Raw genomic sequence first — 72,089 nt, 5'->3', positions numbered from 1 at the left:
CGCGATAATAAGCTACAAAAGGTAACGTTTTTGACAAATATTGAAACGCAGTCAGTTTCTCCACACTATTGTAATCATGTAGGAATAATTAGATCTGAAATTAGTTACAAAATGATTACACTGTGGGAGAAATAAAAAAGTACAGTCGATTACATTAAATATCTGTATATGTTATTATGCATGCCTGGTGATACTATATCCAAATTGAACTCGGCCATTTGAAAGATACTATATGTATATATATATAAATGTGCGAATTGGCTATAATAAGGTAATGTATAAGCATATATTCTATATTCTATAATAATATTTCAAATTGCATTGGTCCGGATGGGAGAATTCAGTACTGTATATACAAAACCTTCAATTTTATCATCTTCCCTTTATTAATTTCCTTAGATCTTTTGTACACATGATCTCAAGAGGGTACTGAATTAGCTCAGTGGCAGTTTTTTAAGTTTGGTCATTATTATCATGGTTTTATTCACTGTCAAAGATGAAAAGAAAAATCATAATTCATATTTTCCTTTGTTTCATCAGAATTTAAGCAAGCCTAGTAATAGACACAATATTTCTGACACTGAGAATACATTCATTGAGGTCCATAGATGTTCCTAGATACCAAGAATATGCAAACAGCCCTTGTAGAAGTGGAGCAATATTCCATTTACCATAGGTATACATTTTATGCAGATTTCACCTGGGGTGGAACAGGTTCAGATGTCTTTGTCCCTGACGTCTGTGTCCCTGACATTAAGGTCAGATGTCTGTGTCCCTGACATTAAGGTCAGATGTCTGTGTCCCTGACATTAAGGTCAGATGTATTTGTGTCCACCGGCCTTAAGGTCAGATGTCTTTGTCCCCGGCCTTAAGATCAGATGTCTGTGTCCCCTGACATTAAGGTCAGATGTCTGTGTCCCTGACATTAAGGTCAGATGTCTGTGTCCCCGGCCTTAAGGTCAGATGTCTGTCCCTGACATTAAGGTCAGATGTCTGTGTCCCTGACATTAAGGTCAGATGTCTTTGTGTCCCTGACATTAAGGTCAGATGTCTTTGTGTCCCTGACATTAAGGTCAGATGTCTTTGTGTCCCTGACATTAAGGTAAGGTCAGATGTCTTTGTGTTCCTGACATTAAGGTCAGATGTCTGTGTGTCCCTGACATTAAGGTCAGATGTCTGTGTCCCCGGCCTTAAGGTCAGATGTCTGTGTGTCCCTGGTCTTGTCAGATGTCTCTTTCTTCTCCTTCTGACACACTCTTTTCCTTTTGACGTTTATTAACATTTGATTCCTATATCACACATTTTGACTTCATGTTCATTTGGCTTATAGTACATTCAGATAAACTGCAAAGAGCCTTTTTGTTTTGCCTTTCTCAGGCTGACTGGTTGGACTTGTACAATAAACTGGTAAGTCAGGCCTCAACCGGGCATTGTTGACATTTCCAAAAACAGGACCATTTTTAAACCAATATTGAAATAGGCTACAGAGCATTTCCCATTCACTGTGAAGAGTGAACCCCCTTCGTCTCAAAAGTATTCATTCATTCATTCATTCATTCATTCATTCATTCATTCATTCATTCATTCATTCATTCATTCATTCATTCATTCATTCATTCATTCATTCATTCATTCGTTCATTCGTTCATTCATTCATTCATTCATTCATTCATTCATTCACTCTGTTTGTGCAGCCAAGAGGAAAAGCTCTGTCTGTCTCACTCCTGTCTCACTCCACTCATCTCTTTCAGTTGACTTTGCATGCACTCATGCCACATTTTGGTTGACATTGATTGAATCCTTTATTCATTCTCAAAATGGATGTTGAGGTTTTACCCTCATTTGCAAGTTCAAACCGTTCAGAACACATAGAAAAGGGACATTTGCATAAATAGGACCAAAGCACAGGTGAAAAGAGAAAAGTAACTAAAGAGAAAAAAGATCCAATTTAAAACGGTTAGACACAGAGGTAGGGAGGTTTGTGATCATGTTTTTAAATTGTCCATAGGATAGTGGGGTATTGATTTTTAGTGAGTTGAAGATCATTCCAGGAAGCTGGTGCATCAAACCAAACAGACTTACCAAGTTCAGACTGAACTCGTGGGACCTTAAGTGTGAGCCTATAGTTTGAGCAGGTCAGATAAGGTCCATAATTCCAATCTAGCATCATACAAGATACAAGAGATACAAGAGTTTTATTTGTCACGGCATACAGGTATACAGTGAAATGCGGGGGGTCTCGCCCGCAACGATGTGCATAATACAAGTAATAATATAAGAGTCCAACCAATAGAGCGACATAGTGCAATAAACAAGTAAGGTCTTTATGTACACTGCTATACAATGCTATATTATACGATCTCAAGCTATACTATTCTTAAAGTGATCTTTCCTTCTGTAAAGTGTCCATAGTGTGAGCGTGTGCAGCATGAGTGTGTGTGTGCTCATGTTAAAGTGGCTGCTAGTGTGTGAGCGTGTACAGTGTGTGTGTTGTGTGTGTGCTTGTGTGTGGAGAGTTCAGTGTTCAAGGCTCTGATGGCCTGTGGGAAGAAGCTGAGCCTAAGTCTTTCTGTCCTCGTTACTGGTGCTCGCAGGCGTCTGCCTGACCGCAGCAGCATGAACAGGCTGTTGTTGGGGTGGTGAGGGTCTTTCATTATCCTGCAAGCTCTGGATTTGCACCTCTTGTTGTATAGGACCTGCAGGGTTGGTAGTGCAATACCCGTGGTACGCTCGGCTGAGCGCACCACTCTCTGTAGGGCCTTCTTGTCCTGTGCCGTACTGTTGCCATACCAGGCAGTGATGTTTCTAGTCAAGATGCTCTCTACAGCTCCGGAGTAGAAGGACTGGAGTATCTTCCCATCATTTTGATATATGGTGGCAATTTTCCACCAATGGCAGATACCAAAGCCTATTTTATCTTTCTGATAGGGAAGACCAACCCACCTTATCATACAGAATGCAATGATGAGTGCTGTAACGTAATGAAGCCGTAATTAATCTAAGAACAGAATGATAGATAGGTGTCTAGGGGGAAAAGAGTGGAAGGGGCAGCATTTTTATGAATGACATCACCATAATCAAAAAGTGTGTGTGACGTAAAAGTCGCATGAATGTCACATGACTGAGAAGAAAATCAGACCTGTATCTGGTTCAGAACCACATTATGAAAGTGGCCCAAATCAGAATTGAAAAGATCATATTTCACGTGATTTGTGCTGTTCACACTGGCGTGAAAAAAACTAATCTGAGGCATATATGAGCCAAACAAATCAGATTTGGGCCACTCTTGCCTGCAGTGTGAATAATAGCCTGAGTTTGTGTGTGTGTGTGTGTGTGTGTGTGTGTGTGTGTGTGTGTGTGTGTGTGTGTGTGTGTGTGTGTGTGTGTGTGTGTGTGTGTGTGTGTGTGTGTGTGTGTGTGTGTGTGTGTGTGTGTGTGTGTGTGTGTGTGTGTGTGTGTGTGTGTGTGTGTGTGTGTGTGTGTGTGTGTGTGTGTGTCTGTATTGTCTATATTTGTGTATGTGTGTTTGTCCAAACAAGAAAAAGAAAGGTTAAGCTGTCGGACACAAATCCATCATCATATAAGGAAGAAAGAATATGTGGTAAAAATTAGGATACAGAGGGCTAGGACGCCCCCTCCGAGATAAATCTTGTACTGTTTATCGACCTTGTTTACCCGGCCTTTGGCAGAATGTTAGTCATCATCTAAGGAATAAAAACATTGATTGATTTCCTGCTATTGAACACTGAGGTCTGGCATCTCGCTTTCTCCTGTCATCTTCACACGCCCTCCTGCTCTGACTCCCTGACTCCCAGGCCTGCGGTGAAGCTCGGCTTGGGAGCTGCTGGCACCCTCACCTGCCCCCCCCACCCCTGATGCCAGATAACACACACACACACGGATGCATGCACTTAATACACAAGTGTACGCATACACACACGCATACACGCACGCACGCACGCACACACATACACACACACACACACACACACACACACACACACACACACACACACACACACACACACACACACACACACACACACACACACACACACACACACACACACACACACACACACACACACACACACACACACACACACAAATACAGACTCACTCACACACACCTCACACAGGCATATATCCACCCCCACACACACACACTAAAGGTTCACATGCCTACACTCACACATGCAAAGGCCTACACAGTAGACACACGTGTGCACAAACACTTGGGCGCATGCAGATCTAACACACACACAAACATGCATGCACACAAACGACACACACACAGTCAGACACACGCACAGCCGCACACACACGCATCTATAGTCTAATTTAGTACTAATCTCAAAGTTTTTGCGTAAAACCCTTTAAAACATGAACACAGACTTCTTGAGATCTGAAGCTGAAAATAATTTGTTGTGAAGGTGGTTGCACGCGTGTGTGTGTGTGTGTGTGTGTGTGTGTGTGTGTGTGTGTGTGTGTGTGTGTGTGTGTGTGTGTGTGTGTGTGTGTGTGTGTGTGTGTGTGTGTGTGTGTGTGTGTGTGTGTGTGTGTGTGTGTGTGTGTGTGTGTGTGTGTGTGTGTGTGTGTGTGTGTGTGTGTGTGTTTATTTATCTGTGTGTGTGTGTTCAGGCTCCAGGCACACACACAAAGACAATGTCCTGCCAAATCTGTGAGCTACAGTACGCTGATGACTGTGCCATCTTAGCTCACAGTCCAGAGTCTATGCAGCATGCTCTCAACACCATATCCAGTCTGTACCAATCCTTCGGTCTCCAGGTCAATATCCAAAAAAATGCCAAAAATAAATAAAGTCATGTCCCAACTCACTTCCCGAACCTCTACACTTCCCAGTTTTCACATAAACGTTGTTCCACTTAAAAACAGTGGATCATTTCACCTACCTCGGTTCCACTCTGTCCTCATGCTGCTCCCTTGACGCGGTCACGCGGAGATACACACACGTATCACTAAAGCCGCATCATCCTTTGGACGCCTACGCAGCAGGGTTTTTGAAAAACCAAACCTGAAAGTCAGCACCAAGGTTGCCGTTTACAATGCAGTATGTCTCTCCACTCTGCTCTATGGAACAGAATCCTGGACCCCATACCACCGGCACATCACCAACCTTGCATTCATTTATTTTAAAATGTTTGGACTTCATGGTGTTTTTGTTTTGTTCTTGATTTATTGTGATGTTTCTTCTTGACTTGTTTAACTCATTGGACGCCGGGGATTAGCCTCATCCTGTAGTAGCTACCGCCACCGCTGTAAACGATGGGAGTTGCTCACCTTGTTTGCAGGGCTATAACTATTTAAATATTATAGCTATATATGCAATACTATGGCCCATTTGACATAGAGTATCTATTGTTCAAGATGTGAAAAAGGAATATTTTTTCCATCCACACATTCCTGTTTTATACCGTGGTGAATATAAGTATGGTTTTAGAGCGGTTTAGGGTAATTCCTAGGAGGCCAGTAATAGTCCACGACGCTTATTATACTTAATCCATTGGCATTTCGTCCCTATACACGCTACAATAAAAAATTCAAATGCATATGATCGGTATATTATGTTCCATCATGCATGTATGAAAGGGGGGGGGGGTTGTTTCTAATTAATTGATTGTCAATAACGGCATTCGTTAGTACAACAGCATACGCTTATCAGGGTGATGGCTATGAAAACAATGCACAACCAAGCTGAAATTGACGTTAAATTGCTCTTACCTGTGGCCGGTGAGATTACGAAAAGAATATTCCAATTATTTTATTGCCATCTGCCAGATCGTATGTCCATTTGGGCCACGACATAACCTCCCCACAGCATAATGAATCGGGCGTCCAGAAAGCTATTCAATGCGATCGGGTGAAGATATTGATCCACGTTACTAGAAAACTCCGCCCGGATGACTTTCATCGATGCACAGAGAGATACAGTCTCAAATGGAGTGCAACATCGTCCGCATACCACCAGGCGGCGGTATTGTACTTTTGCGATCTCAGAGTCCTTCCATATGGTCACACAGCCTTCCTGGATGATTTATGAATGGAAATAATAATCCAATAACGTATATATACGTGGTTGGCGTTATTCGATTGATGGACAAACACGTATATATACGTGGACGGCGCTGATTGAGTTAAAGAAGACGTGTCCGGCCCATGGGGACATTAACGTGTGTTGTCGGGCCTTACAAATACATTTTGATTTGATTTGATTTGTAGGCCTTCCACATCCGTTGCCTACAAAGGATCCTCGGCCTGACCTGGGAAGATCGAGTCCCCCACACAGAAATCCTCAACAACACCAACTCAATCTGTATGGCCGCAGCTGTGGCCAAAAAACATCTTCGCTGGATAGGGCACACCATACATATGCCTGACCACTGCCTGCCCCGCCAAGTCCTCTATGGCCAACTGAGAGGAGCAAAGCGGGCTGCTGGAGGCCAAAAGAGACGCTTTAAGGACTATACCAGGGACCTCCTAAAGTGTGCAAACATCAACACCACGCAGCTTGAAACTCTGGCACTCGACAGATCAACCTGGCAAGTCACTTGTGCTACTGCAGTTTCCCAAATACACCAAACCAACCAAGACCGAAGATCTGAGAGGCGCACCACACAATGACACCAGTGGGCGGCTGGCATCCCCCAGGTATCTGGCTTCCCTTGTGCCATCTGCGGACGGGGGTGCAGCTCAAGGATTGGACTCAACGCCCACGAGAAGTGGCACTAGCGGCAGCGTCGCTGAACCCCCTCCCCTCGAACACGATGGACAAGAGTGTGCGTGCATGTGTGTGTGTGTGTGTACGTGTGTGTGTGAGTCTGCGTGTTTCTGTAGGGTCTCTGTGTATTTCTGTTAGTTAAGTGTAACGGGGAAGCCTGTGGGTATGTCCACAGTCACGGAAACAGGTGTGTTGACGAGTGACTGTGGCAGTGCGGGCTGGTAAGTTAAACTCACTTCCTCATAACAGGGTTAATAGACGCATAGGTACGGTAGTTAGGAGTGAATTCACTTCTTAGTGCAGCGGCCTGTGTCGTCGCCCGCGGACGCGGGAGCCCCCTGTTCGACTCCCCCTCGGGACATTAACATTTAACATCAAAACACAACGCAGACCAGTATGATCCGTCACAGTGGTGCCCAGTGACCCAGATGTCCTGAGGGGCGTGAGTTTAGGGAGGTGAGTGTAACGGGGAAGCCTGTGGGTATGTCCACAGTCACGGAAACAGGTGTGTTGACGAGTGACTGTGGCAGTGCGGGCTGGTAAGTTAAACTCACTTCCTCATAACAGGGTTAATAGACGCATAGGTACGGTAGTTAGGAGTGAATTCACTTCTTAGTGCAGCGGCCTGTGTCGTCGCCCGCGGACGCGGGAGCCCCCTGTTCGACTCCCCCTCGGGACATTAACATTTAACATCAAAACACAACGCAGACCAGTATGATCCGTCACATAAGCTTTCCTATCGCTCTCCCATGGTGCCAGAAATGCTGACTGGCACTTTCCAGCACAGTGGAGAGAACACTCACACCACTTTCTCTCACTCACTCGCTTTCTCTAACATACCCCCTCACTCTCTCCTCTCTCTCTTTATCCCTCTCTATCTCTTCCTCCTCTCTCTCTCTCTCTCTCTCTCTCTCTCTCTCTCTCTCTCTCTCTCTCTCTCTCTCTCTCTCTCTCTCTCTCTCTCTCTCTCATGTATAACATGTGTATACATGGAGTGCTGGTCTGCAGCCAACAGTGTCTGCAGCTCTGCCAACAAGCTATCATCATGCTGGTCACCTGCAGATGAGAGCCAATCCATCCCTCTACAGCTGTTAGTGTGTTTGCATTGGCAACAATAGACTTGGAATACATTTACATTTACATTTAGTCATTCAGCTGACATTTTTATCCAAAGCGACTTACAAGTTCTGTACAACAGGTCAGCAGGAAGGGTACAACTCTGGCAGCTAAGGTTACAGTGCCATGAAGTAGGTAGTAATATAGCAAAGTGCATAATAGTAAAAGACTATAGGTTAATATTCCCGGAGGTAGGAGGGAGGGGGGGGGGTAGAAGTATCAGCCATCGGCTGACGTCAGGATATCATTGGATATCTTGGATATTTGCAGTTAGCGGCTCGACGACTGGTTAGCTGTGAAGATTTGGGTTGGCCTCTGCTAAATGTAATGGGTAGCCAGGCGATGTGGCTGAGACAATGTCTTCTGTACCCATGGGGGCTTTGTAAAGCATATTGAACCTCTGTCAATATTGAATGCTATGTGATAATGACCCGTGGATTCAAAATGTGTATATCTGTGTGTCTGTGAGGGGCCCTGGAGTGGCTGGTCATTCTATCAGCTACCCAGCAGCCGCCCAGTGTGCAGGAGATGCTGCTTTCTGCAGTTAGGAACTACATGTTACTGTGATAAGTAAATCTGATTGTTAATTGAGGTCATATAACCTCTGAATATCTGACTGCATTTAATATTAATATATATTTTCTTATTTATTCTTCATGATAGTTTCCCCTTTATTTAAATTAATCTCTAAGGTGAATGTAATTGACCTGGCTTGTCTTATGTAGACAATGTGTAGACATAGGTCTAAATTGTGCAAGTGTGCGTGAATGTGTGTGTTATGAGTATAATTGTATGTGAAATGAAGAAAGAAGTGTGCAGGTGAAGGTGTGTATTAAATATATGTGTCCGTCTCTCTCTCGGTATCTCTCTCTCTCTGTCTGTCTGTGTGTCTGTCTTTGTGTGTCTGTCTGTTTGTTTTTGTGTGTTTCTGTCTTTGTGTGCCTATGTGTCTTTCTTTGTTTGTGTGTGTGTCTTTGTGTGTCTGTGTCATTCTGTGACCCTCTTCTATGTGATTCTACCATTGCTTTTTACTACTTGACTTAGTTGTACTGAGAAAATATGTATAAATATCTTAAAATTATTCACAGAACACCTAAGTATTCAGACTAACCACTTTTTATAATAATTGTTGTTTATTTTGAGTAAAACTATTTGTATAAATATATTGTAGCAGGGTGGATTATCCCTGCTTTATGGGAGTGGATGTACACGGCCACCTGGTAGTGAGAACGCAGCAGAGCTGGGTCCGGCTGAGTCCCCGACTGTAGGCCAGGAATGTTGAAGTGGAGGTCGAGCAGCGGGAGTGGATGGGGCCTAGGATTCACTAACCTAGGGATGGTGCACTGGTCCTTCTTGCCCTCCAGGGCGATCAGCAGTATCTCCCCACACACCCACACTTCCCCCAATACTTCCTGGGCCCTCCCACACCCGATGGCAGTAAGGATGGATGATATATTCGCTCCCCAAAGCAGTACCCTTCCTGAATGATGAGTAGAGACCCTTCCCAATGAACTATAGGCAGGGGGTGGGGAAATGGTTAAATTGTAATGAGTATTACCCGGAAAGGAAAGGGTTAGATAGAATGCACATTAACAGACACGCACACAGTGGTCCCATTGAGCTCTCTTTTACTGAAAGTCTGATTCACGTTACAAAGATTTACACAGGAATGAAAGTTATTTCCGCACTGGGCACCTAGTGCTCTCGCTCTACAGTACGGACTAAAGTTCTTCCCACACTGGGCTAGACACAGTAATAACCCCTTCCCTTTACGGGTTTATATACTGATTCGCTTCTCCGTAGGTGGGGAGAGAGGGGAGGAAGAGGGAGAGGGATAAAGGAGCTGTTCAATGGGATTTTTATAAAGGAACACACATTATTACTACATTCAACCAAAATGACAGTGGGCCCACAATGAAAATAAAAGTCCTATCTATAGCCGGCTTTCCCCAAAATAATAAAAGTCGGGCCGCCCCTAAACACTGTTACCAGCGTCAGTTCAAAGCACTGCTTCTCTTCGCCCTTAAGTTAAAGAGCCCGCGCCGCACAGAGAGAATGTCTACCGATAAAGTTTCAGCACTCGGAGCGCTCGCTGTAACTGGCTTGAGTGTACTTAACCAAGTGGCGGGCCTGCTCCCACCATCAAACGTCCGGGTGGTGAGATGGCCGTCGAGAGGTCCCGTGATAGCAAGCAGCGGGGCTGGGTAGACGTTGGGCAGGTGACTGCTGGGGTAACGGCTCGGAGGGGCTGGAGGAGTGTGCAGTGTAGTGACGTCCGCTGCTGGGCTGAAGGGGTGGGGCGACACGCGGGCTAAACTGTGGTGCTAGCCTAACTGAAGCTAAGCTGTGGGTCAGGACGACCCCCTGTCATGACGCCTATACTTCAGCTAAAACGCAATGTGGGCAATATCTACCACACTCTTCGGCAGTAGCTCGTCTGCTTCTTCTTTTTTTTTTATCCACTTTTTCTCCCATTTTCTATTTTTCTCCAATCCCAATTTTCGTATCATCCAATTCAACCCTCCCCTGTCTTTGAACGCTGTTTCATGCCTCCCACAAGCCGGCTGCAATGTGGACTAAGTCATACATAGCACGAGTCCCCTCCGATACTCGAGGTAACAGCAGTCGCATCTTTCCACCTGCACGGCTCGATCTTTCAGCGTCAGGGGTCTGGACTTTGGAGGGGCCACGCCCCCGTCGCTTCCTGATTCTACTGCGCAGGCGCACCAACCGACCTGTAGGAGTCGCTGTCCACAACGCCCGATCCCCACCCATCAGTTTCCCTCCCCCTAATACTGCCAATGTGTATTAGTGCAGATGACCAGCTAAACTGAAAGCAATGTGGAGCGCTGGGCTCGAACAGGGAGGCGAACCTGTTCGAGCCCAGTCTCCAGTATTCGTGGTGAGCGCCTTGCACACTGCACCACGTAGCCGCCCGCTCGTCTGCTTCTTCGTTCACAATGTCTCTTCCGCATTAACTAAAAGCTAAACTATCGCATACTCATTACTAACCCGCTTCGTAACTGGGTTTATATCTCGCATGCTTGATGTCCGGAGCTCCAGCTCCGTGCGACCTCTTCCTTCTCTGGAAAACGATGAAGAGGAAGTTCCTCCATCGGCGCCGCGCCCTGAGCTCATCCTTCTTCACCTGTGTCTCCCTGCCCAACGTCGCCACCAGCTCCCCCTGGCGGTACCTGTATCATGTCCCACTATTAAGTGTCAATGTTAGGATAGGGAGGATCAAGAGAGGTCAGCAAGTTAAGTGTCAATGTTAGGATAGGGAGGATCAAGAGTGGTCAGCCAGTTACACAACGTCATCGCGGACACAGAGAATGCAAGGAATTAACGTTAGACACATTGAATTATTGTTAGACATATTCAGGTGTCTACAATATCAAAGAAATATAAATAATTAAAACAAAGAACCATTCTAGGATGTTGGTCTGAGACATTTTCAGAGTCTGGTGGAGGAAGCAGTCATTTATCAGCTGATTACATGATAAATACAATACAAAATACAATATACAATAATACAATTAGTGAAAATGTATACAATCAATTAAAACAATTACAGATTACCCTCCAGAACATTTACAACAAGCGGTGCAGGGGCAAGGCTAAGAGAATCATCAAGGACTCCAGCCACCCGAACAACTGCCTCTTTGAACTACTGCGGTCAGGAAAGCGATACCGGAGTCTTAAGGCGAGCACAGAAAGACTCAGAAGAAGCTTCTATCCCCAGGCTATCAGGCTGCTCAACGAACAATAAACACTATGCAACAACCATCAAATGCACACAGCACACACACCCACACGCACACACTCACTTAAACAAACAACACACTGCAGCACCCACTCTACACACTTCAGATCACCTAAACACACTTTACACTTTATATTTATTGGTAAAGGATTTGCACTACAACTCGTACACCTTACTGTAAATTGTACCTAAATTGTACCTCATCCCATTTCTGCTCTGCACTATATAGTATTGTATATTAGTACATTGCATAGAATATTGTATATTGTATGGTAACTCATGCAGTTACTTCTATTCTGCATCGAACATTGTACATATGTCTATACTGAACACTGTGACCTTTTTGTACTTCTATTTTACATGCTATACTATTTTATTTCATACTATCTTGTCTAGCACAGTCTCTGGAGCGTAACAGTAAGAAGCATTTTGTATAAAAGTATTCTGTACTTCTGTATGACAACTATTAAAGAAACTTGAAACTTGAAACGGAATTGTTGATGATTTAAATTGACCAAAGGATACCTGTTGTGAAGGATCAGATTAAACCGAATATATATATTTATTTATGGATATATATTTAATAGTATTTGTATATCGTTTGATATCCCTTGTATATTCCTTGTACATATACACTGAATATCCCTTTAGTCTACTAACAGCCCATAATAGTTTCATTCTCTCATTGGACAAGAACCTGGCGCCAGCAGCCAAGCCCCTTGGTTCAAGTTCAATCGTGCCGACGAACATGTCGTTACAAGCCCGGTTCCGCGTAGGAATACGTCTGGCGAAATACGAATGGTACTATTTGTTCACAGCGCATATATATATGGCGCAAGTAAAGTAGAACTTTTTTTAGTCCATTAGTCCTTTACCCTCCAACCTAGTAACAGACGTGAAGCCTCACCCACGACCCACGTGTGGTGCAGTATGGCCTACTTGGCCTCAGAATAGGCATTGAGACATCGTGTGGATTAATAGTTGAATTGTCATAGTTTGGCACTATACCGTCGAGTGGGACGTATTTCTATTAAGTTAATAATAGTCTATTATGTATGGTGCATCGTTCGGTTAGAGTTATAAAGTGAGCAGTACCCCCACCGTTCCTGGCGTTATCTAGAGTCTTAACCAGGCTGGGCAGACCACGTGTGGTGCTTTCATCCGAGGAGTTCTGGGCCAGGACGAGTGGACCTGCACATTGGATTACTTTACCCGGACGACGGCGAGCCCTACACGGCTTGGATTATCTACTTGCTTTGGGTGCTTTGATTATGCCATGGATAACAGCCAACACTGCTGAGTGTTGGAACTACCCCCCGAGAGGAGTCCAGGTGAGACGGCGCTCTACCCCGAGTGAGGTCGCCTCACGTCTCTTCGTTGTGGACCGGCAGCTACCGTCTACAAGAGGGCCCAGCTGTATTCATCTGTGGACCGAGGTTCTGTGGGCACCGTGTTCAGCACTCTGAATTCTCCCAAGAAATCGTTGGCCAGATGGGATATCGCCGGCGGCTCTCCTAACCCCCCCCCCCTACTGACTTACAACCAGCGGGACCCCCTTTTAGTGTATCCAGCTATAATCATTTAAGTACCATCGCTATAGTTCCCTAAAGAACCAGGTTGTATACTTGCTCCCTGCGTAACCAGAGATTGGACATTCAATGTTGATTTGCCTACGAATACTCATTTGCCTTACAAGTGCATTCAAATCATAAATGTCATTAAGTGAACGTTGTATATACCCTTTGCTATATAAAATATTCGATTTATACATTTGTGTGGACTTCGTTTCATGGTGGGAAAGTGTTCATCATATCTATATCATGTACTGTGTGGCCAGTAGTTAAAGTACATAATCGGTAGTGGTTTAATGATACCATACTTATCAATACAGTCAGGGAATTGTACCCCTCAGTTACAATTGGTCCTTCGAGCCGGATGGTAACTAGTGTAATATTAATATAGTGTTATTAATATTGAAATGGCCTATGATGAACACTCCACGAAACGGTCCTCCTAACGTAGAACGGCCGCGGCGCAGACGACAGACACCTCAGTACTTAGAGGATTACGCTGTCAGTCAACTACCTAGCCTTCGACAAACGGTAAACGCGGTAAAAGTAGAAAGTAAAATTATGTCTGACCTTAACGACCAGGTTACCCCGACCACAGAGGCCCTAGTGGGTTCTAATGTAACTGACCAAGCTCACGGTGGGGACCAGGAGGGAGCTGACATGCCTTTACCCCCCGCCAATACCGAAGAAGTAGTCCCCGACCAGCCCCGGGAGGAAGACAACCCTACAGAGAGAGAACTCTGCACGGAAGAAGAGGAGGAGAGCGCCAAGGAAATAGAGCTCCAGGACTCCCCAACGAGTACAGCCAGGAGCAGCTCACCTCTACAACCGTCTTCCCCCAGCGAAGCGGAGAGGATGCTATCACAGGCGTTCCTCGTCAGCCTGACAGCCTCTACCGAACGCGATTGACTTCAGGGTGAACGCGATCGACTTCAGGGTGAACGCGATCGACTCCAAGCACAGACGCTTAGCGAGCGCGAACAACTCCAAGCGCAGCAACGGAGCGAAGAAGAGCGCATACGCCTGGAGATGAGACGCCTTCAGACGGAAGAGAATATGGCAAGAGACCGAGCAGACACCCAGCGTGCCGCTGCCGGTGCCCAAAGAGAAGCAGAGCGCGACCTCGCTCTCATCCAGCGCGAAACCGAGCGCGACAGACTACAAGCCGAGCGCGACAAGTTACAAGCGCAGCTAATGGAGCAGCTGATCCTCAAGGCAACACCCTCTCCCTCCGCCAGGGGTTCAAGGAACTCGTCGAGACAACAGTCAAGGGCAGCGTCTCCTAACCGAGCAAGCGACCCTGAACTTGACCAACAGACCAAGCCTATACCCCCCGCAGACCCCCTTCCCAGACCGGTCCAAGCGAGACCCAGCTACAAGGAAGGAGCGGCATACACTGCGGAGAAGCTAAATAAACGACTACAGGATCTAGAGGACCTGATAGAAGAAGAAGAGGGAGAGGAGGAGAACCAAGCCCGACGACAGCACAGTACTCCACCGGACCAGGAGGTCCAGTACAGCCCAGGCTATACCCCCGCGGCGCTGCGCTACAGACCCCCGACTCTATTCACGGGTGAGCACGACGCACGACCAGCCCCGAGGAATAGCACCTGGACCAGCGGGCCATGGTACCCTGCCGGTACCAGCCCACAGAGAGGCGCAAGAGGAGACTCGCCTAGGAGGTCTCTCCCCCAACGCTCGCCGATGTATCAGCCATCCACGGCGTCATACATTGCCACACCGACGTTTCCAGACTTCACCTATGAGAATCGAGCACAGTACACGGAGCTCCGGATGTGCTTAGAGACAATGATGGTGGATGTCGCTGATGAACGCCACAAGTATGCAATACTACTGAAGCACCTGAAAGTACCGCGAGCGCACAATATAGCGCTAGCCTATGCCACCTCTACGACCCCATACACCGCGGCTCTAGCAGCGCTGGACCAGAGATATGGACGTATATGGGATTACGTAATCCAAGAGATAAGGCATATTGATCGCCTACCCCCAGCAACAGACAATCGCTCATTAGACGACCTGTCTATAAAAGTGCAGTCCCTGGTAGGGATGCTGGGAGCGCAACAGGAAAAGGGTATGCACGAGCTATACGCCAACTCTAACGTCGAGAGGATTTTAGAGAAGCTGCCACCCGCCAGACAAGAGCGCTTCAGGCGGCAGAGAGACCACCGTGATCCTAACGGTCCCGAACCATCCCTCCTCGATCTAGCCGACTTCCTGGCGAGAGAAGTCAGCAGCTTACGACTGGATACGTTCGTGCGGAGCACACCAAGCTCCAGAGAGGGACCCAGGAGAATAAACGATGGAAGAAGATCGGTGACTGTCATGCACCAATCAGAATCAGTACCGAGCAGTAAGAACCACAGTACCCCCTCGAGAAAAGAGAAGTGGAAGATGGTGTGCCCGTACTGCGAGAAGGAACACTGGCTGTCACAATGTGACCTGTTCACCAGTGATGCCGGTAACGCGTTACTAAGTAACGCGTTATTGTAATCTGATTACTTTCCCCCGAAAATAGTAATCTAACGCGTTAATCTTTAAAAGCCAGTAATCTGATTGCAGTTACTTGTCCAAGTGGCTGTGCATTACTATTTCGTTACTATCTCATCATAAATTCATAATGCAGGCGGAATGCAGTATTTTATTTCGTTTTCGACAGTCAAAAATACATTTTGAGCTGTTTTTCTTATTATTATTATGGAGTGACGTGGTGTGGCAGTGAAAGGGTTACACAAGAATGTGTCCCCGCGGCGTGACTGGACTCTCTGTCTGTGAGTGACTCTGCTTTGGCCCAATCACATTCCCCATCCACAGTCTGCGAATCAGAGGCAGAGTAGGGCGGGTCTTCACAGCACGTCATGTGACATATGCGCCAATCGTGTGACTGCAGGGCTCCGTTGTTATGTTCGTCTGAGAATTCATTTACAAAACGCTTGTCTAAACGAAGTGAAACCGCAAGAAGACTTTTGCGGTTTCTGTTCAGACTTCCACCCCAAAACGCTCGTTTAAACGTAGCCTCAGTCAAAATACTGTCTACCGCTAAAAACAGCACATCCAATTGCATTGAAAGCATCTGGAATCACAACACTAGCCGACGCTTCGACTATGAATTGAAAATGGGGGACCCTGATGTAAACAAGACAAACGTCTTTCTCTGGTCTGCATCCCCTTAACAATTGTGTGTATTGAGCCGTACTGTATATTGTACCCATTCTGCAATCTGTTAAATAAAGTTTTCATTCATTCATTCATTCAGGTACAGGAGGACTTTCCCTATTGATTAATGTATATTTGATGGTGGCAGAGCAAAAGCTCTTATTTGCCAGATTTACAGTTAATTTACATGTTAAAGAGAGACTGATTGTATGTTTATAGAGAGACATTTATAAAAACAATTTAATAGTTACAGTTGATATAATTGAATAGTTCAGCCTGCATTTGTTAGATGTGAATAGATACACTGGTTTTGTACAACCACTGGCTGGCTGCTCTAATGCTGTGAGCATCATAGACTGTTGCTTTACCATACTTGATGGTACAGAAGCTGAAGCACTAGTTTAACAATTTACGTTATGTGCAGAGAAACAAGTTAAAAACAATTTATGCACTTTCAATAAAGCGTTTAAAAAAAACTGTTGGGGGAACGACGACGACTTCGTAACCTAGTTACTTTCAAAGTAACTAAGTTACTCTGATAATCAAGTAATCAGTAAAGTAACTTGGATTACTTTTTAAAGGAGTAATCAGTAATCGGATTACTTTTACAAGTAATCTGTGGCATCACTGCTGTTCACAAAGATGAATGCAGAAGAAGTGAGTCAATGGATAAAGTCCAACAGGCGCTGTTACCGATGTGCGCGCAGTCACATGGCAGCCGAATGCCGCCTAAAGAAGAGGTGCAGTCGGTGTGACGGAGCCCATCTAGATGTACTACACGACAGTAACAGAAGAAAGCCTGCACCTGCACCATCGAGCAGCACCAAGGCAAGTGTCATGTACATTGACCCCGCCAGCAGCAGCGGCGCCCAAGTGCTCTTAAAGGTAGTCCGTGTAACATTGAGCTACCAAGATAAAGTCATGGACACTTACGCCGTCCTTGATGACGGGTCAGAGAAGACCCTTCTGCTCGCGTCCGCTGCGGCCCAGCTGGGACTGCGGGGGAGCGAGAACCAAATGACGATTCGGACAATAAGAAGAGATTTAAAGACGATAAAGGGCGAGAATGTCTCCTTCACTATCGCAGCAAGCGGGCAGCCAGAGCGACGGTATAGGATTACAAATGCTTTCACCAGCCAAGAAATAGGACTATCACAGTACACCTACCCCATCGCCAAGCTGATGGATAAATATGTGCACCTGCGTCAACTACCTATCCCGCTCATAGACGGCGCCACCCCGACCCTGCTGATAGGCTCCGACCATGCAGACCTCATAGTCCCGATAGACCAGGTCCATACAGGACCCCGAGGCTGTCCTGCAGCAGTCGAGACCCGCCTAGGATGGACACTACAAGGCCCCCTCGCTAAATCTCTCAACCGAACAGCAGCCACTAGCTGCCTCCACTCCAGAGCGACAGAAGAAGACACCACTCTCCTGCAGCATGTCGTAAAGAAGATTGACTGGCGACGCCGTGCGCTGCTCCGCGCCTCTCTGATCAAAGACGGCTTTGATCTCCGGCAGCAGGCCAGCAGCGACCACCCGCACGTATTGCGCAGCCTCTCCCCTGCGGACAAGGCTGCCAGCAGCGAGACCTGGATGGCTACAATCACAGGAGAAGCCCAAGAAATGACACTAGGACTAGTCTGGCGCTTCAAAACAGACTCGCTCCACTATAGACACAAACCCCTGACCACGGAGCAGGGAAGGTCGACGGCGATACCGACCACCAGACGGAGTGTGTACAGAACACTCGCCAGACAATATGACCCGTTGGGATGTATTCTACCTTACACCACCAGGGCAAAGATGATTGTACGAGCACTATGGGACAAGGACCAGGGCTGGGACGACCCAATACCCGCACACCTTGCCTCCACATGGAGAGAGTGGGAGACGGAGCTCCGCTCACTCCCAGGCGTCAATATACGCCGCAGCTACTTCCCACCCACAGTGAGGCCAGAGACATGCAAGATGGATCTACACGTCTTCAGTGACGCCTCCGAAGTAGCCTATGGATCGGTGGCCTACTTGCGTGCCCAAGAGAAGGGAGGAGAGATACACACTGCTTTCATCCTGGCTCACTCAAGAATAGCCCCACGAAAGCAACAATCTATCCCGCGTCTAGAGCTCTGCGCAGCCCTAGCAGGAGCGCAACTAGCCACGTTAATCCAACGTGAACTCACCATTCCGGTGCACAGAACAATCTTGTGGTCAGATTTCACGACAGTACTCACATGGATCAAGTCTGATTCATGCAGATACAAGGTCTTCGTGGGAGTCAGAGTCACCGAGATTCAAGAGTTAACAGAAGCAGCGAGCTGGCGGTATGTGGACACCAAACACAACCCAGCTGACGTCATCACCCGGGGAATGTCCCTAGATGACCTCACCCGTCGCAACATCTACAGTGATGGACCAGAGTTCCTCAAGCTCCCGGAAGAAGAGTGGCCTACGCCCACCCCACGGGAAGCGAGTAAAGAGGAGGCTGAGAACAAGAAACCTATGTTCTGTGGACTGAGCACAGTCGCCTCCACAGACCCCAACATAGATGATTGCATTACCCTACAGAGTGCGCAGCTAAAGACATTTCTGCGGCACCACCCAGAGATTCAGCCCACTGCCGACATTTCAGCAGCTGACTACGAAGAAGCAGAACTTCTTCTACTACAACGAGCCCAGAGATACTCGTTCCCCGATGAGCTAGACTGTCTACAGGGAGGAAAGCCCGTCCCATCAGACAGCAGACTGCTCCACCTGGCACCCGAGAGCGACGCCCATAATCTCATCAGAGTGGGTGGTCGTCTGCGGAGAGCCCCCAATCTACCGGATGACGTTAAGTACCCGATAGTCTTGAACAGCCGACACAAGGTCACAGAGCTGATCATAAAGAAATACGACGAGGATGTACACCACGCAGGAGCAGAGAGAGTCTTCGCGGAGATCAGACGTCGCTATTGGATACTTCAAGGAAGAGAAGCAGTGCGACGCTTCCAGCGAACCTGTCTAGACTGCCGAAAGTGGCGCGCGCAGCCCAGCATACCCCGGATGGCTGACCTACCTCCCTGTCGCCTCCGACTCGGCGACAAGCCATTCCACTCCACAGGCATGGACTGTTTTGGCCCGTTGTATATAAAGAAAGGAAGAGGAACCGAGAAGCGGTGGGGTATTGTATTCAAATGCATGACCACCAGAGCGATACATATCGAACTCCTTCCGACCATGAGCACAGACTCATTCCTTATGGCCTTCCGAAGATTCACATCACGGAAAGGAAAACCGTCTACATTGTTGTCTGATCACGGGACAAACTTCAAAGGCGGAGAAAGAGAGCTGAGAGAGAGCTTCCAAGCTATGGGCCCAGAACTTAAGACCCACCTCGCTCCATCCCAGATTGACTTCCAGTTTAATCCCCCGAACGCACCCCACTTCGGTGGAACCTGGGAACGAGAAGTACGTTCTATAAAGACAGCCCTGTACGCCGTGCTTGGGGCCCAGACTGTGGCGGAAGAAGTCCTAATGACAGTCCTCACGGAGATCGAGGGAGTATTGAACTCCAAGCCCCTCGGCTACGTCTCCAGTGATATAGCAGATGTCGACCCAGTCACCCCCAACACACTCTTGATGGGGCGGCTGGACCCCGCGCTACCCCAGACAATGTACAGGCCTGAAGAAGCGAACGGCCGAAGAATGTGGAGGTACAGTCAAGTACTAGCTGACAAGTTTTGGAACAGCTTTCTACTCCACTACCTACCGTCTCTACAGACCCGCCAGAAGTGGGTAAAAGAGAGAGACAATTTGACAGAAGGAACAGTCGTCATGATTATCGACCAGTCACTACCCAGAGCTATGTGGCCGGCTGGCCGCGTAAGCAAAGTGATCACCGGTGCCGATGGCAAGGTCCGAGCAGCTGAAGTACTCGTCCAAGGGCGAACTTACACACGACCCGTGGCGAGGCTAATAGAACTGCCCAGACTCCCAGACACTATCAATGACGACCATGACCCCATGACTTTGTGAGTTGACTGACCCTTACAGCGGACCTTGAGTGGTAGACAGTGCGGTTAATCTGTCTCTGCTTAGCTAATTAGATGGGACTAATTAGGGGGCGGCTGTTGTGAAGGATCAGATTAAACCGAATATATATATTTATTTATGGATATATATTTAATAGTATTTGTATATCGTTTGATATCCCTTGTATATTCCTTGTACATATACACTGAATATCCCTTTAGTCTACTAACAGCCCATAATAGTTTCATTCTCTCATTGGACAAGAACCTGGCGCCAGCAGCCAAGCCCCTTGGTTCAAGTTCAATCGTGCCGACGAACATGTCGTTACAAGCCCGGTTCCGCGTAGGAATACGTCTGGCGAAATACGAATGGTACTATTTGTTCACAGCGCATATATATATGGCGCAAGTAAAGTAGAAATTTTTTTAGTCCATTAGTCCTTTACCCTCCAACCTAGTAACAGACGTGAAGCCTCACCCACGACCCACGTGTGGTGCAGTATGGCCTACTTGGCCTCAGAATAGGCATTGAGACATCGTGTGGATTAATAGTTGAATTGTCATAGTTTGGCACTATACCGTCGAGTGGGACGTATTTCTATTAAGTTAATAATAGTCTATTATGTATGGTGCATCGTTCGGTTAGAGTTATAAAGTGAGCAGTACCCCCATCGTTCCTGGCGTTATCTAGAGTCTTAACCAGGCTGGGCAGACCACATGTGGTGCTTTCATCCGAGGAGTTCTGGGCCAGGACGAGTGGACCTGCACATTGGATTACTTTACCCGGACGACGGCGAGCCCTACACGGCTTGGATTATCTACTTGCTTTGGGTGCTTTGATTATGCCATGGATAACAGCCAACACTGCTGAGTGTTGGAACTACCCCCCGAGAGGAGTCCAGGTGAGACGGCGCTCTACCCCGAGTGAGGTCGCCTCACGTCTCTTCATTGTGGACCGGCAGCTACCGTCTACAAGAGGGCCCAGCTGTATTCATCTGTGGACCGAGGTTCTGTGGGCACCGTGTTCAGCACTCTGAATTCTCCCAAGAAATCGTTGGCCAGATGGGATAACGCCGGCGGCTCTCCTAACCCCCCCCCCCCTACTGACTTACAACCAGCGGGACCCCCTTTTAGTGTATCCAGCTATAATCATTTAAGTACCATCGCTATAGTTCCCTAAAGAACCAGGTTGTATACTTGCTCCCTGCGTAACCAGAGATTGGACATTCAATGTTGATTTGCCTACGAATACTCATTTGCCTTACAAGTGCATTCAAATCATAAATGTCATTAAGTGAACGTTGTATATACCCTTTGCTATATAAAATATTCGATTTATACATTTGTGTGGACTTCGTTTCATGGTGGGAAAGTGTTCATCATATCTATATCATGTACTGTGTGGCCAGTAGTTAAAGTACATAATCGGTAGTGGTTTAATGATACCATACTTATCAATACAGTCAGGGAATTGTACCCCTCAGTTACAATACCAAAGCATTGAGCCTTAGAGTTTGATGTATGATGTGTCAGGAGCACAGAAGCTAAAAGCAGACTTCCCATGTTCGGTACAAACTCTGGGTGAAGATACATGAAGCTTTTTAGGTATTCTACTGCTGATTTGTCCTGTTCTGTCAGCGCAGATTCCACTTTGTAAAAGAGTTGCGAGTTGCAACTGACAGCCTGTCAATGTCTCCCCAGAAACCGACTTGGTTGTTCGTCATTGTAACCCGAGATTGGAAGCACGTAATAGGTCTGGTGTCAATCGAAAGGCGGCCATTTTAGCTTTCCAACGATGTATAGGTTGATTGGCTAAAATACAGTGCTAGGCCGACAGACGAGGGCAAAGTGCCACGGGTGATTTTTAACCCCTTAAGCCAGAGCGGTCCGGTACCGGTATGTTGTCACAGCCTGCCTTAGTAGCTGTTAAAGGGGTTATGCACTGCTATTCCTAGCACTATTTGGGCAACTTTACACACTTCCTGTGAGTCTATGTAACACATCTGTAATTTTTATTCCAAAAATAATCATTGTTTTATATTTCTAATCTTGTACTCAAAACCAGCATTTTTCAGCCTCATGAAAGCAGGCTATTATTGGCTTGGCTCCAACCATACTAGCAGAATGCTTTGAGTGACAGCCACCCACCAAATAGCTCCGCCCATCTCCCCGTCAGAGATTAGGTTTCAGGTTACATACAAATATGGTATGTCATAAATATAGAGATGTAGCAGTACTGTCTATCTATATATATGTTACCACTATTTGTAAAAGCCACAACCACGTTACCATATTTGTAATAATGTAAATCATTGTGTCGTTGTACATATTGTGTATACACCGTTAGAAGCTAACATAGCTTAGCTTGGTAGCTATTGTGCTAACAACATATCCCGACGTCCGGCTCGCTGGCCGGCATGCACGCCCGACACAAAATGGTTCTCTCCTCTCTGTACACCCCCGTCCCCACGGGTACCCTGCCGGGAGCCCATGGACGCGACAACGGCGGCAGCCGTAGGGTGCTCGAGCCCGCCGTAACGCTAGTGGTACACAATAGCTATGAGCTAACTAACGCTACGGCCGCCGCTGTTGTCGCGTCCACAAGCTCCCCGGCAGGACACCCGCGAGAACGGGGGCACACAAGGAGGAGAGAACCACCCCAAATCGAGCACTCATGCCGGCCGACAAGCCGGACACCGCGGTTGTTGTTAGCACAATAGTAGCCCACTGTGATGCACCGAGTGGGCCACCATTGATCAACATGCAGCGATGTGTAGCTTGCATGATGCGTGTGCAGTGCTTTGCCACACAGGTCTGAGAAGAGGACCTGCACATGATAGCAACCGGGAGCGTCGCGGAGCATTCAGCCTGCTGGCTACCTAGATCCACTTCAACCAGCCGAGCGTCGGGAGCTCCAGCAGCTTGTCGATGTGCTAATAGCCTGGAGCCAGCTACCGTTAGCTTGCAGAGGCTATTAGCACACCGACAAGCTGTGTAGCCAGCAGGCTGAATGCTCCGCGACGCTGGTTGAAGTGGATCTAGGTAGCCAGCAGGCTGAATGCTCAACGACGCTCCCGGTTGCTAACGCCGGCCCCGGCTGGTGCTAAGTAGCTAGCGATCGCTCCCGAGTCCCGAGAGCTAACGCCGGTCTGTCTGTCGAAGACCGAGGGAACCGCATCAGGCTTCAGCTGATTAGTGATCTTCTGGACAAGCCTTCCACCCTGCAGGTAGCAAGAATGGAGGCGGGCATTACTAAAACCACAGAGCCAATCACATCACCGTGCGCTATAAACAGCGCCCTGTGACGTGCACCAGGTCGTCAAATCAACATGACCTGATTTACTAGAGGCAAAGAGGGGATGGGCTGTAGCTGAGGAATTCGCCAATATAGTATTTAGGCCCAAAAACACATTGATACGAACTCCTATTACTATAATACAATGCTAGAGACTGAAAAATGACATTTATAATGCATAGCACCTTTAAAAGCCACAGCATATAGGATGTTCACTGCTATTATTGGTGGGTGATGGCAGTCTAGTTTGTCCCTAATGAATGACATGTTCTTTCACTGCTGGGTAGAGCGAGGCCGCTCAAAAGAGTGACAGCTGTTGGAGAGTTCCTATGAGACACTGCTCAGATACATCACACACACACACACACACACACGCACGCACGCACGCACGCATGCACGCACGCACGCACGCATGCACGCACGCACGCACGCACGCACGCACGCACGCACGCACACACACACACACACACACACTCACACACACACACACACACACACACACACACACACACACACACACACACACACACACACACACACACAAAGAGAAACACACATACACACACTATATCTTTCTTTCTGTCTCACACACGCATACGCCTACACACACACACACACACACACACACACACACACACACACACACACACACACACACACACACACACACACACACACACACACACACACATTCTCTCTCCCCCTCTCTCTCATTCTCTCTCTTCATACTCTCTCTTTCCCTCCCTCCCTTTCTCTTCTCTCTCTCCTTCTCTCTGTCTTCCCTCTCTTTTTCGCTCTCCCCCACTCTCTCTCCCTCTCTCTTTCCCCTCTATCCTTCCCTCTTCTCTCTCCATCCCTTTCTCTTCTCTCTCTCTTCCTATCCCCTCTCATTCCCCCTTTCTCTCCCTCCCTCTCTCTTTATCTCTTTATCTCTCCCTCAATCTCTTTTTTCCCCCTCTCTCTCTTCCCTCTTTTTCTTCCACTCTCTCTATCTCTCTTTCATCTCTTTCTTTCTTCCCTCGCTCTCCAGCTCTGCCACTTTCTCTCTCTTTTGCTCTCAATCCAATCCCTCTCCCTCTTTCCCCCCTCTCTCTTTATCTCTCCCCTCTATCTCTTTCTTCTCTCTCTTCTCTCTCTCCACCACTCTCACTCTCTTTTGCTCTCCATCTCTCTACCTCACTCTTTCTTCCTCTCTATCTCTTTCACTACCCCCCCCCTCTCTTTCCCTTTTTGCTCTCCCTTCTTCTTCCCTTCTCTCCATCACTCTTCCCCCCCCCTCTCTCTCTCTCTCTCTCTCTCCTCTCTCTCTCTCTCTCTCTCTCTCTCTCTCTCTCTCTCTCTCTCTATCTCTCTCTCTCGCTCTCTCTCTCTCTCTCTCTCTCTCTCTCTCTCTCTCTCTCTCTCTCTCTCTCTCTCTCTCTCTCTCTCTCTCTCTCTCTCTGACACAGACACCACACTGTGAGTTGAAGAGTAACCTTGGCAGTGTAGAGTGATTGGTTGTTTATATTTGTACTGCATGGTGCTGGTGGATCAACATGACGCATTGTTAATGGAGCAGCCCCATTAATTACAGTCATTACACCTGCCTCACACACACACCGTCATTACATGTCACCTCCCACTGACACACACACATGCACACTCATGAACACACAGGATGCTCAACGAACAATAACACTATGTAACAACCATCAAATGCACTCACAGCACACACATCCACACGCACACACGCACACACTCACTTTAAACAAACAACTCACTGCAGCACCCACTTTACCCACTATAGAACACCTAAACACACTTTATATTTATTGGTAAAGAATTTGCACTACAACCCATACCTCATTACACCTTTGTACCTCTATACAGTGCTTTGCACTGTATAGTATATTGTATATTAGTATATTGTATAGTATATTGTATGGTAACTCAGTTACTTCTACTCTGCATTAAACATTGTACATATGTACATACTGAACACTTGTGTCTACGTACTTCTATTTTATACTTGCTATACTTATTTTATTTTATACTTATCTATTTTTGTCTAGCACAGTCTCTGGAGCGTAACATAAAGAAGCATTTTGTATAAACATATTCTGTACTTCTGTATGACAACTAACCTCTGCCTCACATACACAATTCAAACACACACATAATTCACATACATACATCAACACACACTCACTCTTTCTCTCTCTTTCTCTCACACACACACACACACACACACACACACACACACACACACACACACACACACACACACACACACACACACACACACACACACACACACACACACACACACACACACACACACACACACACACACACACACACACACACACACACACACACACACACACACACACACACACACACACACACACACATCCAATGGCATCCAATGTAATAAAAAAAGTCAACCAACGAACTCGATTCTTGTACCGGATCTCCTCTCTGGTAAACAAGAATACCCTGAAGACTCTGGCAGGAGCACTCATTCAGGGGTACTACGACTATGCTTGCACCTCATGGTACCAAAGCACCTCAAAGGCACTAAAAAACAAATTACAAACATCTCAAAACAAGCTAGTCAGACTACTGCTTGACCTGACTCCTAGAACCCACCTCACCCCGGCCCACTTTGACAACCTAGGATGGCTTAGAGTAGAGTACAGCAACTTGCAATGGGCCTGGTCTACAAGATACACTACGCGACCAAGGTACCCATGTACATGTCAAAATACTTCCCAAAGGTCAGTGAATACCACGATCACAACACCAGAGGGAGCTCCACAAATCATGTTAAACCCAGATTCGGCTCAAACAAGGGACTAAACACGTTTCGCAATTATGCCACATCAATGTGGAACGCCCTACCCAAAGCTGTAAAGGAATGTGAATCACTACCCACCTTCAAAAACTCTCTCAAAGAACACCTACGGGAGACTGCAATTCAAAACTGGCCCCTACAAATGTCTTAACCCAGTTGTACAGTAAATTACCAAGTATGGCTTTGTCAGTATTCCAATGTACAGTGTACAGTGTCCCCCCCCCCTACCCCAACCCCCCCCCCCCCCCCCTCCAATGTACAGCCCCCACCCACCAACCCCACCCCACCCACCCAACCTCCTCCAATGTACAGTTTCTACGTCAAATGTATATACACTCTTTTTCTGGACACTTTTTGTATCACAAACAGTACTGTATTTGCAAATCTGATATGTCATAAATGTATAGATGTAGCAGTACTGTCTATCTTTATGTCATGTATGTCATATATGTTATGATGAATTGAAAATGGGGGACCCTGATGTAAACAAGACGAAAGTCTTTCTCTGGTCTGCATCCCCTTAACAATTGTATGTATTGAGCTGTACTGTACTGTACCCATTCTGCAATCTGTTAATAAACTTTTCAATCAATCAATCAATCAATCAATCAATCAATCAATCACACACACACACACACACATAGTCGTTACCTGTAGCCCTCCTGCCTAGCACTCCAGCTATCATTAACTCTACAGCAGAGCTAAATGAGTGTGTACAGTACCTGTTGACACAGGTGAACACCTAGAGAAGTTCAAGTTTCAATTTTCTTTATTAGTTGTCATACAGAAATACAGAATACTTACACATACTTAGAAATTCAAGTATGTAAACAAGTGTAAACAAAACAAAAATGTTCAATATACAGTATATGTACAGTCTATACAATGCAGATACAGTACAGTGTATAAATGGTGAGGTATAGCTTAGCTTGTGGTGCCACCTTGTGGTGGTGAGGTATAATGAGGTGCATGAGATTTATGCCAATAAATATAAAGTGTGTTAGTGTCTAAAGTGGGTAAAGTGGGTGCTACAGTGTGTTGTTTATTTAAAGTGAGTGTGTGCGTGTGAATGTGTGTGTTGTGGGTGTATTTGATGGTCTGTTATTGTTCATTGTTCATTGAGCATCCTGATGGCCTGGGGATAGAAGCTCCTTCTGAGTCTCTCTGTGCTTGCCATGAGACTCCGGTATCGCTTGCCTGACCGCAGCAGTTCAAAGAGACAGTTGTTTGGGTGGCTGGGGTCTTTGATTATTCTCTTAGCCTTACCCATGCAGCGCTTGTTGTAAATGTCTTGGAGAGTGGGAAGCCCCCCTCCAATTGTGCGTTCGGCTGAACGGGCCACTCTCTGTAGTCTGCTACGGTCTTGTGCAGTGCTATTCCCAAACCAAGAGGTGATATTGCCAGTTAAGATGCTCTCTATTGTGCATGAGTAGAAGTTCTTGAGGATCTTCTGACTCACTTTGAACTTCCGTAGGCGCCTAAGGAAGTAGAAGCGTTGTCGTGCCTTCTTGATAACACTGTGAATGTGTGTGGTCCATGTCAAGTCCTCGGATATGTGGACTCAGAGGTACTTAAAACTGTTCACTCTCTCAACCGGTGCCCCGTCGATGCTGAGGGGGCTGTAGTCCCTGACCCCCGACCTCCTAAAGTCCACAATCATCTCCTTTGTTTCGCTGACGTTCAGGGAGAGGCTGTTCTCTTGACACCATCCCGCTAGAACCTTTATCTCTTCCAGGTAGGCCCTGTCATCGTTTACAGAGATCAGGCCCACCACTACTGTGGCGTCAGCAAATTTGATGATTGTGTTGTTGTTCCGCTGTGCCACACAGTCATGTGTGTACAGGGAGTAGAGGAGGGGACTCAGAACACAGCCCTGGGGGGCCCCTATGTTGAGAGTGTTAGATGAGGAGGTGCAGTTGCCTGCTCTCACCACCTGGGGTCTGCCCATCAGGAAGTCCAAGACCCACTGGCAGAGGTCATAGTTCAAGCCCAGGTCCCTGAGCTTGGCTATGAGTTTGGAGGGGACTATGGTATTGAATGCTGAGCTGTAGTCGATGAATAGCATTCTCACATAGTTCCCCTGCCTTTTGTCCAGGTGTGATGCTGCTGTGTGCAGCACATGGGCTATGGCAGTATGCAAATTGCAGGGGGTCCAGGATGATGGGGAGGGAGGAACAGATGTAGCCCTTCACTAGCTTCTCAAAGCACTTCATGGCTATGGAGGTGAGAGCTACAGGGCGGTAGTCATTGAAGCAAGCAGGCTTGGATTTTTTGGGTACAGGGATAATGGTGGACTTCTTCAGACAGGTGGGGATGACAGCCTGTTTTAAGGACAGGTTAAATATGTCAGTGAATACCGGGGCCAGTTGGTCGGCACAGACTTTTAGGACGCGGCCGGGGATACCGTCCGGTCCTGCTGCCTTCCTGGTATTCACTTTCTTAAAGGTCCTCCTCACCTCATGTTCTGTTATCCTGAACACTGAGACTCCATCGTCAGTGCCCCCCCCCCTCCATTGCAGTGGTTTGTAGGCTGGTGTTGTTATTCACAGCCTCAAACCTCGCATTGAAGGTATTGAGATCATTTGCCAATTAGATGTCACTGTTCAGCTTGAGGGAGGTGCCTTTTGTAATCTGTCATCGTTCTGAGGCCCTGCCACATACCTCTAGAGTCAGCCTGTTCATACTGAAGTTAAATTTGATCCCTGTAGCGCCGTTTTGCCTCTATTACTGACCTCCTTACGTTGTATCTCGCCACCTTGTGGTCATTCATGTTGCCTGTCACAAGCCCGGCATTGTAGGCTGAGGTGCGCGCTTTCAGAGCTTTGTGGACGGATTTGTCTACCCAAGGCTTTTGGTTTGGGTAAACTCTAATTGTGGTTATTAAAGGCCCAGTACAAACATCTATCCACTACAAAGATAACATCGGACTTACAGTGGCTAAAACAGTCGTACTACGACCAAGGGGAAAAAGCGGGCAAGATACTAGCGTGGAGAATTAGAAAGGCACAAACGGAAATAATGATAAATACGATCAAATTAGGGAATGGACTTGAAACGAATGACCCAATAGAAATAAATAACGCCTTTAAGGAATATTATGAAAAGTTATATAAATCGGAATACCCAAAGGACACAGAACAACAAAATGAGTTCCTGGACAAGTTAGAATTCCCAAAAATAACGGAGGAGGAACAGAAACAGTTTGACCAAGAGCTAACAATAGGAGAATTAAACGAGGCACTTACGGTTATGAATAGCGGGAAGGTGGCGGGCCCAGATGGGATACCAACAGAAATATACAAGAGATTCGCAGGGAAACTGCTACCCCACCTACTGGAAATGTTCAATGAAGCATATGAGGAGGGGACTTTGCCTCCATCCTTAAGATCGGCGATGATTTCGGTACTTAGGAAACCGGGAAAGCCACCCTCAGACACAACTTCATATCGTCCTGTGTCCCTCATGTCCTGTGATATGAAGATTTTATGTAAGGCGCTAGCTAGACGCATAGAGAAGTCGATTCCACATCTGATAAAAAATGACCAGAACGGATTTGTATTGGGAAGACAGGGATTTCATAACATTAGGAGATTACTAAATGTTCTTCACACTAAGAAAAACGAAAAAGACCACGCAGTTCTGTCATTAGACGCCGAAAAGGCATTTGACAGGATTGAGTGGGGATATCTGTTTGAAACACTTAAAAGGTTCGGGTTTGGGGAAGGATATATAAAATGGATCAGGATTCTATACACACACAGACCCAATGGTCGAAATAACTACAAACAACCAAATATCGACACTGTTTAAACTACAGAGATCTACCAGACAGGGGTGTCCAATTTCTCCGTTGCTATTTCTGTTCGCAATCGAACCATTAGCGATGACGATTAGACAGGACCCGGGAATCACGGGGATGAGAATAGGGGGTATGGAGCATCGCCTATCGCTTTTCGCGGACGATATAATACTATACTTAACTAAATTGGATACCTCAATTAGAAATGCGAACGAAATACTGGAGAAATTTGGAGTATTTTCAGGCTATAAGACGAATCAAAATAAAAGCGCACTTATGGTACTAAATGAGAGAGAAAGCGAGAAAACGCCGGTGCACGCGCAGTTTGCGAGCTCCCCCAAGGGGTTTACATATTTGGGGATAAAGATAACCCCGGAGATTAAAGACTTAGTACAGAGTAATTACGATCCAATAATGACAGATGTAGAAAATAGCCTTGAAAGATGGAGCAAATTACCAATATCAATGATAGGCAGAGTGAATGTTATTAAAATTACTATATTGCTTAAATTCCTATACCTATTCCAATCAATCCCAATGCCCTTACCTGAAACCTTCTTTCGGAGATTGAAAACGATGTTCACACGTTTCATATGGAACAATAAAAAACCCAGGTTGAGACTGACACTCCTTTACCTCCCGTATGACAGAGGAGGGCTTAGACTTCCAGATATGAGGCTTTATTACTGGGCGGCACAGCTCAGGACAGCAATGTTCTACTTTCAACAGACAGATATACCGGCTTGGATGGAGATAGAAAAAGAGGAGACAAAGATAACACTAGACACATATATGTATTCACGACAGAGTAACTTGTTGATAAAAAGTACAAAGAACCCGTTCCTCAAAAATACAGTAAGGATCTGGCACAAGGCGCACTTACACTTAGGTAGAAGAAATAAATTATCGGGGTATACACCAATCTGGGGGAATGAGGAATTTAAACCGGGAAGGAATGATGGGGGATTCAAAAATTGGGCAGAAAGGGGTTTGGGTAAGATTAAAGACTTATACAAAGAGGGGGAATTGATGACCTTCGAACAGATAGTAAGCACATTTGAAATCCCAAGATCATATAGATTTAAATACTTTCAAATCAGGAGCTATGTAGTCTCAAAGAACAGGGGCACAGAGGAACCACCCACATCCATAATAAAAAGACTTACTAGGAACAATATGGTGGGAAGAGGACAATTATCCAAGTTTTATGATGTGTTGTTATCAGGATCGGATGAGAGCTCTTTGAGCAGCTTGCGGGCATGGGAGAGTGACATGGGGGTAGAAATAGCAGTGCTGGGAACAAGCATGTGAGATGTCACAGACACTTTCAATTAGGGCTGTCTTAAATACTTCGTAGCTTCGAAGCTTCGTTCGATGGCACAAGCTTCCCAGCTCAGCACTGCCCAAATTATATCATCACTATTGCCTGTTTGAAGGATATCATCCTCAAACACATATACACCTACATGCCTTGTAGAATTCCACACATAAGAAAGAAAGATACTGGGATGAATAAACAAAATAGGAAATAAAATGTAGAAATGCATGCAATACATAAATAAATATGAATCTCCATATATGAAATAGAACATTTAGATAAGGTGCTACTGAGATGTTTTGGTGAGTTCTTTGTTTTTTTTGTGGAAGTAGCCCTTCTTAAAAATGCATGAACATTCACTGATAATTGGTCTGTAGTGGAGTCTACAAGGTCTACATTGCCGGACCATGTAGAATCCGGACCTTGTAGACTGACATAATTCTGTGAATAGTTTACTCTACACAGGCCATATTTCAAATAATCAAAATCTTACTTCATTCATCTTAAACATTCTTGATTTGGGGGATTGGTAGTTCCCATGAAATCTGAAGTTGTTCAAACGACAACAGCGATCCACCTTGAATTAAATCACACAGCCGAGTGAAACCTTGTTGGCTGCGTCACAGTCACGAAAGGGGCTACTTAATTCATTAATCCAATCCACTTTATTTATAGAGCACATTTAAAAACAACAACGTTTACCAAAGTGCTGTACAAGTCCCACAACATAAGATAAAAAAAAAAGTATAAAAAAAATTATTATTATTATTATTATTTCTTTTTTGAAGCTTCGAATTAAAATCGAAGCTTGGCCCCGAAGCTTCCATTGCCAAAAAAAGCTTCGAAGGTCAGCCCTATTTTCAATCAATACCAGATGTAAAGTCCTACAATATAAGTGGATACACAGAGTATATATGACACCAGAGAAATTACACAAGTTTTACCCCGTGATCCCGGATGAATGTACTAGGTAGAGATAGGGACCCTATACCACTGTATGTGGGAATGTGAGAAGATACAGGAGTATTGGAAGGAGATATTGGAACTCATATCGGAGATGACAGAGATAGAAATCCCGACCGATCCTAAGTTATGTATACTACACTTATACCCGGAGAAGTTCCCAGCTTATATTAGAAAGAGGAAATTGATAAATTTTTGTTTGCTACAGGCCAAGAGAGTGATAGCTCTAAACTGGAAGGAGATACAGAGACCAGGGGCTAAACAATGGTTAAAGGAAGTGTCAGAAAACTTAGCAATGGAGAAACTAACATACATACAGAAGGGAAAAACAGAACAATTTGAAAGGACTTGGTCATCATTTATACATTTCCTGGAAAGGGTAAGAATCTAAAGGAGAGAGATAGGAAACATGAAAGGTAAGGGAAAGGAAAGGAAAGGGAAAATGGGAGGAAGGTTTAGGGGAAAAAAGAGAAGGAAAAAAGAGAAAAGAAAAAGAAAGGTGGATGGAGGTAAAGAAGCCGAAGTTGTTTATTTTTATCTTTATTTTATTTATTTTTTTTTAATTTATTTTATTTTATGTAATTTTTGTGCTGATATTTCGGTGGTTTCTGGTAGGTAATTTGAAGGAGAGCTATTGGGATGTTTCTTTCACTATGTGGGGACTTTTGCACAGTTCTGGTGAATCTATGGAACACCTCGGAAAGGTTAAAAAAAAAAAAAAAAAAAAAAATATATATATATATATATATATATATATATATATATATATATATATATATATATATATATATATATATATATAAATAAATATAATAAGAGGATCATTGTTCTATATTTATAATCAGGTACTGAAAAGCAACATGGTTCTATCTCAGGATCTTGGGACACTTTAAGGCTGGGCTCCCACCACTGTGTGGACGGGTGCCAAGGGCCACACAGGCTGCCACTTAGGCGGGTGAGAAATCTCGGACATTGAGAGTTGGATACGTGGATACTGTTGATGTGAATCAATAGAGCTGGGGAAAGGTACTGGACACTGAGGAAGGACGTTTATAGAATAGTTCCCCTTTATAAATTAACATTAACGATAATTATTTCTATTTCTATTGTAGTATGTCTGCGGAAATGTCATTTGTATTATAATTAGGGAGGGGAGGGTAATTTTTGTCATGTGATTATTGTCTGTATATATGTATGTTTGTATAAAAAAAATGCAATAAAAACATTGTTTAAAAAAAACTCTAATTGTGGTAGAGGGGATTGTTTCTTCTACCAAAGTACAAACAAAGTCTAGCACTGTCTCCGTGTAGTCATTAATATTGTCTGTGTTGTCGCGGAACACACTCCATTCTGTACATTCAAGTGCAGCTTGGAGCGCCTCCTCTGATTCCCCAGACCAATGCTGCACATCTCGCGTTACTACAGGGGCGCGCTTGAGACTTTGTTTATACTGCGGTAAAGAAAGATGGCGTCATGGTCTGATTTGCCGAAAGCACTACCAGCCTGGGACTTATACCCGTTCTTAAATTGCGAGTAGCAATGATCTAGGATATTCCCGCCTCTGGTGGAACAAGTAGGGTGACCAGGTGTCCCCCTTTTGGTTGTACTGTCCCACCATTTGACCAAATGTCCCGCGTCCCTCATATTGAGAGGATGTCCCTCTTTTCGAAGCCAAAAAAAAACATGCGTCTAAAAGCCCCTCCCTACAGACAGTAAACGTAGCAACCCGCCTCTTGTCCACACACATTGCTCTGATTGGTTATAGTACTTTAGCGCGCTGCTTGCCTGCTTGTGACGTGACTGAGTCGTGACGCTACCTCATATCGCAGATCTGATTGGTTATAGTAATTTAGCGCACTGCTCTGCTCGTGAGAGTTGAACTTGTGACGCTACCTCATATCGCAAATCTGATTGGTCAAAAAAAACACAACAACATTACAAGCGAACTAGTTCAAGATGGAAAGCAGTAAAAAGAAACGGACCTGCAGTTACAACCAAGACTGGCAAACGACACATGACTGGGTGAGGCAGATGGCAGGCAATCCGCAGCAGGCTTTCTGTGTTTTGTGTCATAGTTCGTTTTCAATTGCGCATGGAGGAGAATACGACTTGAAGCGCCACAGTGGACGTGAGTCTCACTTGAAAGTGGCTCACCAAAAAGAAACATCCAGATCTATGGATACGTTTCTTTTTAAACCAAACAATGATAGCCAGACGGACAAGGTCACTGCAGCTGAGATAACAAGTGTCTATCACACAGTACAACACTCCCATTCATACAGGTCAGCCGACTGTGGTATGAAACTAGCTCCTGTCATTTTGCCAGACTCAGTTATTCTAATAAAAAAATTTACATTATCTATCTGTCCCACTTTGTCCCACCAAAATCTTACTGTTGTCCCACTTTGTCCCACAAAAATCTTACTGTTGTCCCACTTTTGGACTTTTTGCATCTGGTCACCCTAGGAACAAGTCACATGCTGATAGAAATTTGGCAACACTTTTCTCAGATTAGCGCTATTAAAATCACCCACAACCACAATAGCAGCGTCAACATTAGCTGTTTGGAGTTTGTTTACCTTGTCGTGAAGCATGGACAGCGCGACTCCAGTGTTTGCGTGGGGGGGAATATACACTCCGATCAGAATGACCGACGTTAATTCTCTCGGGAGAAAGAATGGTCGGCACTTGATGGATATATACTCCAGGTTTGGGGAGCAGTGGTTTGAAAGCTCCTTCACGTTGCCTGGATCACACCAATTGTTAATCAACATGAAGGCTATTCCACCTCCCTGCTTCTTTCCGGATTCTTCCTCCGTGCGGTCTTTGCGATGAATGACAAAGTGATCGGCCGGTTGAATGGCGTGGTTTGGGACGTCCGGCGTCAACCACGTTTCGGTGAAGCAGAGAACATTACAGTCCCTAATGTCTCTTTGGAATTGAATACATGCTCTGATGTCGTCCAGTTTATTTTCGATTGATTGCACATTGGCCAACAATATGCTGGGCAATGGCATTTTGTGCCTCCTGGACTGCAGCCTGTTTCGGATGCCTGCTCTCTTTCCTCGCCGTCTCCCCCCCTTCTTGCTTGGGCCGAGGTCTGGTCCTGTTCTACCCAAGATCTCAGCAGGCCATTGTTGTTGTTCGGCGAGCCGATCCAGAGAGCAATCCAGTTGGTAAGTTTTCCATAATCCAATGTCTATCAGTGACTGATGGTCATACACATTAAATGCACCAACAGTTGGTAGAAACAAAACTCTTAAAACTATAAAAATTAACAAAATTAAGCACAGTCTCGATGGAGCACACAGATAGGCAGCCGGACGTAGCAGCGCCATTTTGATGTGTGTGTGTGTGCATGCATGTGTTGTGTGTGTGCGTGCACATGCGCTAGCATAATTAGCTTTGCAGCAAACAGCTACTCATGCAACCGCAGCCTTCCATTCATAAAGTACTGAGACTAAACACATTTTAACACCAGTCTCAGCTGTTCCTCCTTAAATCTACATTGTTCTTTATGTTTAAAAAAAATTTCACGACCGCCTGCAAAACCCACCTAGATCACATTGGTGCATATCCTTTCAAATTGACATGGCTTTCAATCTTACCACAAGGCAGCTTCCCATGTACTTCTGAAAGAGATGATGGAGATACTGGGCTTACAGCCCACAGCAGTCATGCTGCTTTAGTAGTTTAACCTACAGAGAAGGGGGGGGGGGTAGCACAAGGCACACCCAAACAAGATAAAGCCAATTAGATTAGCGCCAGACGACCATCCACACAAGTTCTGTTTTGAAACCAGACAAGCCGCTACCTTCCAAATTTTGATTCAAGATTTGCACAATCTAACTTAAGTGTATTTTCTTTTCTTCCACCAGTCTGTAATTATCTCTACTACTCCCCACGTCTTCAGATTTTGAGCCAACAGAGGGGGGATAGCATCTGGCTCCGCCGAACAACAGAGAGAGAGAGGGCAGAAGGAACACTGGCACAAAGCAGCGATGGTCTGAGATAGTTACAGAGGGATGGAGTGAAGGGAGAGGAAGGGAAGAAGAGGGAAGTGGGATTGAAGAGAGACAGAGGGGGGAGGCGGGAGGGGGGGGGGTCGAGGCGTCAGGGCTGACACGCAGTCTGACAATCAGCAGCCTCTCTGTCTCCACTCTGTCTGTCTGTGTCTCTCTGTATCTTTCTTTCTCCCTATGTCTGTCTGTCTGTCTGTCTGTCTGTCTGTCTGTCTGTCTGTCTGTCTGTCTGTCTGTCTGTCTGTCTGTCTGTCTGTCTGTCTGTCTGTCTGTCTGTCTGTCTGTCTGTCTGTCTGTCTGTCTGTCTGTCTGTGTCTCTTTCTCTGTCTGTCTGTGTCTGACTTTCTCTCTGTGTCTCTGTCTATTTCTCGCTCTGTCTATCTATCTCTCTATGTCTTTCTGTCTGTCTGAGTCTCTTTTTCTCTGTGTGTCTCTGTCTCTTTCTCTCTCTACCTGTCTCTCCTTCTGCCTATCTGGCTGTCTCTGTATCTCTTTCTCTCTCTGCCTGTCTCTCTGTTTATCGCTCTCTGTCTCTCTCTGTCTGCCTATCTGTCCATTTGTCTCTTTCTCTCTCTGTTGATGTAGCCCCCCCAGCATGCCACAGCATAGAAGAGGACACTGGCCACTACAGACTGGTAGAATGACTGCAGCAGTCTATTGCAAACATTGAAGGACCTGAGTCTCCTCAGGAAGAACAGCCTGCTCTGTCCATTCCTGTAGAGGGCCTCTGTGTTGTCCGACCAGTCCAGTATATTGTTCAGGTGTACCCCTCGGATGGTGATGGGAATCTGGGGGGGGGGGGCCTCTTCTTGACCCTCCGGAAGTCCACCACCAGCTCCTTGGTTTTACTGGTTTTGATTGATTGATTGATTGATTGAAAACTTTAACAGATTGCAGAATGGGTACAATACAGTCAACTAGGGCTGTCCCCGATTAAGGATTTGGATGGTCGACTAGGATTGGCCAAAATTTGCCGTTAGTCGACTATTGGTCGACTAAAAAAAATATATAATATTTTTAAACTTTTTATTTTATTACATTTCTTTACTTTTGTATCATTCCATTTGGGCTGTGGGGGGTGCTTAATGTCTGAAGGAGTCGACTGAAGGCTTCTTGTGCTCTGCAAAAGCATGCAATTGGTCCACTGATGGATACATCTTGATATTTGTCTAGTCTAGTGTGTTCATTAGATGGGTGAAATCCTCTTTCAGTGCCTCTGTGCCTGTTTTCGTAGGCAGTTAGCCTCTGGTATGCGTGCCATTAGCGTTAGCCACGCTTCTAGGCCTCTTTTCTTTTGGAAAGAATGATAATTTTTTTTTTTTTTTTTTTTATTATATTCGACTAAGAGGTTGGCCAGTCGACTACGGCTCCTTTCGACCGATTAGTCGACTAATCGATTAATAGGGGTCAGCCCTACAGTCAACAGTAACAGACTGTAGTTGTACTGGATAGCTCCTAGTGGTCAACAGTGTCAGACTGTGGTTGTACTGGGAAGCTCCTATTGGTCAACAGTGTCAGACTGTGGTTGTACTGGGCAGCTCCTAGTGGTCAACAGTGTCAGACTGTGGTAGTACTGGGCGGCTCCCAGGTGTGAATGTATGTAACTGTGTGAGTGTGAAGCAGGACGTTGCTGAAAAAGATCATCCGTGCTCAGCGAACCTACCCTGAGTAAATAAAGGTAAACATATATATATATATTTTTTTAGAGCCATTCCGATGAGGCCAAATGACTTCCAACCATGAATGAACTGACTTCATGTCAGGGGAGTGTCGTGGTTTCTCCATAGAGCCCCACTATACCTTTTAACACGGCTGCTCAGAGCAGCCCAGGGAATGACTCATCAAGTGGGTGTTGCTGATTGGCTTGAGCACAGCCTGTTAACTAACAGGAAAACACATATTATTAAACACATCTTAGACGTCATCATGCGTGGGGGGAAAATCACAGTTTACCTGGCCGCCCTTCCCCTAATTAAATTAGAATAAATTGCTCACTGTGCATTCAGCCGCAAGAGAAATTATCACCACTTCTCGGCTTTGAAAGGAGATCCGAAAGTACAACATTTACTCTGCAGCCTTTCTCAGGAAAAAACTCCACTTAGCCGCAACGTAATCTACGACCAATCCACCGGCGTGGCCCTGACCCCCCCCCCCCCCCAAGTCAAATACAACTTGTTAACGTCGGGGCTATTTTCGTCACTCATCCATCCACAACTTATAATAACCCCCTCCACCCCCACCCCCATTTTTGCAGACAAACCGGTCCCATTTGTCAGCGCCGACCACCACTGTGTTATTCTCTCATTTGTCTGCCGGTGATTCGGCCTGGTGAGTTAACGGCAACCTAATTCCCCGCCGTTCGTTCATTCATTAGGTGTTTGTTCTTTCTCTGGTGTCGGAGGGCTTAGGGAGAGGCATTGATTGAGTGCTTGAGAGCCGCACTGAGTGGAAATCTGCGCGGGGGAAAGAAAGGCCTTCTCTCCCCTCTCCCTGATGCGATGATTGATAAATTATAGTCCAGGGGGCTCCTCGCTCCCCACGGTAATGACCGGGTAAGAGCCGCTTAGAGTCAAGAGACGCGAGTAAATCCTTCCACTGTGTGTGGCTGTGTGTCTGCCCGCGCACATGTGTGTGTGTGCATGAATGGATCTATGCTCTCTCTCTCTCCTCTCTCTCTCTCTCTCTCCTCTCTCTTCTCTCTCTCCTCTCTCTCTCTCTCTCTCTCTCTCTCTCTCTCTCTCTCTCTCTCTCTCTCTCTCTCTCTCTCTCTCTCTCTCTCTCTCTCTCTCTCTCTCTCACTCACTACACTATCTATCACATTGTGTTTTTCTCACTGTCTTTCTCAGAGCAGCATACTCTTCCTCTCATTTCCTTTCTCATGTCCTCTTTTACTCTCTCTCTCTCTCTCTCTCTCTCTCTCTCTCTCTTCTCTCTATATATATATATATATATATATATATATATATATATATATATATATATATATATATATATATATATATATATATATATATATATATATATATATATATATATATATATATATATATATATATATATATATATATATATATATATATATATAAATATTATATTCACTGTCTGTGGATAGGTTTTTAATCAGCAATGACAGAAGGTTTGCAGTTTAAACATGGGTCTCTTTCTCTCCGGACCTCCCCATTAGTGTGATTGATCATTTGAAAACAGAGGTATAACCACACGCACCAATCGCAGGCGAGTTTCACACCTGGAATTCACATTTGTTTTCATCCCACGGAAAGCGATTCTTTTCCTTGACAGCACATCTGGTTCAATTAAAGACTGGGGGAAGTGAATGAATAACACTCTCTCCCCTTGCTTTGACGGCTGAAGTGCCCCTGGACAAGGCATTGCCTCCAACTGCACCGGTGGAACCTGTTCAGTGGCCAAGCCCTTACATAAAGAGTATCACAGTATATCCAAAGCAGTATTATGGTATGTCCATCTTTTTTTGGTCACTGCCATTATGGTGGTGACCACGGAATGATGGAAACACTGTGATTGTACCATTGGTAGTGAGGTTTAAATCGGATTATACCACAGTATTATTAAAGTAGAAAAAGTGGTCCCATGGCGTTACATGATTTCCACCGTAGCATTACTAAGATAAATAAAAGTAAAGCTGAAATTACCACCATGATCCTTTGTAAGGAACAGAACTCTGCTGCTATAGGATTCTCACCCACACCTCACCCTGCAGCTCATCGCCTCCACCCTGCAGCTCATCACCTCCACCCTGCAGCACATCACCTCCACCCTGCAGCTCATCACCCTGCAGCTCATCACCTCCACCCTGCAGCTCATCACCTCCACCCTGCAGCTCATCACCTCCACCCTGCAGCTCATCACCCTGCAGCTCATCACCTCCACCCTGCAGCTCATCACCTCCACCCTGCAGCTCATCACCCTGCAGCTCATCACCTCCACCCTGCAGCTCATCACCTCCACCCTGCAGCACATCACCTCCACCCTGCAGCTCATCACCCTGCAGCTCATCACCTCCACCATGCAGCACATCACCTCCACCCTGCAGCTCATCACCTCCACCCTGCAGCTCATCACCTCCACCCTGTAGCTCATCACCTCCACCCTGCAGCACATCACCCTGCAGCTCATCACCCTGCAGCTCATTACCTCCACCCTGCAGCTCATCACCCTGCAGCTCATCACCTCCACCCTGCAGCTCATCACCCTGGCAGCAACTCCACTGGATGCCCATAAAACACAGCAGAACAAGGTCCTCCTCCTCACATACAAATCCCTGCAGGGTGTGGCCCCCTCATACCTGGCTGACCTACTCCACCCCTACACCCCCACACTCTGCCTTCTCTCCATCCCTCACACCAGACTCTCAGGGGCAGAGCTTTGTCTGCTGCTCTCCCTCCAACCTTCCATCCAATATGTTTGACCACGAATACAAACTGAAATGGGAAGAAGAACTGTTCAATTATGGAACTCATTACAATAACTTGTATTTAGGTTTATGTTGCCAGATTGGAGGCTTATGTCATATGTATGTGTGAAAGATTATGTATGAATATTAATGTATTATGTTACTGTTTATTGTTCTACTATTTTTATATTCAGATACAAATAAATATGTATTGCCCTGCCCATACCTGTATCTCCCCTCCCCCATGCTGCTATGATGCACACATTTCCCCAATGGGATCAATAAATGAATATCTTATCTTATCTTATCTTGTGTATGAAATATTGTATATTTAAATGTTTTTAATGTTTTGTAAATGTTTTTAATGGACTCTTTGGAGATTAGCCCAAGCACCACAGCAGCTCCATGAACAGCAGCTCCATGAACAGCAGCTCCATGAACAGCAGCTCCATGAACAATATTCTTGCATATATTACTGTTTTTAATCATCATACTGTATACTTGTAATGAACTTTATTGTTAGCTATATTTCTGGTTAGATCTGTATCTATCTATCTATCTATCTATCTATCTATCTATCTATCTATCTATCTATCTATCTATCTATCTATCTATCTATCTATCTATCTATCTATCTATCTATCTATCTATCTATCTATCTATCTATCTATCTATCTATCTATCTATCTATCTATCTATCTATCTATCTATCTATCTATCTATCTATCTATCTATCTATCTATCTATCTATCTATCTATCTATCTATCTATCTATCTATCTATCTATCTATCTATCTATCTATCTATCTATCTATCTATCTATCTATCTATCTATCTATCTATCTATCTATCTATCTATCTATCTATCTATCTATCTATCTATCTATCTATCTATCTATCTATCTATCTATCTATCTATCTATCTATCTATCTATCTATCTATCTATCTATCTATCTATCTATCTATCTATCTATCTATCTATCTATCTATCTATCTATCTATCTATCTATCTATCTATCTATCTATCTATCTATCTATCTATCTATCTATCTATCTATCTATCTATCTATCTATCTATCTATCTATCTATCTATCTATCTATCTATCTATCTATCTATCTATCTATCTATCTATCTATCTATCTATCTATCTATCTATCTATCTATCTATCTATCTATCTATCTATCTATCTATCTATCTATCTATCTATCTATCTATCTATCTATCTATCTATCTATCTATCTATCTATCTATCTATCTATCTATCTATCTATCTATCTATCTATCTATCTATCTATCTATCTATCTATCTATCTATCTATCTATCTATCTATCTATCTATCTATCTATCTATCTATCTATCTATCTATCTATCTATCTATCTATCTATCTATCTATCTATCTATAGTATGGGTACATAATTTACCTCAACTGAGTGAGAACAATATTATATAGTGAAGCTCATTTGGGTCTCTTCTGTGGGTCTCCCATTCATTGTCTATGGAGCAGCTCCAGACTTTATACTTGACAACATCGCAAGTTCAAGTCTTAGTTCTGTGGTTTCTCACATTAGAAGTCTTACTTTGGGTGGTGTTCCCCTTTATGTAATAGCCACAAGACCATCGTTACACTCCAACGACCATGCCACCCAACCACGTCCAGTATATTACAGTATACGTCCAGTATATTACGTCCATCTCCATCATCCAGGACCACAACCAGCCGGGACACTAGCTGTTCTCCCCCCTGCGATCCGGTCGCCGGTACAGCAGCATACAAACCATGCAAACCAGTACAAGAACAGTTTCTACCCACAGGCAGTACTCCCGATGAACAGTTAATCCGCTTACTGAACTCAAATACTGCTACAATGCTCAGCCACTTTACTATACCCTCATGCATCAATATAATGTGCAATTATCTTTAACTTGTCTAATGTGTACTTATTTTTATTTACTTATACTTATTTGTACTTATGTTATGACCGTTTATTCTATATAAATACCTGCTTTTCTATTCTGTTAATTGTTGCTTTTTATTCCTTTATGCTGTAGAGAAAATGGAAAGTAAGAATTCCATTGTAGGCTAGGCTACTTGTTGCATATGGCAAATACATTTAAAAAATGTTTTTAAAGAAAGATATTTTTTCCCTTCTAAACTGCATATTAGACTGTACAGGGCACTTCAGTATATTTATGTCTTCTTATTTCCTATTTTATAATAAGGTTGAATTCTGAGACACGTATGTAATACTCAACAGACACACACACACCACTAGAAATAGATCAGATTTGAGATCAAACTGACATACGTGCACCAACACATATGCAATCTCACATTGACTCTCTTGCACCCCCTCTCCAGCTCTCTCACACACACACACACACACACACGCACGCACGCACACACACACGCACGCACGCACGCACGCACGCACGCACGCACGCACGCACGCACGCACGCACGCACACACACACACACACATTCACTCTCACACACACACCTTTGCCCATTGTCTAAGATACATGCTATGCTAGTCACCAGTGCCTAAGCTAGCCTGACAATTGCACATGCACACACACACGCATGCATACACATACACATACGTACACACACACTCACTCTCACACACACTGTCTGTCATTACCCTCTTTCTACTAGGCCTGTTGCCATAACACAAATAATGGGTGAGACTGGTGCCAGGGGCTTTCTCATGCAGGGAATCTTTCCACAGCTCCTTTTAATGCGTCCAACACATCCGTGGATGTCGTTTGTCTGACGTTATATAGCTGGAAGACGTGACTGGAAAGGTTGCGGGTTCAACTCTTCAGACCCGATGGGAAAATGTGTTATGGAAGTGGAGCGTTGATAGCCCGGAGGTTAGAGTGAAGCTGTGACTGATGGGGCATCGGTGTGACTCAGAGTGGAGAGTGAGCAATAGTTTCTCTCTTCTCTTAGGCTGTGATCAGATTGGACGCATTTTTCCTGCGCTCAAACGCACATAGAGGATCGAAAGTGCACAGGGCGCAACAAGTGATACCACTGAATACCGTTGGTACCTCAGCTAACCTTACATACATTACTAGCACTGATAGCTAACGCTAACTAACGTTGGCAACTATCGATACAACTATCGACTGCTGTCTTCAGATACATCCGATTTGTAATCCCTCCGCTCGGTTGATTTGATTGGTCTGTCGACAAGAAGGTTGAACCTTTTTCAACTGAGAGACGCCCAAAGAAGCTTCAAAGCACGAGGCACGTAGTTTGGAGAAGATGCACGCCTGTCGCGACAAAACCATTGTAAGCAATAGGGGGAAAAGGTGCAGGCGCGTTCAATGTGATCACAGCCATAATGTGCTCTTGTGCTCCAGCGCAGCTGCTCAGTGGCAAACTAGCCACTGTCATTTTACAGGGCAGCCTCTGCAAGTTAAACATTATCTTCTAAGTATTAATCATTATGTCTATTCCCCCTAAAGTAAAGTGTTGCCAATTGTGATGATATAATATCACTACCGTCGATTACCTTGTAACTCAAAAAGGTTGGTCTTTTCTGGGGTCGACAAGCTTATTTTCAGAATGACGAAGATCAAGTCAAGTGGAGTCAGATTTATTTGTACAGAAACATCACATTGTATGTCTCAATGGGCTTCACAGGTCAATGGGAAGAAACCTTAGATCAGGGGTCTCAAACTCAATTTACCTGGGGGCCGCTGGAGGTAGAGTCTGGGTGAGGCTGGGCCGCATCAAATATTCCACAAAAAAAGGGTTTCAAGTATTCAAAAAAAAAGTACAACTGATCCAATCTTCTCAATCTTTAGCAATAACATTTCAGAACATGAACAGTTCTTCAGAACATGAACGGTTCTTCAGGCTTCTCAGTGGTGTCAGTGGACTCATCCACAGCTATGGAAATGCACTGTGCATTTTTTTTTATTCTATCACAAAGCTGTTTATAAAAAAAATAGGTAAAAACCATATTATGCGTTTTCATCAATAAATAAATGCCCCAAATTTTTTTATAGATTGGGGGCCCCACAATTTTTAATAGATTGGGGGCCCACAAATTGATTCTTTCATGGGGCCCAGAATCTCCAGCTACGCCCCTGGCTGGGACTTTTTCCGTCCATTCACCTTTGAATTGCAGACAGTCGACTTTTCTTTTACTGACCATCTTTGAAAATGCCATATTCTTTCTGCTGGCTGCCTGCTGGCGAAAATAGGCTAATAGCTACATTTATCTCACAGAGATAAAACTGGGGGTGAGTTTACTGTAGATGCGCTGTCAACTCTGCTCCGACTTGAACTGAAAGAGAGAGACGACATGCAGTCCGTGAAGACCCGCCCTACTCCCCTACTCTGCCTCTGATTCGCAGACTGTGGGTGAGGGGGAAAAACGCTGACGGGACGCGTATGTGATTGGACCAGACTCATACACAGACAGACGGTGGCAGTGCAGGCGGACAGCGCGCAGCAGTGGCACTGCTCGCAGAGGAGAGAGATAGCGAGGATGCATTTGCTTCCACTTTACTTAAGCATTACATCACACGCAGGAGTGGTTTGTGACCAATAAACCATGCCTAGGGGTGGTTGTTAGGCCCGAGGCGCAGCCGAGGGTCGTTAGACCCCCCTAGGCATGGTTTATTGGTCACAAATCACGACTGCACGTGGTGTAAAGCTTTTATACAACTGCCAGATTCATCCAACCTTATTTCTATACAATAAACACACATTAATCGAAGATTTATTGAAAAAACCATCCGCCAGAAAAAGTAGTTCCCACAACTCCATGTGGAAGCAGCTTGAAGTGCATCCAACCAAACTAACACATCCAACTGTGTATTATTGGAATGATTGAGAGAAGTTGCCTCATGTGGAAGCAGCTTGAAGTGCATCCAACCAACTAACACATCCAACTGTGTATTATTGGAATGATTGATTGAACATTTTATTACCAGATGCAAAGTAGGTAAAACAAATTAAAACGTTTTCTTTGCCCTATAGGAAAAAAACGTTTTCTTCGCCCTATTTTTTTATTTATTTCTTTTAGCCTAAACTTAACCAGTTGGAAACCAGGGGTACAGTAATAAAATTAGCAATCAATCAATTCAATAGACCATGCTCACTTAAAACAGCGCTGCTTCTCTCTCAGTCTGACTCCCCCGCTGTTGCAGACAGGAGTGTATGTGTGTGTGTGCGTGTGTATGTGTGTGTGTGCGTGTGTGTGTGTGTGTGTGTGTGTCACAGTGTGTGTGTGCGTGTGTGTGTGTATGTGTGTGTGTGTGTGTGTGTGTGTGTATGTGTGTGTGTGTTTGTGGGTACGCCAGCGACAGTGTGAGAGAGAACGCTGCAGTCAGTAGAAAGTAGGAAGGAAGAAATTTAAATCAATCAATTAATCTATCAATCAATCCGCGATTTTTCTTTTGTTCTAGATTGAGTCAAGACCCATCAATTACATCATCCAACATTGTTTAAAATACTAACACATTCCCCTTGACAGAATCGCTTCATATTTAGTCGTTATGGTGCTTTCAACATAACCATTTGTTGTCCGCGATCCTGTTTTCTCCCGGAGTGAGCCGGGGAGGTTTATGTGATTCGGTTGTGGGCGGGTCCTGAGCCCAGGACCGTGGATTGTTGCCAATAAAGACGTGTGAATGGCCAATCAGAATCGAGAAATTTGCATGCCGTTGTATAATTGATATCATATCACTCCGGAATCACGTTTCAACCAAGTCACTAACATAACGTTGCTGTCATGAGCCTCCGCTATGGTAGCCTACAAGTGATCAAATAAATAAAACGTCCAACACTCGCGCAACGACTTGGCAAACAGTAGTGCACGGGCCGCATTAACACTACACTTTGATGTCCAGTAGGGGGCCGCAAAATATCATCCAGAGGGCCGCAATTGGCCCGCGGGCCGCGAGTTTGAGACCCCTGCCTTAGATGGACATTTCAGTGAGAGATCCCCCCCCAACAAGGATGGCCAGACGTGGAGTAGGTGTTGAAGAGGGCAACTAATTGGTAAAGATATAACAATGAGGGAATAATAATAATACATATAGTAGTAAAAACAATAATGATTATAAAGAATGCAAGGAAAATCATAGAAAAGCATAACAGGTAAGCAAGCGACAACATGGCATAGCGTCCATAGAGGTGACATCATTGATTGATGTCCTATTGACCAGCCGCCACTGCTCACAGGCCCGGGAGACACAGCAGAGGCAGCCGGGACAGGAGGCAGAGCAGGACACCGCTCACAGGCCCGGGAGACACAGCAGAGGCAGCCGGGACAGGAGGCAGAGCAGGACACCGCTCACAGGCCCGGGAGACACAGCAGAGGCAGCCGGGACAGGAGGCAGAGCAGGACACCGCTCACAGGCCCGGGAGACACAGCAGAGGCAGCCGGGACAGGAGGCAGAGCAGGACACCGCTCACAGGCCCGGGAGACACAGCAGAGGCAGCCGGGACAGGAGGCAGAGCAGGACACCGCTCACAGGCCCGGGAGACACAGCAGAGGCAGCCGGGACAGGAGGCAGAGCAGGACACCGCTCACAGGCCTGGGAGACACAGCAGAGGCAGCCGGGACAGGAGGCAGAGCAGGACACCGCTCACAGGCCTGGGAGACACAGCAGAGGCAGCCGGGACAGGAGGCAGAGCAGGACACCGCTCACAGGCCCGGGAGACACAGCAGAGGCAGCCGGGACAGGAGGCAGAGCAGGACACCGCTCACAGGCCCGGGAGACACAGCAGAGGCAGCCGGGACAGGAGGCAGAGCAGGACACCGCTCACAGGCCCGGGAGACACAGCAGAGGCAGCCGGGACAGGAGGCAGAGCAGGACACCGCTCACAGGCCCGGGAGACACAGCAGAGGCAGCCGGGACAGGAGGCAGAGCAGGACACCGCTCACAGGCCTGGGAGACACAGCAGAGGCAGCCGGGACAGGAGGCAGAGCAGGACACCGCTCACAGGCCCGGGAGACACAGCAGAGGCGGTGCACTTTAGAAATGATCCCATTAACTCTGAAATGGTTTCATGGCGTCTAATGTCAAATAAAACTGGCTCAAACTATAAAGGACCTCATAAATGTGACCATAAAACATAGAAATCTAAATCAAAGGTTACAAGGTTATCAAATAACAGATATGTAGGCCTACTGCTAATGGATATTTTAAGCTCTTGCAAGCAATTGCAATGTAATACATAATTCCTACATTAGATGATAAAACCAAAGATGTCCCCATTGACACAGATGACTCATTTAAAGACACAGAGTCACCTCGTTGCTGTGCGCTCTGACATTTCCCGTACCTCACGCCGATTGTGATCTGGAGATACCGGTGGTCGCGGAGCACGATTAAGACACCCCCCTCGTCTCATGTTCCCTTTTTGGTTTTCCGAAGAAACGCGACACTCACCTCCGTAAATGTCACCTTGCGATAGCTACAAGCGTCGTCTGATTAAATCTCGCCTTGCCTCAGCTGTCAACAAGCGGGCTTGGCATCGCCGTCCGCCCCATTCCAAGTGTCCTACGGATGTAACTGGAGTGCCATCTGCACAGCCGTGTTTCAAAGCAATATGCTTTCATCTTGAATATCAAACACTTGGCAGCGGTACCGGCGTGAGAAACCCAATGAGCTATACCAGCAGTACAAGGATACAAGCTGACCTGCAGTTGTAAACACTTTAACAAACAAAACAAAAAAAGAAGGTGCAGCCAGGAACATTCTCGTCACAAATTTAACCGTTTATTGAGACGGATGGATATACAGTTATATTTGGCGCTGATGGCTCTGCTCTTTAAGATGCAACCCTGGATTAGCTGAGCAGCATGCTAAGCTAAAGCAGAGAGTGTAATGTAGAACCCCACCCCCCACGAGTATACCCGGAGCAAAGACGTTGAAATTCAGTTGAACTTTTGAGCGGTAGGTATTCTTCATCCACATGCACACACTCACTAACTAACTCACTAACATTCACTTTAGACACTTTAAACACTTTTTAAAAATGCACCATATTTTATCTATTTATTACTAAAAGATTTGCACTATATCCCTACCTCATTTTTGCATTTAAAAAAAAGTTAGCATTTTGTACTTCATTGTTTGCATTTTGTACTTTAGTTCGTATTTTAGTTTGTACTTTAGTTGTATATTGTATATTTTGTATAGTTTGTCTTTATTCTTTTAACTTTTTTACAGTATGAAGTACAATCTCAGGGGGCTCATACAGAACCAAGCATTTCACTGTAATGTACTTTATACATGACAAATAAAAGCAAACTTGAAACTTGACTCTTGACTTGACTGCTAGAGGCTGGGCTGGTGGAGCCTGGGTGGTGGAGACGGGATGGTGGAGACGGGATGGTGGAGGCTGGATAGTGGAGGCTGGGTGGTGGAGAGACGGGATGGTGGAGACTGGATGGTGGAGGCTGGATAGTGGAGCCTGGATGGTGGAGGCTGGCTGGTGGAGCCGGGATGGTGGAGCCGGGATGGTGGAGACTGGATGGTGGAGGCTGGATGGTGGAGGCTGGATGGTGGAGGCTGGGTGGTGGAGAGACTGGATGGTGGAGACTGGATGGTGGAGGCTGGATAGTGGAGCCTGGATGGTGGAGGCTGGCTGGTGGAGCCGGGATGGTGGAGCCGGGATGGTGGAGCCGGGATGGTGGAGCCTGGATGGTGGAGCCTGGATGGTGGAGGCTGGATGGTGGAGCCGGGATGGTGGAGACTGGATGGTGGAGCCGGGATGGTGGAGGCTGGATGGTGGAGACTGGGTGGTGGAGGCTGGATGGTGGAGACTGGATGGTGGAGACTGGATGGTGGAGCCTGGATGGTGGAGCCTTACCGGAAGATGGTACCCCGCTCCTTCTATTGGGCGACTTCAACCTGCCTGACTCATCTCAGTCGGTCCCAGTGGTCTCCCTCCTACAACAATTTGACCTGACTCCCACTGCCATGCCTCCCACCCACAAAGCAGGCAACTCCTTGGATCTCATATTTTCCCGTAACTCCAGCATCATTAACACCACGGTAACTCCCCTACATGTATCTGACCATTCCTTCATATCCTTCTCACTAACTCTCATGCTTAACCGAAAAGTCTTCACCCCAACTCAAACCGTCTCACTCAGACGCAACCTGCCCTCCCTATCCCCCTCCACCCTCTCCTCTGACATAATATCCGCTCTACCTTTGAGTGACACCTTCTCTGCTCTCCCCACAGAGATGGCAACCTCCACCCTCCTCTCAGCCCTTGCAACCTCCTTCGACAAGCTCTGTCCCCTCGTTGAGAAACCTGCCCGCCGTTCCCCACCCAGTCCATGGCTGACGGATGCAGTGAGAGAACAAAGACAGGTCCTGAGAGCGGCTGAGAGGAAGTATAGAAAGTCACGCCTCACTGCTGACATCGACACATATCACAACCTCTTGTTAACATTCTCCAAAACCATTACTAATGCCAAAGCTTCTTTCTTTCACCATAGGATCGAGGCCTCTGCCAAGAATCTTCGCAAACTGCATGCTACCATGTCCTCCCTCCTCACTCCCCCCCCACCTCCTCCTCCCTCATCTTTTTCTGCCGAAGACTTTGCGATCTTCTTTGAGGAAAAAGTGGAGAACATCCGCAGCTCCTTCTCCCAACCCCCACCCATTCCAAACGCTGAATTGAGAACCTCATCCTTCACTCTGTCATCTTTCTCTCCCATTACAGAAGCCGAGACCCTGACACTGGTAACGTCGAACCGTCCGACTACATGCCAGCTGGACCAGCTACCCTCCCCACTCCTCCAGACCATAGCACCGGACATCCTCCCATTCCTAACTGCAACCATCAACTCCTCACTCAACTCGGGGGTGGTCCCCACCTCCCTAAAACAAGCCAGAGTCACGCCCCTCATAAAAAAACCAACCCTGAACCCCACCGTCATAGCCAACTATCGCCCTGTCTCTCTTCTCTCCTTCCTTTCTAAAACACTTGAACGTGCTGTATCCAACCAACTTACTGCTTATCTCTTACAGAATGACCTCCTAGACCCCAATCAGTCTGGCTTCCGGACTGGCCACTCCACAGAAACGGCCCTCATTGCGGTCACAGAGGCACTTCACTTAGCAAAAGCGAAAGGCCTCTCCTCTGTCCTGATTCTCCTAGATCTATCTGCAGCCTTCGACACAGTCAACCATCAGATCCTCCTCGCGGCCCTCGCAGGAATGGGAGTGGCTGGATCTGCGCTGACATGGCTGACATCATACCTCAATGACCGCTCCTACCAAGTGTCATGGAGAGGGACTCTGTCGGCCATCCGCCCCCTCCGGACGGGTGTCCCCCAGGGCTCGGTCCTAGGACCCCTTCTCTTCTCCCTCTACACTAAATCACTGGGTAACATTATCACATCTCATGGCTTCTCATATCATTGTTATGCCGATGATACTCAACTCTTCCTCTCCTTCCCTCCCTCAGATATCCACGTCTCTGAGCGGATCTCGGCCTGTCTGTCCGACATCTCCGCCTGGATGACGACCAACCACCTCAAACTGAACCTAAGCAAAACAGAATTGCTCCACCTGCCGGCCAAATCCTCCCCCCTGACCGACCTCTCCATCACAGTCGAGAATGCAGCTGTGACCGCGTCGCCGACCGCCAAGAACCTTGGTGTTGTCCTCGACGACCAGTTGAACTTCTCTGCTCACATCGCAGCGACAACCAGAACCTGCAGATTCCTCCTGAGCAACGTCAGAAGGATACGCCCCTTCCTGACAAAAGAAGCCACCCAACTCCTCGTCCAATCAACAGTCATCTCCCGCCTCGACTACTGCAACGCACTGCTAGCTGGCCTCCCGGCCACTGCCACCAAGCCTCTTCAACTCATTCAAAATGCAGCGGCCCGCCTGATCTCAAACCTACCGAAGTCAGCCCATGTCACCCCACTTCTTAGGGACCTGCACTGGCTCCCCATTGCTGCACGTATCCGCTTCAAGGCCCTCGACCTAGCATACCGTGCGGCAAAGGGAACCGCTCCCGCCTACCTCCGGTCAATGGTCTCTAACTACACACCCTCAAGACCCCTACGCTCTGCGTCTTCTGGCCGCCTCAGATCTACTCCTATCCAAGCTCCCGGAGGGTCATCAAAGAGAAGCCGCCTATTCTCAGTCCTTGCCCCACAATGGTGGAATGAACTACCCATCCCAGTTAGGACAGCCGAATCCCGTCCAATCTTTCGCCGTCGACTAAAGACTCACTTCTTCAACCATTATCTGAAATGATAAAAAAAAAAAAAAAAAATAATCTAACCCCGACTAACCTTAATGTCATGCACTTGTCCTAATAAACTAACCTACACTGTAACACGCAACACTTTGATGAACATTGTTACTCAGCTGATAGAGTTATACCCTTCTTGCTGTCTTGTCGCACAGAACTTGTAAGTCGCTTTGGATAAAAGCGTCAGCTAAATGACTAAATGTAAATGTAAATGTAAATGGAGGCTGGATGGTGGAGACTGGATGGTGGAGGCTGGATGGTGGAGCCTGGACTGTCTGACTCAAAGTGTGTGTGTGTGTGTGTGTGTGTGTGTGTGTGTGTGTGTGTGTGTGTGTGTGTGTGTGTGTGTGTGTGTGTGTGTGTGTGTGTGTGTGTGTGTGTGTGTGTGTGTGTGTGTGTGTGTGTGTGTGTGTGTGTGTGTGTGTGTGTGTGTGTGTGTGTGTGTGTGTGTGTGTGTGTGTGTGTGTGTGTGTGTGTGTGTGTGTGCGTGCGTGTGCGCGTGGAACTTTAGTGTAGCAGGGACCGGCATTGAAGGACACCATAGGGCGACAGTGGTTCAGGAGGCAGAGCGGATCAGAAGGTTCCCGGTTCGAAGACACTTATAACCCCTAACTGCTCCCGATGAGCAGGTTAGCACCTTGCACGGTTGCCTCTGCCGGTGTGTGAATGTGTGAGTGAATGTGAGGCATAATGTTGTAAAGCGCTTTGGATAATAGTACTATATATATGCAGTCTGTTTACATCGTAATGAAATGGACCGCCTCGCTGTGAGAATGGACTGTGATTGTTGAGAAACGCTGATTCAACCGGCAGGCTGACAGCTGATCACGACTTCCTGCATGAACTAACTCCATGCTCTGTTTCCTCTCAGGTAGTCTGTGAGCCCAATAGTGTTTTATAGAATGCAACAAAGTCAGATTCAGATTCAGATTCCTTTTATTGTCACATCATTCGGTACCTTTTACAGGAAGAGTGAAATTTGCTTTGTTGTGGTTCCTCGACCGTAGCAGCATCCGATATAATTTAATTAAATTAAATAGCATAAAATAAAATAAAATAAGATACAATAACAGCTAATGGCTATGTACAGTTCCAACAAAATGTATGTAATGTAATGTGAGATGAGCAATGTACAATAATGAGCAATGGGCAAAATGCAATGTGCAATAGAATATATAGCAGCCGGCTCTTCAATCACACGGCAGCCAACAGCTCAATGAGAAGGTGTGCTCTGAAGAGAGCTCTGTGACCTGACATGTTGGTCTCATGAAGTTTATTTCAAGGGATCAACCTTCTCTCTCGTGTTTTAGAGAACTATCTGAAAGATTACTTTAACCTCAAAGTCAGTGATTCTGTTACGGTTTCACCTCCACAACCCTCTATACCAGGGGTCAGCAACCTTTTTGACATGGAGTGCCTGTTTGAAATATAGTTGTAACTAGTGTGCCTCAACAATATTCCATGCATTGTAATATTTTTTTCTCATAATCAGGTCTTTTTAATGATAATTTTTACATTATTACATCATTATTGTTATTGTTATTATTAACAATATTATTATGATGGTTGTATCAACCCTAAATCTGAGTTGTTGGGGGGGATGCAATACAGACAAACAGCTGCATACAGTGCGACCATTTCACTCACATTTGCCCATTCATTTTTGGACACATCACACACCATTGGTGTGTGTACTGTACGTGTGCTGTCATAGCTCCACCTACAGGCCTAATGGAGAACACCAGGATGTGAATGGAGGGTGAATGTGAGGTATATCGTGTAAATAAGTTTTGATTGATCGCAAGACTACACTGAAAAAAAATATATAATAAGTTACCAGAACTTAAAAATATTGAGTTCAGTTACTGTGCATTAAGGTTTTCAGTTTTCAATCCATAATAAGTTAACAGAAAAATAAGTACACAACCACATTATTTCAACCTAATAAAACTATATTTATTGTCATTGTTTTAAGAACACAAGTTGACTTGGTAATACTCATATTTTGAGTAAAAAAAATGGCTTTTAACATGTGCAATGTTCAATGAAATAGAAAAATAAATAATACAATTTGTTGATTAATCCCACTGGTCACAATGGTGACCGTAATAATGTTTTTGTTATAAGGCTCTGCAAATGTTACTGAATGATGTAGCAATGTATTTCCAGCTAAATTGAAATAATAAACAAATAAAGGGTCTCAATTAAATATGTGGTAGTAAAAAGAACCTGTGGGAGGATTTCAACAAGATAAATGCGACAACAGTGCAAAATATTTCACTATAATATTTGAAAGCAAAAAAAAAAAAAAAAAAATATATAATTTCCATTTATTTTTAATGCTGCCCCCTGTGCCTATGCAAATGCCCCCGCGTGCGTGCCTAGGGTTGCCTACCCCTGCTCTATACCTATCTCACACACCCCCTGCACTTCAGCTCAATCCTCCATACCTATCTCACACACCCCCTGCACTTAGGCACAGGTGATAGGAATTACGCTGATGGATGGAGACTCCACACCTGCTCCTACTCATCCACTCTGCACTACAAGAAGCCTGGTTCTCTGTTCATTCAGCGTCAGATCTTCCCTAAGAATGGCCTGGCAAGTATCTTCTCTCTTACCTTTCATTATGCTGTTTACCAATTATGTGTTGAGATCTCTTGCCGTTGTATTTCCCTGTATAGAACCCTCCCGTGATTTTTGACATTTTCATTTTTCTAATATTGTGTTTCCGTAAACAATCCACGCTTGTTTTTTCGTCTTTGTTTTTTTTCACATGTGCTGTGTTTTTGAGATCTCTTGCCGTTGTATTTCCCTGTATAGAACCCTCCCGTGATTTTTGACATTTTCATTTTTCTAATATTGTGTTTCCGTAAACAATCCACGCTTGTTTTTTCGTCTTTGTTTTTTTTCACATGTGCTGTGTTTTTTTTGTGGAGACTTATTTTGTTTTTCTCTCTGTCCTGCACAGCCCACTACCTCCAGTGCTCCCCACCGGCCACGATCATCCGCCCGCCAGGCTAAAGACACACCCCCCCCCCCCTATCATTTGAGCCAACCAGTTACAGAGTCCTAACAGATTCACAGGGTCTGCAGACCTTTTTCTGTCAGGCCCCACGTGGAGAAGTAGTAATTTTTTTTAGGGATGTCAATATTAAGAAGTTTGTTCTGGTGAATCATTTAACCTCTTATTAAACTGCAGCCATATTAGTTGATGCCCAAGTAAATGGAAGATTGCTCCACTTCTACAAGGTCCATTTGCATGTTCTTGGTATCTATGAACATCTATTCCCAGTGTCCGAAATATTGTGTCTGTCACTATGCTTGAGTAAATTGTAATGAAACAAAGGAGAATATAAATGATCATTTTTATTTTCATCTTTGACAGTGAATAACACCATGCTAACATTGAGCTCAGAGGAATTCCATTCAGCACCTTCTTGATCAAGTGTACAAAACATCTAAGCAAATGAATAAAGGGGAGATGATTTACAGTGTTTTTTGTAGATACAGTACTGCATTTTGCCATCTGGACACATAAAATATCAGGCCTATAAATTACCTTATTATGGCCAAGTCATACATCTATGGATAGGGCCAAATCTCCTCTTTCCAATGGCATGGAACTGGATTTAGTAATTTCCTCCCGTCCGATGCAATGCAAAAATAATTCACATTATTCAGAGAAACTCATATTTGACTAATAACACTTAAAATAATTTTTAAACAAATGTAGTGCTGAAAATATACACTTGTCTTGACTGCTGTTTTGATAGGGTTAGGGTCGTTATGCTCGGCTACATTTGAAAACGAAACGCAACATTAATTAATACTGATTTATTGATCGATATATGACGAGGACAGCAGGGTCTTCCAATTACAGCTTAACAACTTAAAAACATTAACGTGTAGATTTTTATTTATTTAATAAAAAACGAAAATGTAAAAGTCGCAGATTGGTTGCTTGCATTTTATTTGTATTAATTGTGATTAATCACAGTTTATTGTGTGATTAACATGCTTAATTTTTTTCACAAGCTTTGGTCTCTGGTATAGAGGCTGAATTTGACCGACTTAGGTCCAGAACTAAAAAGGTTTTTAGAACCTCTGCTCTAAATGTCTTTTCACTACTAAATATTTGACCTGGAATTAATGGTCCTGTATTTCACAGGTTCTATACATAATAAAATGCCACCATTACTTCTGTCATAATTAGGTGAAATATTTTCTATCCCTTTCTAGACATCATACCACCAGGGACGTGCACAGGACTTTAGAGGGGTAGGTGCTCAAAGGCTGAAAAGGGCACTATACCTGAGTCATTCCACCAATTCGGTCCGATTTGAGTCCCTCTGATGTTTTTAAGTGTCTTTTATCTAATCAGTTACCAAAATGTGCTTTGAAATGCTATTTATTTCAGTTGCAATGTCCTCTTTAATAAAGTGTAAAAACATTGCATGAATGTAATTTTTTTTTATTATGCATTATGTTGTTATTTCAGTTGACACCATGTATTTTGACATGTCCCTCGTGGCATTTCATGAAAATGTATTTGGGATATGACCAAGAAAATTTGTAAAAAGTCCATACTTTTTTCCATGAACATACACATCCATCTGTGCTGTTAATGCTGGTAATGATTTATTTCAAAATAAATTAATAATGATTCATTAAAATAACATTATTCAGTCTGTCCCTCAGTAACCCTCAACCCTGTTACACTGAGCATTTCCTCCCCCACAAAAATAATGGTTCAATCCATAGAAGCATGTGAAACAGGAAGTGACAACTTTGAAGTCTTTTGGAAAACACAACACCAGGAACAGGCAAGTAGCTACCTCATTGTACTATGTTTTCAGTCATTTATCATGTAATATTATGGTAGTCAACAGTGGCGGCCGGTGTGAACTACATTTGGGTGGTCGCAATCATCTGACCAAGCTGGCCAAGCGAATACTGACTCATAACGTTACCAACATTAAGTCGAGTTAATTGATTCATACTACACTAGTACACATATGATCATCAAATCAATAATGAACACATATATATAGGCCTATCTTGTCATTTTAAACAAGTTACCATTCATTCATTCAGCCATTATGCAATACCCACAGCAAAATTAACACGCTGTGTTAAGAGAGAGAGAGAGAGAGAGAGAGAGAGAGAGAGAGAGAGACAGATAGACTGCATTAACTCATTAACTCACTGTAGTTAGTTGAAACGTGGTCCGGAGGGCTTGATAAAGTGTATAATGTCCACTGTCCCACAGTCCCAGACTGTTGTTGTCGATGTATATCCACTGTCCAGAGTGACTGCATCACAACACAACAGCATCGAGTAACTAACTACTAACTTCCTAACCAGAAACTGTCGTCGGCCAATCAGAGAGAGCGTCTCAGAGAAATGCGGCTACGGAAAATACTGGCGTCGGCCAATCAGAGAGCGTCTCCGAGAAATGCGGCTACGGAAAGTCTCGACGCTGCTTGCTTAGATGATAATAGATCGCTTGGAGAAGCGCCCGGCTTCCATCATAATACATCATATTTCAACGCACAGCGCGTTACGCACTGATTGGCTGCGATGGATACAGCAATGAAACCAGTGCACGCCCACTGTAAGCGCTATTGCGTCTAGCCCGAGAGAAATGCGGCTACGGCTAGCCCGAGAGAAATGCGGCTACGGAACGTATTCTCTATCAGACAGTCACTTCCTGTTCATGAAAACAATTATTTATATTTGATATATTAACGTTATATTGTGCATTGGAAACACAAACATACTTAAAACGAGTAAATATTATTCATTTTAAACATGTTTATATTATTTATAGGGCTATAAAAAAGAAAAAAAAATCTTCTCCTTCTCTCTTTTAACCAGGGAGGGCGGCGCTCTAGCGCCCCCATTGACCAGCCGCCACTGGTAGTCAAGCATAATTACTCAACACCGTTACTTGAAAAAAATATAGCAAACTATTACTTGTGAATATGATCTTTGTTATTAAAAAAATTTAGATGCTTTCTTAATATCATGCATGCCATGTGCTCTCCTGGTATTCACCACATGTGGAGTAGCAACCATTTTGTGCAAAAAATCACAACCCCGCTACACTCAACCCTGTTACGTTTTAATGTAACGTTTGAATGTAACAGGGTTGTGAGATTGTAACAGGGTTGTGATTTTAACACTGATTTTGAAGTTATACAATAATAGTTAAATTAATTATTGAGCTTTTTCAACATGCTTATGCCACATACATATTAATTGTAATGTGCATGTTGCTGTGTGTGTGTGCTCACACGTTACCCTAGACTCAACCCTGTTACAGCTACATGTTTATTAATTATTTCTTTAAGTTTAAGAAAAACAAATTCAACTTTTGAATAATTTTGTCTGAAACGTTTAGAGCAAACATAAGAATATCGATTTTAGTTCAAAATCTGAGGTCAAATCACATTGCTGATGAAAAAGCTTGCAGCCGCTGTCAAAAAAAAAGCTAATTTCAGGGTTCAGAATAGCAAAAGTGTAGGATTTTACGTAATCTTTAGACGAGCAATTATAGAAATGGTGTGAAGGACATCTAATTATTATAGAAATGTTGACTTTAGCACAAATACATGTTTTAATCTTATTCAGAGAGCTTCCAGAGTGTCCATAACGGGGTTGAAGAATAATGGTGTCCATATCATACAATAATGACCAAAAATAATAGAGATTTCATGCCTGAGATGGGAAAATATATTTTTCTGGAAGTTAAATATGTCATTCATCTTGAGGGGTGTTCAGAAAAGTAATACCTCTTGGTAAAAAAAAATCCCAAAGTCCAAATCGGACTGGATTGGTGGAATGACTCACCTGTGTGTGTTAGAACCAAGCTCGCGAACCACGCAAGCCCGATTTTTGGGGGCCCTTTTTGGGGCGGGGTGCCCCCCCTTTTTATGCTTTTTGGGGGGTTTTGGTGATCAAATATTGAATATTGAACTATAATAATCAGTGCAGGAGCTCACTTATCCTTGAAAGACACTTTTATCACTGACTTAAAAGGCCCATACATCTCCATTAATGTTCAGGGGGGAGGGAATAAGTGCTTACCCTACAGAGCCCAAGAAGTGCTGTATATTCTGTATTGTTTAATATAAATGCCTTTTTATTCCAATCCCGATTTGTATTTGAGATTCCCAAATCCCATCGGACTTGACTTCTTCGTGTCCCTCAGTGAGTGTAATACCAGCATTCAACTGTATGCGCCACAGCGGTTTCTATCATCATCATCATCACCACCCACGCTATGCATAACATATAGGTCCGCGGAGAGGCACGCTGAGGAGGCCGTGCAAACTGCAATGGAATATGGGGCATATCTCTCTCTCTTTACCTAATATTTTGATTCTATCCTGACATTTTAAAAATGGTAAAAAAAAATATATATATATATATTTTTTTAAAGAGCACTTTTTTATGAGGCTCAAAAGGGCAGGTGCTCAAGCACCCCTTGGGCTCTATGTGTGCACGTGCCTGCATACCACTCTGAAGCTAAGAGGGATTCTACCGAATGAGTGCCCTTTGCTAGTTGTAACTTTTCCAAATCCAACTTTTTTTTGCCTTTTTCAACATTAAATCGAAGAACATACATGTTTAGCTATTCAAAATGTGTATTGGTCCATCTCAAGCAACTTTATAAAATCTTTTAGAAGGCTTCTAAGTGAAAGATGGTTGCAATTTTCTCAGTCCTGTTACCAAAACGCATGTGTCATTTAAAAAACATTCTTAAACTGTTAAGCTGTAGCCCTATTTTCAGAAAATGTGCCTAAAGGTACATGCCTAAGTAAATGGACGATTGCTCCACTTCTACAAGGTCAATTGGCATGTTCTTGGTATCTAGGAACATCTAGGGACCTGGGGGTATATGTATTCCCAGTGTCAGAAATATTGTGTCTGTTACTAGGCTTGAGTCAATTGTAATAAAAAAAGGAAAATATAAATTATGATTTAATTTTGCATCAAAAATCTAAGCAAATGAATAAAGGGAAGATGATTAATCAGAAGGATTTGTAGATACAGTAATACATTATAATCCATTTTAATTATCAATTCATATTTGACCTTGAACTTGACCTTGACCTTATTATGGCCAAATCATGCATATATGGATAGGGGAAAGGCTCCTCTTTCCAATGGCAGTGTTAAATCTGGATTTAGTAATTTCCTTGCGGTTTTACGATAAAAGAGAGATAATTAGAATTTTTTCGATAATTTATTATTTTCTGCAAATCTTATAAAACATCGGTACAAATTTTAATATACACTTTGACTGCTGTTTTGATAGGGTTAAGGTCTTAACTCTTGGCTACATAAAAAAAAAAAAAAAAAAATACAACATTAAAAAAAATTAACATCCAATGGCCCACATGTAAGATAAGATAAGATAAGATATTCCTTTATTGATCCCCTTGGGGAAATTCAGACATCATAGCAGCATGGGGGAAGGGGGGTGGGGTGGTACAGGTAGTAAAAACAACACAGGCAGTGTAAACAATTAGGTCAATTTGGTCATGTGGGCCCCTCATGAGGACGATTTGAAACGCGCCACTTCGCCGACCTCTAGCGGCTCGGGTGTGCATTTCTTTTAATACAATATATAGATAGAATTAAAGCCATATTTGTTGCCTGTCGATTGCCCTTTCAGACAAAATCCGTTCAGCGGTTCTCGAGTTACATGCCAATGTGTGAGGCGTGCATTACCACCTCGACTCCCAGGGCTCTAGCTCCGTCAATCATTTGGCGATCTCGAAAGATTTTGGACAGGGTTGTAGCCAATGAGTGTGGCTTTTCCAATAATTGGGGATCTAATGCGGTCTCTATTGATCGATTTATGATAAAGAAAAGCAACAGCATTTCAAGTCATTCCCATATTTAGCTTAATAATAAAATGTATCTCACAGTTAATTTCCATCCATACACACGGGACGGAAACGGCACCCATTCGATAGAATCCCTCCTTAACTAAACGGTTCTCGACACTTCAACAGCTCTCAAATGGTCGTATATGGAACCGAACGCCACCTGTCCCTCTCAGAGTGCACCTGTTGCCACGGCTGGGAAGGTGAAACCTTTCCTATCCCTAGCTTGCTCTCAGCTTCTCATCACTGTGCCTATTAACACCACCCCCCCCCCCCCCCCCCCCGGACAACACTTCATCACTGTTGATTGCATTTTTACCCATTGCTAATTATTGCACACTGCTCATTGCACATTACATAACATACATTTAAATTTTCTCTGGAACTGTACATAGCCATTTTGTTATTTATATTTGATATAGTGTCATATCTGCATCCTGTTATATGCACACTGCACACTTTGTTAGAATCGTACATAGTCATCTTGCTGTTATTTGAACAAATTTTATTTTATTCTACGCTATTTTTATTTTATTTATATTATATCGGATGCTGCTACGGTTGAGGAACCACAACAAAGTGAATTTCACTCTTTTTTTACTGTAAAAGGTACTGAATGATGTGACAATAAAAGGAATCTGAATCTGAATCCAGGGTTAGCTCCCCGTTCCCTGCAGAAAGCTGCGACTCCACCCTGTGTGGCTTAGTTACGCAGGTTCCTCTTGACCTTTTTTTTGACCGGCTAATGTTTTATCATCCGGAGCTGTGACATGATGCGAACTATAGCTAACGGCGGAGATTGGCTATAGATTTATCACCTGCTTGGCAGAGACGGTCGACGCACGAGTGAACGAGCTAGTTGCGGTGTGTGTGACAGGCGGAGCAAGCATCTGGTTTCACGGGGGTTAATCGAGGGCGATTAAGGTGATTAATAGGTTTGTTTGAAGTGAAAACACCAGACAGAATGACTTGTGTTACCGAGCAAATATTTTGGGGGGGAAAGCCATCAGTAGTGGAGTGGAGACGAGTAAAGGGTTCCTCTGACAAATGTGTGTGTGTGTGTGTGTGTGTGTGTGTGTGTGTGTGTGTGTGTGTGTGTGTGTGTGTCTTGTGACAGAGCAGGCAGAGCAGGTTGTACAGACGTCACACAGGTGTAGGCAGGGCCGCCTCAGGGGGTGTGCGAGCAGTGCGGTCGCACAGGCCCTCGCGGGAAGGGGGGCCTCGCACAAAAAAAAAAAAAAAAAAAAAATTATTTATTATTTTTTTATTTATTTCTTTTATTATTTTTTTTTTTTTGCGAGGCCCCCCTTCCTGCGAGGCCCTTTTTTTATCACAGACCTAAAATCTAGTTTTGCTTATATGCTTATATATTTCACATTAGACACGTTTGTAGAATGTGTCTGACTTGTTCCTGGCTCTGCGGCTCTGCAGACTGCAGATACACTATTGGAGCTCTGGGGCTCTGCAGCAGACATACTATTGGTTTCAACGAAGGGAGGGGTTACATGTGTACAGTCGGCCGGCGTGCGTCAGCTGCGTCTGACTATTTTGCGCGTGCAGCATTGGAGGTTATGCCAGCCAAGACGAAGAGGACGTCGTTCGGCAGATGGACTGAAGATGAAAGTTGTTGCATGTTAGAAAGTTCAGTCAGGCTAGCCATGTTGGCTTAGCTAAAGGCAGGGACAGCTAGTTAGCTTTAGCTACGTTATAATATCGAGTGCTAACGTGTGGTTCAGTCGGGATAGCCATGTCGGCTAGTAGCTTAGCTAAAGGCTAACTAGCGTTAGCTAACCTAGAGAGAGCGCGTGCAGCATTGTTATGCCAAGATGAAGAGGACGGTCGTTTGGCAGATGAACTTCGTCAACTCCACGCGGTTGTCTCCATCCTCATGGACGTTTGGTGAGTTTTTAATGCACTCTATTCCAGTGGTTCTCAAACTTTTTACACCAAGTACCACCTGAGAACGTAGCTGGCTCTCCAAGTACCACCATATGACCGGCGTTAAAATACAGTCTATTCAGCTATGCACAGTTCACGCAGGAGGCAAATGTATTCCTAATACCATTATTTATTGTTAACTTTTGTCAGACACAGCCACAATGTACAAAGGGATAGCACTAGAACTAGCAAACGCTTCCACACAACTCATACAATGCAAGGGGCATTGAGAACATAATAACTAACATTCTCACATAGCAAGTGGGAAAATTAAGAACAACTGTATTTCAGCAAATGTACTTAATTCTCTCTCTATCTATCTCTCTCTCTCTCTCTCTCACTCTCTCTCTCTCTCTCTCCCTCTCTCACACAGCAAGCAATTGTCCGTCATTCTCTCTCACACACACACACACACACACACACACACACACACACACGCACGCACGCACGCACGCACGCACGCACGCACGCACGCACGCACGCACGCACGCACACACACACACACACACACACACACACACACACACACACACACACACACACACATACATACAATTATTTTGTTACAAAAACTTAATTTCCTGCATTCTGGTGCAGGAATTTTTTTATTTTTACCCTTTAAATGCCAGTGTTTGTGATGGGCATCACAAATTATTGTAAAAAAGAAAAGAAAACACATATTCAATACATTTTTGAATGTTTACCCTTTAAATGCCAGTTTGTGTGATGGCATCACAAATTATTGTTAAAAAAAACACACAAAAAGTAAAATATTTACAATATATCAAATGCAAAGTACATTTTTCTGGGGGGGATTATTACAGGCTAGGTATGTGTCAATGATTAGCAGAAACACATATTTTGATGGATTTTTTGTAATGTCAGATTTAACACCAACTCTTTTCAGAAAAGTAGGAGTATTTCATTTTTTATCTGACATTACAAGAAATCTAAAAATAAATGGTTATGATCATAGATTATAGATTATCTAACTATCGCGCTGCCGCAACCAGAAACACTGGCCTGGCCTGCTTCTAAGTTTAGTGGCCTGACTGCAAAATTTTTTTTTTTTTTTTTTTTTTAGCTTTTTTGGAAATGTTTTCAAGTACCACCAGCAGTACCACCAAGTACCACTAGTGGTACGCGTACCACAGTTTGAGAACCACTGTCTATTCTATTCCCGCCGTGGAGATATCTCTCTCTCTCTCTCTCTCGGGCCGGCTAGCTATCGTGGCTATGTTATGTTGGCTAACGTTATGTGGAGCCAGCGGGCCGGCTAGCTATCGTAGCTGACGTTCTGTTGGACCAGCGGGCCGGCTAGCTATCGTAGCTAACCTTATGTTGAGCTAGCGGGCCGGCTAGCTATCGTAGCTAATGTTATGTTGAGCTAGCGGGCCGGCTAACTATCGTAGCCAATGTTGAGCTAGCGGGCCGGCTAGCTGTCGTAGACGTTATGTTGAGCCAAGCGGGCCGGCTAGCTAACGTAGCTAACGTTATAATGAGCCAAGCGGGCCGGCTAGCTAACGTAGCTAATGTTATATTGAGCCAAAGCGGGCCGGCTAGCTAACGTAGCTAACATTATATTGAGCCAAAGCGGGCCGGCTAGCTAACGTAGCTAACGTTCTGTTGGACCAGCGGGCCGGCTAGCTATCGTAGCTAACCTTATGTTGAGCTAGCGGGCCGGCTAGCTATCGTAGCTAATGTTATGTTGAGCTAGCGGGCCGGCTAACTATCGTAGCCAATGTTATGTTGAGCTAGCGGGCCGGCTAGCTGTCGTAGACGTTATGTTGAGCCAAGCGGGCCGGCTAGCTAACGTAGCTAACGTTATAATGAGCCAAGCGGGCCGGCTAGCTAACGTAGCTAATGTTATATTGAGCCAAAGCGGGCCGGCTAGCTAACGTAGCTAACGTTATATTGAGCCAAAGCGGGCCGGCTAGCTAACGTAGCTAACGTTATATTGAGCCAAAGCGGGCCGGCTAGCTAACGTAGCTAACGTTATATTGAGCCAAACGGGCCGGCTAGCTGTCGTAGCTAACGGTGTGTACCTGGTGTCAGTACCTGGCTACTCTATTTGCAGTTAAATCTCGCACAGGGCCTCGCATTTCTCCCAGGCGGCCCTGGGGTGTAGGCCTGATGGCAATGGGAAATAGAGGTGTATGTTTATATTTTACATTTAGTCATTTAGCTGATGCTTTATCCAAAGCGACTTACAAGTTCTGTATGACAAGTCATCAGGAAGGGCACAAATATATCAGCTGAGTAACAATGTTCATCAAAGTGTTGAGTGCTACAGTGTAGGTTAGTAGCCTATATTAGGACAAGTGCATGGCAATAAGGTTAGTTAGGGTTAGATTTTTTATTATAATTTTTGTGTGTGAGTGTGTGCGTGTGTGTGTATTTTCCCACTGTATTTGTATTCTTCCACTGTATCTTTATTCTAATTTAGTGTATATATCCTACTAAAGTCCTGCACAATTGTACAGCCCTGTCCTATATTCTATTCTATTGTATCTTTATTCTAATTTAGTTCATATATTTCCTTTTATTTTATTCTACTTTAATTGTCTGTTAATGTTGATGCACCAAATGACCAAGACATATTCCTTGTATGTGCACGCTTAAAATAAAGACTTTTCTGGTTTTGATTCTGATGTGCGTGTATGTGTATGTGTGTGTGTGTGTGTGTGCGCGCGCGCGTGTGTGTGCAATGGGAAATGTAGTTGCATGTGTGCCCTGAGAAGGAAAGAGTAATATTGACACGGAGCTCTGCTGGTTAGAAAGAGCTTCTGTTTCCACCACCCGACACGTCCATCATTATTGTCTCACGGAGCGGTGTATCCATGTCCTCAGCAACTATGTGATCAGTGTGTGTGACGTCTTGCAGGGTGTAAATTATCTGTGGTTGTGAATCAGCTGCTACATAACATAGAAGCGCCCCCCCCCCCCTCTCTCCCCATCATCCAACCTCCCAACCAACGTATTTTTCCTGAAGGCAGCAGTTCAGCACTAATAGGTACTCTGAAGTCATATGTAATACTACTCACATATCCATCCATATTTTCCACCAGCACCCAAAGGGTGGGGAGGGGGTGGTTGGGCATTTTGGTTGTAGGGGGAGCAGGATATAGCTTAATAATAGACATGATGAAAGGTACTCTGTCATTTTAATTATTTCAATGCGCTGTGAGAGGCTGCTGTCTTGTTTCTGTAATTTAAGAATTCAAACAGTGTTTCCGCCAGGAATTTGACTTGCCCTTGTGGAAAGACATCGGAAACGGCGTCTAGGTCATGTGAGATTATGGCTCTCTGTTTAAACCAATAGGAATGGGCTGTTTTTAGTGGAAACAGCAGGTCACTTTGTTTGGGAGTCTGGGTACTTCTCTGGGTGTCAGTATCTTCATAGGCTTCTGACGGACTTACTGTATGCCTTCTTCATTTACAAACAACTATAACACAAACACACAAGGATGGCCGGGGAGGGGGCTAAGAGAAGGCCATAGAGAAGAGATAGGTCTTGAGAGAGACTCTGAGTCTGTAATGTCTTGGGGGAGAGAGTTCCAGAGCCTGGGAGCTGCCCTGGAGAAGAGCTCTGTCCCTGAAAGGTTGGTGGTGGAGAGGGTTGTACCCTTCCTGCTGACTTGTCGTACAGAACTTGTAAGTCGCTTTGGATAAAAGTGTCAGCTAAGTGACTAAATGTAAATGTAAATGGAGTATGGAGAGAAGGATCTGAGTGACTGAGAGGGTTGGTAGTGGAGGTCTTTGAGGACTGGGCACTGGGGTGATGTAGTGCCAGGATTTGCTGTGAGTTAGTCGGGTGGATGCGTTCTGGACCAGCTGGAGTCTATCGATGGAGCAGCACTGGTGCCGTAGATGGGAAGAGATCAAAGCGGGGATCAATCTTTCACAGCAGCAGGGCGTGCAAGAGAGGATTTGACAATTTGCCGGATATGAGGCTCGAGGGAGAGGGTGGTATCACGGATTCCGCCAAGTGAGTGGTGGAATGGACAGGACTGTGGTATCTAACCTTCAGGTTCACGTTGTGCTGGCGAGCGGAGGAGGGCTCGCGGTTCGAGGCTCGTCAGAGGACACGTGTCAAGCGCCAAGGGCCTGCCAGTAGCTTGTGACCACCACCGGTTATAACGTTTACATTTAGTCATTTAGCTGACGCTTTTATCCAAAGCGCCTTACAATTTCTGTACAACAGGTACTCACTCTACACACACGATTGTGTGGCCAAGTTCAGCTCCAACTCCATAGTGAAGTTTGCAGACGACACGGTGGTGGTGGGGCTGATCTCGGACAACGACGAGAAGGCCTACCGGGAGGAGGTTGAGGTACTGGAACGCTGGTGCCAGGACAGCCTGCTCCTGAACATTGGTAAAACCAAGGAGCTGATCGTGGATTATAGGAGAGGACAGCAGGAGACACACACACCACTGATGATAAACAGGGCTACCGTGGACAGGGTGAGCAGCTTCAAGTACCTGGGGGTCCACATCTCAGAGGATCTGACATGGTCAACACACATAGACACAGTCGTAAAAAAGGCGAAGCAGCGCCTCTACCACCTGAGACAGTTAAGGAAGTTCAGAGTATTGGGGAAGATACTCCAGTCCTTCTACTCCGGAGCTGTAGAGAGCATCTTGACTGGAAACATCACTGCCTGGTATGGAAACAGCACGGCACAGGACAAGAAGGCCCTACAGAGAGTGGTGCGCTCAGCCGAGCGTACCACGGGTATTGCACTACCTCCCCTGCAGGTTCCATACAACAAGAGGTGCAAATCCAGAGCCTGCAGAATAATGAAAGACCCCCACCACCCCAATAACAGTCTGTTCCAGCTGCTGAGGTCAGGCAGACGCCTGCGAACCCCAGCTACTAGGACAGAGAGGCTTCGGCTCAGCTTCTTCCCCCAGGCCATCAGAGCCCTGAACAATTAACACTGAGTGCCACAGAGCACTGCACTTTCCACACACAAGCACACACACGACACGCACGCTGTGCACGCTCGCACACTAGCAGCCACTTTAACATGAGCAGGCACACACTCATGCCGCACACGCCCACACTTATGGCCAAAAGGAAAGGTCACTTTAAAAATAGCATAGCAACAGTAACAGTGTATTGCACTACCAAAGGATCTAGCATGTCCTACATGCTATGTAAATAACTATGTACAGATACCGAGATGTCCCACCATGTTACCTGCTTGTTACCTGTTTATGCACAATGTTGTTTTTTATTGGATTCTATTATATGTTGTACCACTGTATTGCACATCGTTGTGGGCAAGACCACCCGCATTTCATTGTATACTTGTATGCCGTGACAAATAAAACTCTTGACTTAACTTGACAGGTCAGCAGGAAGCGTACAAAACTTGGACAGTGTTGAACTTGGGGGCTACAGTATTCAGTGCATAGTATTGATTGATTGATTGATTGAAAACTTTATTAACAGATTGCAGAATGGGTACAATACAGTACAGCTCAATACACACAATTGTTAAGGGGATGCAGACCAGAGAAAGACTTTCGTCTTGTTTACATCAGGGCCCCCCATTTTCAATTCATCAGGACATATATGACATACATGACATACAGATAGACAGTAGTAGTATAGAGTAGTATAGACATATTAGCATTGTAGGTAGGAATATAGACACAATTGATACCTTAGCAAAGTGCATGATAGTAAAAGAAGGTTAGTATTTTTTAGGGCTGTCCCCGACTAAGGATTTGGATAGTCGACTATGATTGGCCAAAATTTGCTATTGACTATTTGACTATTAGTCAAAAAAAAAAAAAAAAAAAAAAGTATAATATATATATATATTTTTTTGTATCATTCCATTTGGGATGTGGGGGGTGCTTAATGTCTGAAGGAGTCGACTGAAGGCTTCTTGTCCTCTGCAAAAGCATGCAATTGGTCCACTGATGGATACATCTTGATATTTGTCTAGTCTAGTGTGTTCATTAGATGGGTGAAATCCTCTTTCAGTGCCTCTGTGCCTGTTTTCGTAGGCAGTTAGCCTCTGGTATGCGGGCCATTAGCGTTAGTGTAGGATCCGGGGATGAGGAATCTGGACTCACTGTGGGGCAAAGGTTAGTTGGTTGACCCTGGCTAGCTACAGTGCCTAAGCTAGCAGTGGGAACTGTGCTAGCTGGGGAGGCCTGATTAGCTGCAGAGCCTAAGCTAGCAGTGGGAACTGTGCTAGCTGGGGAGGCCTGATTAGCTGCAGAGCTTAAGCTAGCAGTGGGGACTGTGCTAACTGGGAAGGCCTGGCTAACTGCCGGAACAATGCTAGATGTAGGGCCTAGACTAGCTGTCGGGGTAATGCTAGCTGGGGAAACCCGGCCGGCCTCAGGAGCCAGGCTTACAGTGAGGGTAATGCTAGTTGGAAGGGCCTGGTTAGCTGCAGAGGCTAAGCTCGCTGTCGGGGAAAGCCTAGCAGCTCCTGATGTGATACCCTTCTTAGGCTTCTTAGTGTAGTTGACATGCATGCACGTCTCTCATGGCTCAGTGTTAAGGTAAGATTATCTGCTAACTTAATTACATATTTTCATAGAGTTACTCAAACTCAAACACCAAAGTTCCTGTATAATTTCATTGTGTACAGCGCAAGTACTCACACACATTCAACCAGAGGGGCAAGAGGTGGATTGATTAATTTACCTCTACCTAAGTCTAATTTTATGAAAAGGGCAGTATTTTATAGGGCGATAGTATCCTGGAACTGTCTTCCCAGCGATGTTAGGAACATCAAAGAAAAGGCTAGTTTTAAAAGAAATCTTAAACACTATTTACACTTGCACACACAATAACATTTTGTATTCAGCACAGCTGGAATACATGCACACCCTGATAAATTGTTTTATTTTGGTATAACTGGATTTTATCTCTTGTTTTTTCATGAATGAATGAATGAATGAATGAATGAATGAATGAATGAATGAATGAATGAATGAATGAATGAATGAATGAATGAATTTATTCACACACACACACGATACATTTACATGTGAGTATCCTCATGTGATAACAATGTCGCAAATTGTGTGCATGTGCCAGGTCTCCCAAGAAGCTATTTAAAGCTTTTGGAGGGAGCCTGAACACAGATACAAACAGAATATAAACAACAAAACAATAACAAAAAACAAAACAAAACAAAACAATACAACGTGGGTAGGTTTACACACCTACCTACTAACTGACATATAACAGAGATACATAATACAGACAATTTTATTCCTAAGTTATAATTTTAATTAGAGATATGATTTTAGCAGTTCCTCTTTCAGTGATTTTTTGAAGGTTTTAAAGGTATTAGTCATTTTTAGATTTTCGTCAAGCTTGTTCCAGATCTGTGGACCCCTGCATGCTATGCTTAGGCTAGCACAATTGAGCCTTCTCCTCTTGCCAGATATAAGATGCTTATTTCTTGTGTTGTGGATGTGCAGTGGTTGGCAGACTGGGACAAGCTCAGACAGTCTGTGATTCATGTTGTTGACAACTTGATACATAATTGATGCGTTTTGATGAATGTTAAATTCAGCGAGCCTCAGGAGACCAAAGCGATGGCACGATCTCCTGTTTTACATTTCTTTTTTTCTATGATACATGTTTTTACTCTATTCTATGATTAATTGTCTTTGTGATATATGCTAGGTGTATGTTATCTTGTGTATATGAATGTTGTTGGACCCCAGGAAGACTAGCTGCCGCTAAGGCGTCAGCTAATTGGGATCCGTTTAAATAAACAAATAAACAAATAAACTGCTTGACTGGGGCTATTGATAGCGTCAATATATGAGCTACCTTGCAGCTAGCGTTAGCGTTAGCTAACCATTAGCTGCCTAGTGTTAGCGTTAGCTAACCATTAGCTGCCTATAGCATTCGCATTAGCTAACCATTAGCTGGCTAGCGTTAGTGTTAGCTAACCATTAGCTGCCTAGCGTTAGCGTTACCTATGCTAGCTTGCTTGGTATCCAACGCTAGCTCGGCAGACAGTGAAGTGATGCTACTGTAATGTATAGCTACGTGCCTAGCTAGCGTTAGCTAAAAGAGCCCTCGCAGTGAATCTTTCATGATGTTGACGTGGTCATGATTTAAGAATGGTTGTTGTTGTTTTTGTTGTTGTTGCTACTGCTGCTGGGGATGTGAACGGATGGGCTTTGTCTCGCTTCGCCAGTTTCTGACAAAAATGCGACAAATTGGTTACTAATGTGAAAGATTGGATCGGGAAAGATCGGTATCGGCAGATACTCAAAATCACATGATCGGGATCGGATCGGGAGCAAAAAAATGCGATCGGGACATCGCTAACCGTTACTGTTCCTAATTTATGCAAATTACATGTTGTCAGCTTGTGACTGCAACTTGTTCCTGTTCGCGGACGACTCAGCCCTGCTGGTCTCTGACAAAAACAAGTTGCAGGTTGAAAAAACCCTCAGCTCGGAACTCGGCAGAATCTGCACCTGGCTCGCTGATAACAAACTATCATTACACCTGGGGAAAACAGAGTCCATTCTCTTCGGTTCAAATAACAAACTCAGCAAGACCGACGGCTTCTCAATTACAGTGGGTGACAATATTGTCACAAGGAAAGATGAAATTACATACTTGGGTTCCACCCTAGAGGAAAATCTTTCCTGTGACAAAATGGCATCCAATGTAATAAAAAAAGTCAACCAACTAACTAGATTCTTGTACCGGATCTCCTCTATGGTAAACAAGAATACCCTGAAGACTCTGGCAGGAGCACTCATTCAAGGGTACTACGACTATGCTTGCACTTCATGGTATTGTAAGGGATTTAGTTCCCTCGTAAGTCCTTGAATTGATATAGTTATGGACCAGCTGAACCAGATATATTCAGAGCGACAAAGTTCCATTTGCACAGAGTCTTTATTGCACAGAGAACACAGAGAAGAAGCGCAGT

The sequence above is a fragment of the Notolepis coatsorum genome (genome assembly GCF_963971535.1).
Source record: "Notolepis coatsorum genome assembly, chromosome: 3".
NCBI classification, from domain to species: domain Eukaryota; kingdom Metazoa; phylum Chordata; class Actinopteri; order Aulopiformes; family Paralepididae; genus Notolepis; species Notolepis coatsorum.
Note: the sequence above shows the minus strand (reverse complement) of the source record.